The 72,089-nt window shown below is 34.5% G+C and overlaps 4 protein-coding genes and 1 long non-coding RNA gene across 10 annotated transcripts; 2 read left to right on the top strand and 3 right to left on the bottom strand.

The window, feature by feature from the left end:
- Positions 1–1,147: 1,147 nt before the first annotated feature.
- Positions 1,148–9,707, bottom strand: LOC121225041 (uncharacterized). 5 transcript variants are annotated; one of them, XR_005922762.1, is made up of 6 exons: positions 9,505–9,707; positions 9,296–9,363; positions 9,128–9,171; positions 2,217–7,521; positions 2,049–2,092; positions 1,148–1,275 (listed from the first exon to the last, which is right to left on the bottom strand). It is a non-coding gene; the product is annotated as an uncharacterized lncRNA (long non-coding RNA). The 5 variants fall into 5 exon arrangements; XR_005922760.1 differs by having other exon boundaries at positions 1,148–2,092; XR_005922761.1 differs by having other exon boundaries at positions 1,148–2,284; positions 2,955–7,521.
- A 6,021-nt stretch (positions 9,708–15,728) lies between these two features.
- On the bottom strand, positions 15,729–17,554 carry LOC107918344 (mitochondrial uncoupling protein 3). Its single transcript, XM_016847878.2, has 2 exons — positions 17,045–17,554; positions 15,729–16,636 (listed from the first exon to the last, which is right to left on the bottom strand). The coding sequence occupies exons 1-2, from the start codon at positions 17,432–17,434 to the stop codon at positions 16,094–16,096; spliced, it is 933 nt and encodes a 310-aa protein (XP_016703367.2). The 5' UTR covers positions 17,435–17,554; the 3' UTR covers positions 15,729–16,093.
- A 609-nt stretch (positions 17,555–18,163) lies between these two features.
- On the top strand, positions 18,164–24,480 carry LOC107920483 (anaphase-promoting complex subunit 2). 2 transcript variants are annotated; one of them, XR_005922757.1, is made up of 16 exons: positions 18,164–18,558; positions 18,635–18,947; positions 19,055–19,344; positions 19,571–19,642; positions 19,869–20,113; positions 20,426–20,842; positions 20,953–21,154; positions 21,257–21,371; positions 21,469–21,551; positions 22,331–22,450; positions 22,576–22,664; positions 22,739–22,820; positions 23,271–23,462; positions 23,542–23,610; positions 23,693–23,872; positions 24,016–24,480. XR_005922757.1 is itself a non-coding variant. In XM_041108771.1 (16 exons), the coding sequence occupies exons 1-15, from the start codon at positions 18,325–18,327 to the stop codon at positions 23,813–23,815; spliced, it is 2,646 nt and encodes an 881-aa protein (XP_040964705.1). In that variant the 5' UTR covers positions 18,164–18,324; the 3' UTR covers positions 23,816–23,863; positions 24,016–24,480. The 2 variants fall into 2 exon arrangements, 1 of the variants encoding a protein (XP_040964705.1); XM_041108771.1 differs by having other exon boundaries at positions 23,693–23,863.
- Positions 24,481–24,843: 363 nt separating this feature from the next.
- LOC107920126 (methyltransferase FGSG_00040) lies at positions 24,844–26,730 on the top strand. The gene has a single exon (XM_016849660.2). It carries the CDS (start codon positions 24,963–24,965, stop codon positions 26,559–26,561), a length of 1,599 nt encoding a protein of 532 aa, XP_016705149.1. The 5' UTR covers positions 24,844–24,962; the 3' UTR covers positions 26,562–26,730.
- Positions 26,731–26,811: 81 nt separating this feature from the next.
- On the bottom strand, positions 26,812–29,001 carry LOC107920125 (abrin-b). Its single transcript, XM_016849659.2, has one exon. It carries the CDS (start codon positions 28,653–28,655, stop codon positions 26,922–26,924), a length of 1,734 nt encoding a protein of 577 aa, XP_016705148.2. The 5' UTR covers positions 28,656–29,001; the 3' UTR covers positions 26,812–26,921.
- Positions 29,002–72,089: the final 43,088 nt, after the last annotated feature.

Genomic DNA, 72,089 nt, shown 5'->3' with positions numbered 1-72,089 from the left:
CAACGCCACATTAGCACAAACTAACGGTGTTAGCGTGAAGGTATCAACTTCAGTGACGGAATACAAGTTTAAATATTAACAAAGTAAAAAAATATTCAAATACTAATTAGAACTTTTAAACAAGGTAAAAGGGCAAAATATTAATCCTAAATAATAATATAGATATGGGTAAATTGCACGAAAAAGGTGGGTTTTACTGCCAAATATTGACAAGTCGTCCGTAAATTTCATGAAATTAATTTTCGTGGGCCCAAAAGTTTTAAGGAATTTTGACAAAAACAAAAATTTAAGGAATTTTTTACACCAAACAGAAACTGTATATATATTATGCATGTTGATTTTATGATTTATGTTTAGATTTTTTTTCTTTTAAAATTTTAGAATATAACCGACGTTTTCTTCATATTATATAGTGTTAGGCAGAATAATTCGAATTTTTGTTAATATTTTTTATAAGAAAAAATCCTTGAAAATGTTTACTCCTTTTAAATATTTTTTTCCCCACAATTTATGCGATAGATAATTAAATTCATAGATAAGACTCACAATTGAACTAATTATACACATTTTTCTTGAAAATATATTGCAAAATAATATGTTTGGCAGAATGATTTTTTTATCCCGTGAGTGATAAAAATATATAATAATATAAATTGGTATTTGAGTTTCACATCTTTTTCAAATATGATTGTATTTGACAAAAGTTATACATTTTAATACAAGAAGGTAACCATGTCAACTTTTTAGTGTTTAATTTGAGTTATAAAATTGATTTGATGAAAAATCATAATCAACTAATAATATTAGCACTTAATTTTAACACCTCAAACTTGGCCTGGACGTTATGGCCAAAACTGGAGATGTTACATAAAACGGTTGTAAATCCCGTTTTCGTAAATTTGGGAAAATATCGTGAAATTTTATTACTTAAAACCTCAGTTTAATAGAAAACAAATCTAACTTAACTTTTTAGTCAAAAACGATGTTTGCATACATTTTCTAAAAATGAATACTTTGCAGCAGAAATTCTTAGATCGTTATGTTTTGGAAAAATCAAGTTAATTTTCTCGAAATTATTTGTTTTGCGGGAAACAGACATTTTCGATAAAACGTTTTTAACAGTATCATGTAGAAATTGAAAACAAAATCCCAAAACCAATATAGTTCGAAATAATCCAAATATTACAAAACGCTTTAATCCAAATTTAAATAAATTAAAGTGAAATGAATTTATTTTAACCGAGCTTTCGTGGCACTAACCCGCCTGAGGATTACCTGAAAATATCAATCAAACAGAATATGAATTTTCGAGATTCAGTGTGTAACAAATAACTTAAACAATTAATTTATATCAGACCTATTTAACAGAAACAAAATCATAACAGAGCAGTACCGATACAAACATATTTCCTACCCCCATCCGCTACATACCATCTCCAACATCTCAACACACCATATGGGATATGAAACACCCAACCAACCATACCATTTAGTGTCGGCATGACACTTTTTAGAATATTTGCAGCTGAGCTGCTATTGTAATAGGCGAGTTACTGCCATTCACAGAAATACCTCCTCCACATAATATAACCCATCCCAGACGCAAATACAGATCAAAATGGAAATCAAACATGATACAACTATACATGCATAACATAACAGATACAAAGCACGCATAACATTTTTCAAGTTACTCAGAGCCTATTACAAGGTTTACTTATCATGTGACGTCTCAAATATACAAACATATATAAAAATTTATACTAACAGATGACCGAATTTCATATTTTACAGTTTATTTGATCATATACCGACCCCACAAAAGGCCTACAACTGATCAGAACGATGTGTATGGCCCTAGGGAAAAATTTAGTATTTTGGGCTCACATGGCCTCAGACATGCCCGTGTGGTCCACATGGCCCAAATAGCCTAGATCGTGTGTCACGCTCGATTCAGTACACAGCCTACCACACGACCGTGTGATATTCGACATATTTCTTTTTCAGCTTTTACCGATCACTATTTTTTTGCGTTTTGCGTTACACACCTGGTTTGATTTTGATACGAAGGTAACCCCAAGATTTCCAGTATCTAAAATAAAAAATTAAACACTCAAATCAATAATAATCTTCCCAAAACTAAACCTTTCTTCGCTATAACTTCCATCATTAACCCAAATTCAATAATTAACTCACACGTAACAACGATTACTTACCCGAAATAAAAATAGTAGCCTTTATAGATACTAACTCGCTGGAGGACCGTTATTCCCAAAATCTCCACCTAATATCCAAAAATATTTCTCAATTAAACAACAAGAAATATCCACTCACAACCCCAAAACTTTCCCCCAACTACAAACTAACTACAATAATAGTTAAAAAAACACTTATACCGAAAAAATTCAAAAACACTTTCAGAAGTAACCGATAACAAGAATCACACCCCAGCATAGGTTAACTTTGTAGCCCCAAAGAATAAAATATGGTTTCATGACCAAATAAGAGTCAACAAGGAAAAAGAATGAACAAAATAGAAAATAACAAAAACAAAGAAACAAGAAACAATAACGGTAGAGAGGGAACAATGGGAAGAACGTGAGATGTGAAAAAGGAAAGAGAATTTTTTTGGGATAAGAATTAAAATAATAATTAAATCTATATATTAACCAACCCAATCCCAACAACCTACTAATTAATCCTTACTTAACAGTTTAATTAGAGTTCAACTCAAACCCAAATTCTACTAACAAAACAACTCACAAGGTTATTAACAAACAAATAATAATAATCCTAGCTGCTCCAACTGAGACTCGAACCCATGCCCAAAGAGCACAAGTGGCTTAACCATTAAACCAAACCGATTACTACATCAGAATTTTACAAATCAACAACTTAAATTTTTGAGGCGTTACAATTCTCCCCCTAAAAGAAATTCCGACCTCAAAATTTACCTAACTCAAACATATGTGGATATTATTGCTGAATCGAATCCTCAGGTTCCCACATGGCTTCCTCAGTGCCATGATTTCACCACAGAATCATCACTAATGGTATAGACTTCTTCTTCAAGACCTTGACATCTCGATCCAAATCTGAATCGGCTTTTCCTCAAAAGTTAAATATGGTTTAACCCCAATCCACTCTATAGGAACAATATGGGATGGGTCAGACTGATACCACCTCAACATCGAAACATGAAACACCCCGTGAATATGATTCAACTTCAGAGATAGATCTAACTGATAAGTGATCGGTCCCACACGTTTCAGAACTTGATACGGCCCAATAAACTTAGGGCTCAACTTACCTTTATGTCCAAACCGAAAGACCTTCTTTCATAATGGTACCTTAAGGAAGAAATAATCACCCATAGAATAATTGATATCCCAATTCTTCAGATCTGAATATGACTTCTATCTACCAGAAGCCGCCTTAAGAGGATCCCAAATCATTCTAACTTTATCCTCGGTTTCAAAAACCAACTCAAAACTCAAAATCTGTCGCTCGCCCAACTCAGTTCAACACAACGAAGTACGACACGTACGACCATACAGAGCCTCGTAAAGTGCTATTTGAATACTAGACTGGAAACTATTATTATAAGTGAACTCGACTAACGGTAGAAACTCCTCCCAACTACCTCGAAAGTCAATCACACAACTCCAAAGCATATCTTTCAGTATCTAAATCACCCTCTCAGATTGACCATCTGTCTAAGGATGGAATGCAGTACTGAAGCCCAATCTAGAACCCAAAGCCTCATGAAGTTTCCTCCAAAATTGAGAAGTGAAACAAGGATCCCTATCAGAAATAGTCGAGACCAAAACTCTATAAAGTCTAACGATCTCGGAAACATATAACTTAACTAATTTTTGAAGGGAATAGTCCATCCTGACAAGAATGAAATTGGCAGACTTGGTCAAACGATCCAAGATGACCTACACAGAATCCTTCTTAGTGGGTGTTAAAGGAAACCCAGTAACGAAATCCATAGTCACTCGTTCCTATTTCTATAGGAGAATCTTAACGGGTTGAAACAAACCCAAAGGTAATTAATACTTAGCTTTAACTTGATGGTACGTCAAACACCAAGAGAAGAAATTCATTACCTCTCGTTTCAAACCCAGCCACCAGTATAACTCACGCAAATCACGATACATCTTATTTCTGCCGGGATACATAGTATAAGGGATACTATACGCTCCCGTAGAATGGATCGCCTCAAATTAAAATCGTTAGGTACATAAACCTGTCCTCAAAAACACAGAATCCCATCACTGTTCATCCTAAAATAAGAAGTAATACCATCCTCAACCTGAAGGAATTGCAGAACCAAAGAGACATCCCTCAACTATTTAACCTGAATCTGATCAATCCAAGTCGGCTTAACTTGTAACTCGATTAACAGACTCCCATAATCAAACAGACTTAGGGGAGCAAACATCACCCTTAAATCAAACATTGCTCTCTGACTAAAAGCATCAGCCACGACATTGGTCTTACCAAGATGGTACTCAATCGTACAGTCGTAGTCCTTTAGCAACTCAATCCATCTACATTGTCTAAGGTTTAACTTCTTCTGAGTAAGGAGATACTTGAGGTTCTTATGATCGATATAAATGATACACCTCTTACTATACTGATAGTGCATCCAAATCTTTAAGGCGAAGACAACTACAGCCAATTCAAGATTCTGCGTGGGATAGTTGCCTTCGTGTGACTTAAGCTGTCGAAACACATAAGCCACTATCTTACCATCTTGCATCAGAACACAACCTAATCCAACATGAGATGCATCATTGTAAACCACAAATTCCTTCTTGGATTTACGCTGTATCAGAATAAGAGTCTGAGTCAAAATAGATTTGAGCTTCTCAAAACTTGATTACTTCTCATCAGTCTAAATAAATGGTGCGTTCTTACTCAATAGCTTAGTGAGAGGAGCTGCAATAAATGAAAACTCATCAATAAACCTTCGATAGTAACTCGCTATCCTAAGGAAGTTGCGAACCTCAGAAACATTCCTAGGTTGTTTCCACTTAAGCACAACCTCGATTTATTTAGAATTAACTCGGATCCCCTCAATAGAAACCACATGGCCCAGGAAAGTAACTTCTTTAAGCCAAAACTCACACTTACTCAACTTAGAGTAGAGTTGTTTCTCACGGAATATTTGAAGAACTACTCTAAGATGCTTATCATGTTCATCCTTACTCTTAGAGTATACCAGAATGTTGTCGATGAAGACCACGACGAACTGATCCGAGTATGGTTGAAAAACTCATTTCATAAGATCCATGAATGCAACCGGAGCTTTCGTCAAACCAAAAAGCATGACTAGGAACTCGTAGTACCCATAACGAGTCCTAAAAGTAGTCTTATGAACATTGACCTCTTTAACCTTAAGCCGATGATATCTAGTACGAAAATCTATCTTGGTAAATATAGAAGCCCCACGAAATTGATCGAATAAGTCATCGATCTTCGGAAGTGGACACTTATTCTTTACCATCAATTTATTCAGTTGATGGTAATCTATACATATCCTCATATTCCTATATTTTTTCTTTAAAAATAGAATTGGTGCCCCCCACGAAGACACGTTAGGACAAATAAGCCCTCGATCAAGAAGTTCTTGAAGCTGAGCCTTTAATTCCATAAGTTATTTTGGTGATATGTGGTAAAGAGTAATGGACATTGGAGTTGTACTCGGTAGAATCTCGATACCAAACTTGACCTCTCGATCTGAAGGCAAACTCGGCAACTCCTTAAGAAAGACATCTGAAAACTCCTTAACTGTTCAAATGTCCCCAACAGATAAATCCACAGAAGCTGAATCATGCACAAAAGCCAAAAATACTTCACACATTTTTCGAACTAACTTTTCGAACATAAGAGCAAAGATCGCATTGGAAAGGTAATCTCGACGCTCGCTGATCATAACCACTTCCACATCACCATCAGATCTCAAAACCACCCTTTTTGTAGCATAGTCCTGGCTAACTCGATGTTCTACAAGTCACTCGATTCCTAGAATTAAATTAAATTCCCCAAATGGTAGTTCAATCAAATTAGCCGAAAACACAACCCCTTGTATATTTAGCAGTAGATTCCTATAAAGCCTATTAACCCGAACTGATTGACCCAGTGGACTAAACATAATAATCTCTCCAGAAGCGCTCTCAACAGAGATACCCAAGTTCATAGAGATAGAACTAGCTATATAAAAGTGTGTTGATCCTATGTCTATCAAAGAAAAATACGGAGCAATATGAATGAAGAATGTACCGAAGATAACATCTCCAGTGTCTCTATCCTTACGACATCTAGCCATATATACCAGTGCAGTCTGCCTAGCCTCATTCTGATTAGCACCTCTGCCTAATGCTCTCTAACCCCCTCATTCTGATTAGCACCTCTGCCTGATGCTCTCTGACCCCTACCCGTATTGTTACCACCCCTGATAGGACCACGACCCTTAGACGGCTGCTGAACTGCCCACTAAGGCTAAACTAAACCTGGAGCTGGAGCTGGCACCTAATGAAATCATTATGGACAATCCCTGATATGGTGCTCCATCGACCTATATCACGGACAAGCTCCTAACCCCCTCTAACATTCGCCCAGATGGCATCTACCATAATTTCTCCACGACTGAACCACAGTAGGAGCAACTAGAACCTCAACCCTCGGAAGCCTATCAGATCTAGCTCGTTTCTTAGGCTGCTGAACAAAACTAAAGGGCTCTGAATCCTTCTTATTCTTACCTCTCTCACGGTCCTTATTTTCGCGCTTAACGCGCTTAACCTCCTTAGTAATTCTCGCTTGTCCACCAATACAACAAAAGTTTGATCCTCTGTGAAGCTATTAGAATCTTAAGTTTGCTCCACGAACATATCTTCTCAGTCTTAGAAATTCGGCCTCATACTCAGCCACAGTCTTATCCCCTTGAGTAAGGCTCGTAAACTCATGTCTACGAGCATCCACATAACTCACCTCCACATATTTACGCTAAAAGGTGCTTTTAAAATAATCCCACGTAATCTGATCCCGCTGAATACCCCCATCAATCGTCAACTACCATTGATATGCCTCGTCATGAAGCAGAGATATTGCACCATTCAATTTTAGCTCAAAGGTGCAGTCGATATCATTCATAATCCTCTATGTGGCCTTCAACCAATATTCGGCCACTATCGGAGTGACTCCAGTGACACCTCTAAACAATTCAGCTCCGTTAAAGCAGAGTCGTTCAGTTATCAACCCACGACTCCCATAACCAGAATGGGGTCCAACGACCCTGTCCAAAATCCTCAGCATTGGTTAGGACAATGCGTCGTCCTGAGCCAAGCGACTTTGTGACCCAGTCTTAGCAGTATGTGAACCCGACATTTCACTTGTATCCAAATTAGACATATTGCCCATCAATGACGAATCAACTCGAGCCCCTCTTTAGCTCCCACCGCGCCTACAAGTACCGCATCCACGTGATCCACGAGTACTCATTGTATATATTATCTACATTACAAATTTTTATATATCAGTTCTAGTATTTATTAACGGATATTTTATGCTCAAAAAATTATCGGAAAAATTTATAGAGTCAGTCTCTAATTATCACAGTACAATTCTAATCATTTCAGAAATTTTCTAAACTAAAATTTGTTTAAGTCAAAATTACTTATAGAATCGGTACCGGAGACTCGGTATTTCACAAAATGATTTTTTTCAAATAAATGTAGAAATAAACTTTTCCCAAAAACCAGTCTTCACAAAATTTTGAACCCAAAATTTCACAGCCCGAATTTTGCAACATGACTCTGATATCACTAAATGTAACACCTCAAACCCGGCCTAGATGTTATGGCCAAATTTGGAGATGTTATGTAAAACGGTTGTAAATCTCGTTTTCATAAATTTTGAAAAATGTTGTAAACTTTTATTACTTAAAATCTTGGTTTAATAGAAAACACATCTAACTTAACTTTTTAGTTGAAAATGATGTTTGCATACATTTTCTAAAAATGACTACTTGCCAACGAAAATTCTTAGATCGTTATGTTTTGGAAAAACCAAGTTTACTTTCTAAAAATCAGTTGTTTTGTAGGAAACTGACATTTTCGATAAAACATTTTTAACAGTATCATGCAGAAATTGAAAACAAAATCCCAAAACCAAAACAATCCGAAATAGTCCAAATATTAAAAAATGTTTTAATCTAAATTTAAATAAATAAAAAAGAAATAAATTTATTGTAACTAAGCTTCCGTGACATTGACCCGCCTAAGTCTGAGGATTACCTAAAAATATCAGTCAAACAAAATATGAGTTTTCGAAACTCAGTGTGTAACAAATAACTTAAACAGTTAATTTATATCAGATCGATTTAACAAGAACAAAATCATAACAAAGCAGTACAAATACAGACATATTTCCTACCCCTATCTGCTACACACCATCTCCAACTATCCCAACACACCATATTGGGTATGAATCACCCATCCAACCCTACACACCACTTAATGTTGATATGACACCTTTCAAAATATTTGCAGCTGAGCTGCTAGTGTAATAGGTGAGTTATCACCATTGACATAAATACTTCCTCCACATAATATAACCCATCCCAAACGCAAATACAGATCAAAACGGAAATAAGACATGATACAGTTATACATGTATAACATAATAGATACAATGCATGCATAGCATTTTTCGGGTTACTCAGAGCCTATTACAAGGTTTACTTATCATAGGACATCTCAAATATACGAACAGATATAAAAATTTATACTAATAGATGACCGAATTTCATATTTTACTACTTCATATTTTACAGTTTATTTGATCATATACCAACCCCAAGGAAGGCCTACAACAAATCAGAACGATGTATATGGCCCTAGGAAAAAATTTAATATTTTGGGCCCACACGGCTTAGATGGCGAGCTAGTGTGGCCCACATGGTCTCGCACACACTCGTGTAGTCCACATGGCCCAAATAGCCTAGACCGTGTGTCACACACGGCCTAGTACACGGCCTGGCACACGACAGTGTGGTGTCGACAAATTACTTTTTCGGCTTCTGCCATTTTTTTTCTTTTTTGCGTTTTGCATTACACACCTGGTTTGATTTTGATACGAAGGCAACCTCAAGATTTTCAGTACCTAAAATTGATAATTAAGCACTGAAATCAATAATAATCTACCCAAAACTAAACCTTTCTCCGCCATAACTTACATCATTAACCCAAATTCAACAATTAACTCACACGTAACAACGATTACTTACCCGAAACGAATATAATAGCCTTCACAGATACTAACTCGCCAGAAGACCGTTATTCCCAAAATCTTCACCTAATGTCCAAAAAGATTTCTCAATTAAACAACAACAAATATCCACTCACAACCCCAAAACTTTCCCCCAACTACAAACTAACTAAAATAATAATTAAACAAACACTTGATATCGAAAACAATAATTCCAAAAACACTTACACAACCGATAGCAAGAATCACACCTCAACACAAATTAACTTTGCAGCCCCAAAGAATCAAATATAGTTTCTTGACCAAATAGGAGTCAATAAGGAAAAAGAATGAACAAAATAGAAAATAACTAAAACACAAAAAAAAGAAGAAACAAGAACGGTAGAGAGGAAAAAATAGGAAGAACGTGAGACGTGAGAGAGGAAAGAGAATTTTTCTTTTGGAGATAAGAATTAAAACAAAACAAAATAATAATTAAATCTATATATTAACCAACCCAATCCCAGCAACCCTACTAACTAATCCTTACTTAACAGCTTAATTAGAGTTCAAATCAAACCCAAATTCTACTAACAAAACAACTCACAAGGTTATTAACAAACAAAAAATAATAATCATACCTGCTCCAACCAAAACTCAAACCTATACCCAAAGAGCACAAGTCACTTAACCACTAAACCAAACTAGTTACTACATTAAAATTTTACAAATCAACAACTTTGATTTTTAGGACATTACATTAACTCTCATCAAATCAACTCTAAAATCCAAAAAAATTACATCCATAAGACTATATTTGACAAATTAAACAAATGCACAATTAACAATAAATTTATTCTATTAACAAAATTATGAAAAACCTAAACCTAATAACATTAACAATTAACTTTCATAAAATCGAATTAAACATTAAAAAATTAACGCCGTTACATGTGGGTACCAAATGTATATCTTTTGCAATATATAAATACCATATTGGACAAAAAAACATAAACTACAATAGAAAAAAGTGTCAAACTCAATACCAAATCATATATTAACCCATAAAAAGGTTAATTTGACTTTTTTTCGCTTTATTTAGCCCTCATTGGATGAAAAAATTATCGTCACCATTAACTCCTTGATGTGGATGTCAAAGGCAGATGTGGCATTTATGTTATTTACACACAAATTTCGAGTCAAAAGTTGACTTGAAAATTTAGAGTCAAATTTATTGATAAATTCGAAAAGAAAGTTACAATCTCTCGATTTCTTTACAAAGAAATATCATTTCATTCTTCTCCTTGGTTTGATTTCGATCTAGGGGTCATTTAGATTTGGTCTTAGATGGATATGAATTGTTTTAAGTGTTGTGGCGACTTGCTCTTAAAACAAATTTGGACTTCCTTTCTTCGACTAATTTGAATCAAAAGGTGGTTGACTTTCTTCAAAAATGATTGAACTAGATAAAGAAGCGACTTTTCTTCAAAACGTGTATGGTATTTGTCAAAATTCCTTTAAGTTCTTTGTCTTCTTCAAAGAATTCAGTAGAAATCTTGTAGGCAGCTTGGGTGACCCTTTTTATAGGGACAATGACTTGAATAAAAAGATTTCTTATAGAATTTAAGTGTTTCAATTGACAGTTTTACAAGAATTTAAATTCTTTCATTTATCTCTTATTAAATTAATTAATTAGAACTAAAATAATGCTTTAAAATTATCTCTTAATTATTTTATTTTTAGTTAGTGGTAATATAAAATTTTATTAATTATCTTTTAATAATTAAAATAATTAAAGAAAATAATTATAATCCAAGTATAATGTTTTCATTTTTACCTGGGATAATTTTGGCTTTACTCACAATAACTTCAACTTAACACATGATATTTTACAATTGATTCAAAAATTTCAAACTCTTAAAAATTTTGTAAAAGATTTTATAAGGCTTTCTTGCTTTTCAATTGCTTCCGTTCTACTCTAAAAACATCTTTTAATAAATTTCAAAATTATATATGAACTTTAATTTAATGTATAATTTAATACATGAATTTTAATTTAGTATAATTATACATATAAAACTTTTGTTGTGGTTCAAATATATACATGGAATTTTAATTTTGATTCAATCATACACATTTAGAATAACACATACATCAATTAATTTTATATTGAATAAATATAATTAATTTTATATACAATATATAAATATAAAATGATGTTATATTAAAAATTATATTGAATGATTATTATAATTTACTCTGATTAACGTATGAACTGTATTAAGTTGTAGATGATTCCACAGTAATTTTAATTAACTTTTGTTTCTGATTAAGTTTTTTACTCTATAATTAATTTTAAAGCTTTTTAAAATTTATTTTATTTTTTACTATTTAATGTCATGATATATAAAATAAAGTAATAACAATAAATACATGTCATGAATTGCCGCACAATATATTATCCTATTCACAACTTCATTAACTTTATCATCCAATTTGACAGATAATAAAATATGGGGCTAAATATAAAAAAACCCGAAAAAGGGCCAAATTAATTTTTTTGGTATAGTTCGAGGGGGAAAGAAGTAATTCAGCCTAAACTTTTTTTCCCTATATTATGAAAATACCCACAAATCCCTATGGTTTAAAAAACATCACATAAATCCTCTTTAAGATTTATTTGAGTAAAAAAGATAATTATACCTGTTACTATTTAGTATGAATCTTCTAATTGTTTTCTTAAGATATATTTTCTCCACGTTTAATAACAAAATACTAAAATTTTAATTATTATTTTATTGAAGTACTATAAAATCAAAGATAAACTACGAAAATAATCACTTTTGTTTGTCTCAGATTACATTTTAGTCGCTTATGTTTGAAATTTTGCATTTTAGCCACTTACATTATCTTGCTGTAACATTTTAGTCACCGAGCCATTAATTGCCATTAACGGTGTAACGATAAGCTGACGTGGCACATTAAATCATCATTTCAAACAAAAATTTTAGGTTAAATTATACAGTTGGTCCTTATATTTTTTTTCATTTTGAGCAATTTAATTTTTTTCTTTTATGTTATTTTAACTTTCCTTTTTTTCTTCTTTATTTTCCATTCTCTTCTGCTTCTCTTATTGTTTTCCTCCCTTCAATTATTTATGTCAATAATTGGCAACGACTGGTTGGTTCGGAAAAGAAATGAACAATGATATAAAGCAGCTTAAGATAGTGTACTCAGGTGCATGATAGCCGAAGGTTCCCAAAACACAAGTAGAATGAAGATGAGCAGCCATGTCGAGAGCCTAGTCTGAGAGGTTAAAATCTGCAATCTTCGCTTTGAAGTCTTCAAAAAGGACATTGCTAGATCTGATATCTTTGTGGATAATCAAAGGTTGAACCTTCTCGTGCAAATATTCAAAGCCCCTTACCGCATCAACCACAATTCTTACCCTCTGCATCTAGTCAAGAACTAGACCTGGTTGTGCCCCTTGAACTCCCTTCCTTCATGTGATCCCCAAGAGCAAGAAACAAAAAATGTCAAACTAAAGAGCTTAACCTATATGCACGGATATTTTAACAAATGGAAAATATATAAAAAGCTATGTTAAGAGAAATGGAGAAGACAAGAAAACTAAAGAAGCAAAAGAGAATGGAAAATAAAGGAAAAGAAAGAAGAAAAAGTTAAAAGAATATAAAAAAATTAAATTGCCCAAAACGAAAAAATATATGGACCAATTGTATAATTTAACCTAAAATTTTCATTTGAAATGATGATTTAACGTACTACGTCAGCTTTCCATTAGACCATTAACGGAAATTAACGGCTCAGTGACTAAAACGTAACATTTCAAACATAAGTGACTAAAATGTAATATGAGACAAATAAAAGTGATTATTTTGGTAGTTTACTACAAGTAAAATTAAGTATTATAAATCTATATATAATCGAATTAAAAGTAAGTATAAAATATTTAATATATATTTTCATAAAATTGTTTAAAAATAAATAAATAAGAGAGGCAAAAAACGAAAATATAATTATAATAGATGAATTTTTATTAAAAATAAAATTACATATATTAACTTTAAAAATACATTACATTTAAGATATTGTTATATTAGAATATAATGAAAATTTACAATTTAATATAATAATAAATTAAAATAGTTTTATAAATAATTAAAATAATAAAAAATTTTATTGAATAGAAAAAATTGAAGATAGCAAAAACATATTTAATTAAAAAATTTTTTTTTTCATTTAAAACTCATTCAAAAGATAAACCTATTCTAGTGTATTTTCATGAGTGAGAAGGAATTTTTTTTTAATCTAATAATTAAGCTACAAAATTTTTGTCTTTACTCAATTTCATCTTAGTGAATTTTTTAAATAATAATTATTGGGGAGGAATCTGCTTATATTCGTGTAAAATTTAGAGTGGTTTTACATACTTTTATAATTTTTTATACGATTAATATTTTAACAATTCAACAATTGAATTTATAAGGTATTTGTACTTGTTATGCATATAAAATTTTTAACCGATCCAATATCTCTATTATATTGATATAAAACATTGTCTATATTAAAATATATTTAACGGTTAAATTTTTTTCATAAAATGAATAGTTAAAATTTTTTAATTTATGTCAAACTTGACATGCATGATCTATATGAATTGAGCATGAAATATTCAGTTAGATTGTTAAAATATTAATTGTGTAAAAAAGTATAAAAAAGTGTAAAATTACGTAAGTTATATATCGATGTAATTGGATTCCTTCTATAATTAATTTAATATTTTTAAACATAAATTATAATTATAAGCAATAAATCTCACCTAAAATTTTTCAAGAAATTATTGTTGATCGAGACTTATTAAGCTAAATGCTTATATAAATACCTAATCTTTTGAGAGTTACTTAAATAAGGGTTAATCATTTCAAAACATTCAAATAATGGCTTAATATTTTCGAATCTTAGGGTGGGTTTGGATGGGCGATTGGGTGCGGTGCGGTGCGTTTAGCTTACTTTTTATCTCACGTTACAGTATCCAATCTCACCACCACCACTGTTTTTACACTAACCGTAACCGCGGGTAAACGCACCGCCCATCCAAACTCACCCTTAGTTGGGCATTTGTAATGTATACCCAGATACATTTGTGGTGTTGAAAAAACTTGTATTTTTTAATGATGAAATGTATTGATTTAAACTAGATGGAATTTGTATAAGATAAATAAAACTATTTTTAATTAAAAAAGGAAATTGTATTTTATTTGAGTCTAAAACCCAAGTTTGGAAGAAACCTTAATCTACCCAAAAATTGTCCAGAATCGAAATTTCTCAAAAATAGTCTTAGATTATCCAGTTGCCTTTGCATCTGGAAGCATTCATTAGTGATTTTTACAACAATTTGTCCCTTAGCCCAATCTCTGGAACCTTAAAGTAAGAGGAGCAAAATTGGTGAAATTGGGCACTTGCTTCACAATGGCATTCACGCCTTTGTGTTTTGGTAAGCCATGGATAAAGGCCACAGTTGGATCGCCCACCAACAAGACAAGAAGAAAGAGAGATTGGGGAGAAAAGTGGAGATCAGGAGAATGAGGGAAGAATTTCATCATAAAGTTAAGCACCAGAACTGTCTCATGTAAATTCTACTATCAAGTCCCTCGCAGTCTTTTTTTTTTTTTTTGTTCGGGGGGGGGATTTGTAATTGAAGACCATAATATTAGCTTTGTTGAATTGAATAACCCATGATATTTCATGGACAAATTGTTTCCTTTTGCTTTATAAATTGCCATTATTATCTATTGTGGAAATTTTTGTTGGTTTAAAAGAAAACCACATCGATATCATCTTCATGGAGGTTTCTAAATCTTTTGATTTTGATTTTTGCATTTGATTTTTGTTTGTTCATCTTAAGTTTTTCAAGTTTCAAAATTTTCAAAAATTATTCTACAATTTTGAGTTAGGATAACAGTAAGGAAATCTTTTAGTACCTTTTTTTACTTTCAAATTCTCTTTAGGGTTTATCTATGAAACTTAGAAAATTCTTTTAGAGCTGATGAATAAATATGGGATTTTATATTAGCTTTTAAGTATCTATATCTGTGTATGCTAAATTTGGCTTACGTATAATTTGTTTTTTTTTTCAAATTTGGGTAATCCATGTGATAAACCCTTATTTCAACAAAATTGACAACATTAGATCCTTATTTGAAGGTTTTGGAACGTGTTAATCCTTATTCAAGCAACCTTGAAAAGGTTAGGCCCATTTAGCCTAAGATCTAATTCTTATCGTCTTATTGCTCTACTGGTGTAGAGTTTGGCAGTAGAATTGAATAAAAAAATTAATATAAAACTAACTCATACCATCATGTATATATATGTTATACATAAAATAATAGACCTGCATTTCATACTTCTCAGCATAAACATTATACTTAAGAGGATTGATTAGCTTATACAGATGTAAAATTAGTTTTTTCTTATATGATCTTATAGTTTCATGTAAAGTTTTGAATCAATTCATCGAAAATACCATTTTTTATTCGTCCTACATACCGTACTTACAAACTTGAACAGGCCACAACATGCACAAGAAGCACAACCGATCTCGCATTTACCGCCAAGGGACTGCAAATCACAACAAGGTTAACCTTATATGGGAAAAATGCCATAAAAAAACACTACATAGGAAGCAGACCATCAAAGCAGAACATCTTCTGCCCAATGCTGGTATTCAAGTTATTGCCCCTGGAACAAGAAACCGGTAATAACATCTGAAACTATCCCGTAAGTATGTTGGCATCTGAAGCCTGATCAGGTCCATTAGTCAGAAGGAAGAAAGCCCCGAAATTTGTCGGAACTTCTCGTAAGATACCCAGAAAAAGAATTGCCAAGGACCAAGCCTTGCCCATGTAGGAAAGAAACCTTTCCACAATGCTGTTAAACCTTCGATTTTCACCGTCTTCACCAAACAATCATATGAGCTCTTGTACAAAACATTCCCTTCCTTACTAGCCGCTTGATTCATCATTCTTGTCTTCACAACATCAACCGGACAACTCAGCATTGTAGCAGAGAGACCTGACATGATCGATGCCAATGTGTGTGCATAGATGTTATCATCAGATATCTGATTATTTATAACAAAACGTTTTGCATGATCATAACAGGCTACTTCACCCATGTTCACTAAGAACGCCCTCTGAACATTTGGCAAAACCCCTTTCCAAAGACCTCCAAGACCTTCCATGGCTACAATTTTGTTAAAAGCATCAAAGAGTCCTTTGTATCGTGGTTGAAGACCCTTGTTTATCAAACGGCCATCCGCTTGCATCCTCACCTTAACAAGATCAGCTGGACTTGCCACAAACTGTACTGCTAATACTATTACATTCCAAATCAATACTTACAATAATCAATCTTGTCAAAAATGTAAGTGCATAAGCAATAGCTGGATGGCTAACACTGTTAATTGCTATGAAATAAATTGTTCTCAAAAAGCAACCTAAAACATTAGGCTGAAATATAATTTTTTTACTGGTTGAATATAATGGACTGAATTTTTAAGTGACCATAACGGTGAGATCAAATATCAGAAAAAATTTTCATGTCATCGATTTATTATAAGTAGTGGGATTAAATCTAAAATTTCAGCATAACAGAGCTACTGGAACCTTTTACATATTTAAGAAAAAGTAATAATCCCAATTCATTTTTTTGGCAATTTCAAGAAAGCAAATTAATCTCCATGATTTTGATTCAGTATTTGAAGGCAAACCTGAGCAATAGCGCCGGAAATGCCACCTACAAGCGCTTTAGAAGACAGAGAAAGAGAGCCATCTGCGCTCACCAAATTCCTTAAATTCTCGTAACTGACGATCCGAATGGGAGTGTAGAACAGATGCCTAATAATAGCCGGGGAGAGACCTTTATACAGCCCTGAAACGCCTTGGTCACGGACGATACCGGCGGCGACACGGAACGAATTGGTGGGACGGCGCGTGGAGGAGGAGAGAGGTTGAGACTCGCCGTGAAGCTGGAGCCTTGTCTTGGTTAAGTCTATGGGAAAGGTGGAAGTTCCCGCCACCATAGCCGATAGTGACGTCAACAAGATCTTAATTCCGGTTCGGGTTCTGGTTTCTTTATGTCCATGGACATTTGCCTTCATTTGATGTTTGAGACTTTGAGAGAGACCTAAGCTAATGGTGGTTTTGAATCCGCCGTAGACTGCCTTTAGCTTACTTTTTGCCTTTACCTTACTTTTTGTCTCGCCCTATAATATCTATCACTCTAAGCTAGTTTTGAAATAAATAAGTTAAAAAATGTTATTCTGGTTTTAGTCCCTCTTATCATAATAAAATTTAGATTTCATCCTTAATTTTAAGTTGACCTAATCTCACGTCTACTTCTATAATCTTTTTAGTATGTCTAAATTAATTATTGCCGCTGAAAAAATGCCCCAAAATTGAATGTTATTTGAACAGTGACAGATTTCACCATTAAGTTTTGAGAGAATTTAAATTAATTTTCAAAAAAATTTAGGTTTTAATTAAAATTTTTAACAAATTAAAGGCTTAATTAGAATTTTTAAATTTTCTGAAAAATCTAATTAAATTTTAAAAAATTTGAGGGCTTAATAGAAGTTCTAAAATTTTTAAAGAGGCCTAATCCAAAATTTTAAAACTTTAAGAGGTCTAATGAAAATTTCTAAAAATCATGAGGGAATAATTAAAAATTTCAAAAATTTTAGGAATCCAGGTACTAACCATGTTCCGCCTTCACAACTTGACTATAAGAAAGTTGTTAGAAAAAAAATAACGTCATAGAGGGACTAAAATTTAAAATAGACCAAAAAATGGCTTTTGAAATAAGTGAAACGACACATGTCATGCGTCGTTTAGGTGGAAATTGAGCAAAAGGGATTCATGGCAGTGGCGGTAAAGAAGAAATCGAAAAAATGGAACTAAAAAATTCCACAGTTCAATTCTAAGCTGAAGTAGTGAGACCTAAGTTAGGGTTTTTCAAAGCAAGGAGAGGATTTGTGTTATTTTCTTGTCAATGGAGTCATTAACTTCTTCTCCAGTGTGCAATCTAGGGATTTTGATCAGTCTCGACAACGACTCCGTCCAAGAAATCCTCCAAAGCTACGACGGTTTCTGCACCGCCGCTAATTCTCTCCTCAAAATCTCCGGCGATCTCTCCCTCGAACATGACTTCGTTTCTCATGTTCACACTCTCTGCAAACACGGCCTCCATATTCTCTCTCGGGACTACTTCCTTAGATTACTAGAGGTAATAATCGGTTAAGCCATTGCAGTCTCTTTCGAAATTAAATTTTCTTGATTTCATTTTTTTTTCTAAATTATAGGAAGCGTTTGAGAAAAATGGGGCGTCGAGATTTTGGCGCTATTTTGAGGATTATAGCAAAATTGAAGAAGATTTAGAGAAGATTGATGAGGATGAGATTCAAAGAGTGCTTTGTAATGCTTTGGAGGAGATTTGTTTAGAAAAAGAAAATCAAGAGAAATGCTTGTTAATGTTAGTTCATGCACTACAGTCCTATATGGATAATTTGACTGATGGAAAGCCCGACTTTGATGTGGGAAAAGTCTATCTTTTCTCAAAGTATCAATTAATTGTTTCCTCCATACTTATGGCCAACCTACCTCGACATTTTCCCGGTATGAAATTACTAGCTTTTTATTGAAAAAAAGGTCAGTTCTTTCGTTGTGCATTACTGGGGTTTTATTATTTGATTATTAGCTGATAATTTCATTGATGTTGTTAGAGGTGCTTCACTTTTATTTTAAGGGAAGGCTTGAGGAGTTAAGTACCATAATGGATGGAGAATTAAATGAGGAAAATGAGCATCGAGATAGAGATGAGATGGATTTTGATGAAAAGAACAAGTATAGAACTGGTGAAATGGAAATTGATGAGTGCTATTCCCAAGACAAGTTTTCAGAGAACAGTAAGTTGGTGAGGAACATTGGGAAGGTTGTTCGTGATCTTAGAAATCTTGGTTTCACATCAATGACTGAAGATGCCTATGCTTCTGCTATTTTCATGCTTCTGAAGGTGGGCTTGTTATTTATCATAAAATATGTATGCACACCTTATGTAATTGAACTCAACATAGTTATCTGATCTTTTTCTATTCAATTTTGTATTGGACTTTGTGCTTTTTGTTTCCTTTAATGATTCTCCTTTAGAAAATATTACCTCTGGCTTACATTGCTTATCATGTTTTAGGCTTAATAAATTTACCTTATTTTAGCAACATTCTTTCCTTGTTTGCATACAGGCTAAAGTACATAATCTGGCTGGTGATGATTACCGGAGTTCTGTTTTGGCTTCCATTAAGGGTTGGATACAGGTTGGTTTTGGTGTTTGTAAATCCTTCACATTTTTCCTTTTCATTGAAAGCAACTTTAAGAAATCAATTCATGGATGTCTTGCTAATCTTGCCGTTAATTTTGGTAAAATAAAAGTATCTCTTTCCAGGTTTCATGTTATTTCAGGTTTTATTAACTTGCTGTTTTTTTTCCCTATGGTTAAGTTACTTGAGTGCTTGTTCCTTACATTTGGAGAATATTGTACAGGTCGTTCCTCTGCAATTCTTGAACGCATTGCTTGCTTATCTTGGTGATTCTATTAGTTTTGACCAACATTCATCAGGTATCAAATCACCTCTGGCTTCACAACCATCTTCATGCTATTCTGGAACAAATACTCCGTCAGAAGGACTCATTCGATGGAAATTGCGGCTAGAGTATTTTGCTTATGAAACATTGCAAGATTTAAGGATAGCCAAACTATTTGAGATTATTGTGGACTACCCTGAGAGGTAACTCTTTTCCCATTCAAAAATTTCATTATTCCTGCAGCTCTCTCTCTCTCTCTCTCTCTCTCTTCTTTTTAGGTGAACCTCTGTGAGTTTGAAGAATTCTCTTTCCAAGAAAGTTATCATCTCTCGGTCTTTCTCCTCTCTCTGAGTTTGGGCAAAAGAAGACGGATGGGACTTAATTATATTCTGTAGTACTGCTTTTTTATTTTTGTTTGTGTGTGCATGTGTTCATTGCTTGAATGGAAGTTGGTGGTGCGATAGAAACTATTCATGGAAATTCCTCATCGTTTAAATTCTTTCTGACTACTACAGTTCTCCTGCAATTGAAGACTTAAAACAGTGTCTTGAATATACTGGACAGCATTCTAAGCTGGTTGAATCCTTTATTTCTGCACTAAGATTCCGCTTACTTACTGCGGGTGCCTCAACCAATGACATATTGCATCAATATGTTTCAACAATCAAAGCACTCAGGACCATAGATCCAGCTGGTGTTTTTCTTGAAGCTGTTGGTGAACCAATAAGGGACTACTTGAGGGGAAGAAAAGACACCATAAAGTGCATTGTGACCATGCTTACAGATGGCAGTAGTGGTAATCCAAATGGATCTGGAAACAGTGGGGATAGCCTTCTTGAGGAATTAAATAGAGATGAAGAAAATCAAGAAAATGTTGCAATTGATGATGATTTTAATACGGATGACAAACAGGCTTGGATTGATGCACAACGGTATGTATACTGCTATAGCTGTTATTGACAATGGTAGTTTACATGTATATAAACTACACAATCAAAATTGTCATAATGACCTGCATCTCTGTGAGTTATTTCTTGCTCAGCTGGGAGCCCGACCCTGTTGAGGCTGACCCTTTAAAAGGTAGCCGAAATAGAAGGAAGGTTGACATACTTGGAATGATTGTCGGCATAATTGGTTCAAAGGACCAACTTGTTAATGAATATCGTGTTATGCTTGCTGAAAAACTTCTGAACAAGTCAGATTATGACATTGACTTAGAGATACGGACTTTAGAACTCCTCAAGGTATGTTGCCTCTATTTTGTTATTAGACTCATTCTGTTCTTTTTTCCTCCCTTAAGTATCTCTTCTGAAACTTGCTTGTTTGTATATTCTTGTTTTTCCCAGATACATTTTGGAGAGAGTAGCATGCAGAAGTGTGAAATCATGCTTAATGATTTGATTGATTCCAAGAGGACAAATACCAACATTAAAGCAACCATTAGTAAAACATCTCAAATAGGTATTCCCTGGTTTTGTATAACTTTTATATATGGATAGCTGGATCTAATTCTACCTTCTTCTAACCTAATCTGTTTAACATTTGTTGGAACTCCAAGATCCAGTGGCAGCAGAGACTGGGATTTCTTTGGATAATCTTGATGCTACAATCATATCTTCAAATTTCTGGCCTCCAATCCAGGCATGCGTTTCACTGATACTGTTTCTTTTCTATGTTAAATTATTAAAATTTACCTTTTTCCGTTGTTGTTAATGATAGGAAGAGGTTCAAAACATCTCAAAATAGCATTTTAGATATTCTTTTTTCCCATTCCTCTTTCTCCTTTCAGCTTTTAGTTTATTATTTACCAAAGCCAAAGTGCCTTTTTGGCAAAGAAATTATTTGATCAAAGGAAGGGCTAATACATGATAGTTAGGGATCCATTTGATTGATGCTTTTACTTTTTTCTATTGGTCCCATATATTCAAATTCAATTCAAATTTATTTTATTTTCACTTTCTATCGAGAAAAGCAAAATGTGTAAAGAAGAGCCACCAATCAAACAGAGCTGAGGGAATCAATTATACCAAAAGAAATTGAGAGAGTTGAATAACTTCAATATATTTTCTTAACATGTAATTTATCATGCCACCTTTAGTTTCATATTTTTCTCTCTTTTCTTTTTCAATTCACTTTTGATTTTCATATGGACCACGTCTATGAAGAGTTCATAAATTGACAATCTACCTGAAAGGGGAAATAAATGATTTTGTATAAAATATGCAAGAGAAACTTGTTCAGGACAGTGTTTGTCCTAAGAAGGCACAGCAGATATAGAATATGTTGATGTCGAACAAACTTGTAGTTTCCTTGTTGCCCGTGCTTATGTTACTGATCAAAATCCTTTCTCTTTTTTTGAAGTAATCTAGTGTTTCTCATTATCGTGGTCACTTTTTCATAAATGTTCTGGAAATTTTCAGGATGAGGCACTTATCATTCCTGAATCTGTTGATCAGCTGCTCTCTGATTATGCAAGAAGGTTTCATCAAATCAAGACTCCTCGAAAGCTAATTTGGAAGAAAAATCTTGGAACAGTCAAGGTTAGGTCTTTCAAAGTGTAATTTGTGAATGCCAATGAATGCCCTTTTTAGTATCAATTATTCTTATTGCATTACCAATATGACATAACTAACATTTATGCTTTTAATTAATGAAACTATTGTAGTTGGAGTTGCAATTCGAGGATAAGGCAATGCAATTTACAGTTGCTCCTGTGCATGCAGCAATTATAATGCAATTTCAAGACCAAACGAGGTACTTTCAACAATCACAAACACTTTGCATCTTATTGTTCATGTGAAAATGGTATGTTTGTTTTCCACTTTCAGTTGGACCTCTAAGAATCTTGCTGCTGCTACTGGGATCCCTGTTGATGTGCTCAACAGGAGGATAAGCTTTTGGATAAGTAAGGTATGTTTAACTAATTCATGTTCTTCCATATAAAAAAAATAGTCCCGGTTCAAAATAATGAAATTTCCTTTTGCCACGTAATAGCTTGAGGCAGCCCCTTGATCTTCAATGTGTTATTCTATTGTAATGCAAAAATGTATTTGCCTTTCAAGATATAAGTAATACGGTAAATTTACCTCTGTAGTTGTGGTTTGGAACGTTATTGGGAAGTTGATGAAATCTTCCTTCTCAGTTACTAGCGTTTTAGTTATTAGTTCTCAAGTTCGAAGTACATATTCTGCATTGTTTTGATTTGTTGTTGATACAAATTTCTTGGTATTTTCCCTCGCAAGTAGGAGCTAAAAGTTTCTAGTAGGTAGAAATTTGGCATTGTTTGGTAATCAATACGGGAATGATTGGAAAATGAAGTCCATTAACAAAGTTATTATCCTCACTAAATCTTGTATCCAGGGTGTTCTTACTGAATCACTAGGAACAGATCCTAGTGACCATGTATTTACCCTAGTGGATGGCATGATTGAAGCTGGCAAAAACAGTGGTAATACTGGAAACTGCGAGGAGCTTCTAGCTGGTGACGAGGAGGCAGAGAGATCTGTGGCTTCTGTTGAGGATCAACTACGTAAAGAAATGACTGTATATGAGGTATGTGATGCATGTGAATAGTTTTCCATATGCCATTTTCCTTGCTGATGCTCTCTAACCAGAATTTAGGTCATTGTAGAAATTCATCTTGGGTATGCTTACAAATTTTGGCAGCATGGCATTAGATCGAATTCATAATACTCTAAAGGTAGGATGTTTTGAGATGCCCCACACTTTATATTGAATACAAGTCACATAACTGCTAACGTAAGACAACATGTTGCTTTCAGATGTTTTGTGTAGCCGACCCTCCATATGATAAATCACTCCAACAGCTTCAAAGCTTCTTATCAGGTCTAGTTTCTGAAGAAAAATTAGAGCTCCGAGATGGAATGTACTTTTTGAAGAAGTAATAATCAGCTGATATAGTAATCGGCCGTCAATTATAAAGCATTTAACAGGTAGCACCGGTAAGGATAATCTTAGAAATTGAAGGGTGCAATCCCCTTTCGGAAATGTATTCAATACTTATGAGATGCTTTTTGGATTTGTATCTTGTTAAACTTGATATATTCTAAAATTGGGCCGTCTAACTTTGCTGTTGGCCTGACAGGTGAGCATGAAAATTTCCATAGGATCGTTGTTTCATATTTGCCACCAATGGTTGACACCTTTTCGCTTAATTAGCCAGTATGATTCTGTTAAAGCTGGTCCTTCTCTAGAATCACCTTACTTCCGAGTTCTGACAAGATTTATGCAAGTAAAGCTGGATGTAACTTGGGATTCTGCTCAAGATTGGACATATCTCTATGTTGATGATACTGTCGATGGTACTACAGCTACCAGGCTTTCATGGTTGAACTCTCAAGATTGGAACTGAGGGATACAAACTATTGCGTTTTGAGGAATTTTTGAGGCTGAGGCTCATGTTATTACTAGTTCTGTTGACTCCCAAATTGAAGAAAATTTTGTTATAATGTAAATAAGTCCCCGTATAATGCAAATCTATTAAGATTTGAATGTTGTTATTGCACATTAACTTTTCATTTTTTAATGCAAGTTTACTGTCATAAACTAAGATAATAAAAAGAACTTTCAATAACCAATCAATTAAACCATAAGACTTGTATACTGTGTCAACTTTATACACTGACCTTCCAAGTTTGTATGGTGACTTGAAAGATTTAACTAAAAATTTGAATGATTTGAATCCAAATTTAATTTAATAACTTTTTACTCAAAATCATTTAAATAAGATTTATTTAGAAAATTTTAAATTAATTGAGCCTAATTACGTTTCCTAACCCATGTCAATTAACTCATATAGCCGTTGACCAAAAATTTCACTGAAATAAACAAGACTGATATAGCCGTTGATGTTGTCAAAGAAGAAGATCCATTATAGAAAAGCTCAAAATTAGATAAGAGAATAAAGAAAAAAAAAAGCCCAAAATGATATGACCGTTACATAATTCATTACCCTCCTCAAAATTTAAAACCAGCAAGCAGAAGCAAAAAAAAAAAAACAATACACACAAACAATCAAAAGGGGATATAGCCATGTCCGGCGCTGAAGAGCAAATGCAGCAGCTCAGATCAAAAGCCACTGAGCTTCTCCTCAGAGAAGAATGGCGAGATTCCATTCAACTTTACTCAGAGTTGATCGACCTTTGCCAATCCCAAATTTCAAACACCCATCAACATTCTGACCCTGATCATCTCTCCAAGCTCCACAAATCCCTCTGTGTTGCCTTCTCCAACCGAGCTGAGGCAAAGTCAAAGCTCCAACATTTCACCCAAGCTCTTAATGACTGCGACCAAGCACTTCAAATTGAAGCTACCCATTTCAAGACATTGATTTGCAAAGGTAAGATCTTGCTTTGTTTGAACAAATATTTCAATGCTTTGGACTGCTTCAAAGCCGCCCTCTTTGATCCTCAGGGTAATGGGAATCTCGATATTGTTAATGGGTATTTAGAGAAATGTAAAAAGCTTGAGTTTCAATCTAGGACCGGAAGTTTCGATCTTTCTGATTGGGTCCTTAATGGGTTCCGAGGAAAACCTCTAGAACTTGCTGAATATATCGGTCCAGTGAAGGTTAACAGGTCTGAGATTAGTGGGCGTGGCTTGTTTGCAACAAAGAATATTGATGCTGGGACTTTGGTTTTAGTCACTAAGGCAATTGCAATTGAAAGGGGTATACTGGGTGGTCAAGATTCAGCTGAAAATGCACAGCTTGTTATGTGGAAGAATTTTATAGATAAAGTTAAGGAAGCTGTCACTAGATGCCAAAGAACACAGCTTCTGATTGATATGCTATCCACAGGTGAAAATGAAGCGGGGCTTGAAGTTCCTGATATGAGTATCTTCAGACCTGAGATTGAAGAAAATGGATGTTCAAATGATCAGAAGCTTGATATGGATAAGATATTAAGCATATTGGATGTCAATTCTCTTGTGGAAGAGGCAGTTTCAGCTAAAGTGCTGGGGAAAAACAGTGATTTTTACGGTGTTGGGTTATGGATACTAGTTTCCTTCATCAATCATTCATGCAATCCAAATGCAAGACGTTTGCATGTAGGGGACTATGTTATTGTTCATGCTTCTAGGGATGTCAAGGCTGGTGAAGAGATCACTTTCATGTATTTTGATGCACTTTCTCCATTGGAAAAGCGTGTGGAAATGTCTTTGTCATGGGGATTTAACTGCAGATGTAGCCGATGCAAGTTCGAGGAAGCTGTTTGTTCCAAGCAAGAGTTGAGGGAGATTGAGATAGGCCTTGAGAAAGGGGTAGATGTAGGTGGTGCAGTTTATAGGTTGGAGGAAGGTATGAAGAGATGGGCAGTGAGGGGAAAAGGGAAGGGCTACTTAAGGGCCTCATTTTGGGCTGCGTATGCTGAGGTATATGGTTCAGACAGGTCAATGAAACGGTGGGGCAGGCGGATTCCAGCAATGGAGACTGTTGTGGATAGTGTGGTAGAAGTCATGGGAAGTGATGAGAGACTGTTGAAGGTTGTTGTAGAAGGACTGAAGAAGAGTGGTGGTGTGGTGGAATTTGAGAGAGCAATGAAGTTGGGAAGAGGGTTTTATGGCAAAGTAATCAAAAAACAAGCATTGAGGACCCTTCTTGAGATTGGCATTAATGATAAAGGCTATTAGCGAAATAGCCATAGGAAAAACATTCCTATTGATTTTTTTATTTTTATTTATTGTGTGCTTATTGCCTTGCTACCTTTGATGTTACAATGATTGGGCACCCTCAAGGTTGATGTAACTGACAAATCTTGTTGCAATAAACTAGACCGTTTATCTGGTCAGGATTAGCAAACTTTAATGTTCTTGTAATCGGGATGCATCCACATAGTACTAATTGCTTGAAATGATATGTTAGATTAGAATAGACTAGTTATTTGAAGAAGATAAAAAGTGTCTATTAGCAAACGGTGTTGGGTACATGATCATCCCAGCATTTATTCATTCAATACATGGAAAGAGACCAGTATATGCTCTTTTTTGTTTTCATGGTTGCACCTGAAACCAAATCTGGCTAAATTGTTGATTGTTGTAATGATTGGCCGAGACCTCAAGAAGGGTTGCAGTAGGATCAAGCACATCCATTACCATCTCAGTCATCTTATGCAAAATGGTTCCATCGCTTCGAAATACCCATCGTTCCTCAACAAATCCATCACACGTAGCCACGTTGACCAACCCACTATAATCATTTGCATACTTGAGGCACCCGTTTCTATTCTTTTGAGGCCTGATGGTCCCATCTGGATATATCGCCCATTGTTGTTCAGCATCGTTGCTCACGCAGTCTTCCAGCCACACCCGACTTCCACTTGCTAGCAAGCACATGTCTTTGTAACCGACAATGGTGGTCACTGCTGGCTTTGTATTGTTGCTGGCATAGAAAGTTTGCCTAGAACCATCATACTTATGATCCACAACCAAATTAATCATACCTGAACTATCTCTACTTCCCGTCAAAACTAGCCCAGATCTGGGATTTCTTATGGTTTCATCACTGCGGATTTCCCATTTGGTGGCATCAGGAACAGCCGTCTCACAATCATAGATCATCACATAATTTTTGAAGCTGTATCCATAAGTGGTTAAGCATTTTCCGCCAGATCGAATTGTGTTATCATTTGATGTCAATGTCCACAATTGATTGGCTTGGTTCTGTCCACATTCCCATAAGATTACTTTGTTTCCATCGTGGTAGCTCCCCTGGTATACATCAACGCAGAAACCATTTTGTCCAGTAATATGTGAGGTTGGTGCTAACACTCTTTCACAAGTGTCACTGTTATCTACCAAGCCACTGGATCTCAAAGAAGAAGTTGAGGTTGGCATGCGCAAAAGCTGCAAATTAGCTCTTGGGTTACATTCCATTGGCATTAATGCAATGATGAAAATAACTTGCCTCAGGGTGCTTAAAACCAATTCTTGAGCATCATATACTAAACGAACTGCCCTTGCGAAGATTCCATCTGTTGCAGATTGAATGGCGGAGGAAATGTCCTCCCAGCTGGTTTCGTACTCCATCATTATGCCATCTGGATTAAACGTTCCATAAGTTCCATCCGCGTGAGGCTCTGCAACTGCAAGTATTTGTTGCTGGATGTTTCTCATTCGCGCAGCTTCGGAAACCATCTGGATGCAAACTATGAGGGCTCTTGCAATAGGGGCACGGTTATTATTAGGGTTGATGTAATTCAGGTTATCAATATGTTGGCGTAGTTCATCCATTCCCAGAGGGATTTCCCTTCTGTCATCTACTCCCGCAGCACCCTCAAGCGCCCCATATCTGCCTGTAAAGGGTAGGCCAGTACTGCCTGGGAACAAAGCATTACGTACATCGTCTGGGACATCGCTAAAGAAATAGGAGCCCGCACTTGCACGATAACCCAAGATATACACATTACTGACATGCAAGGCTAATGTGACAGTTTGGTAACCATTTGAGAGCTCTACCAGAACATATTGCCGAGGATCAGTAGGCTGTGCAGATCGGGGAGGCAATATCGGTATGTCTCCGCTTCTATCTGCACGCTCTGTCAATGCATTGTACAGATCCTTCATAAACATCAGATAAGAGTTCCTGGTGGCTCTTTCAGTGGTGAATCTCACTGTGTAAATCTTGAGCTTGTGCTCATTTTCTGTTACAGCAATGCAACACGATGGTTCAACTATGGATATCCAATAAGCCCATGATACAATCAACACAGCAATCCACACCTTCATTTTTGAAAGGGAAAATCTTTATGGAAGTAGACAGATTTTGGGAAAATAGAGAGAGTTGTGCAATGCTCAAAACAATTATTGTCAGCAAGAAGACAAATTTCTCAAAGGCATGGAAAAAAGCAAAGTTGAGAATTTCCAAGTCAAGATAATATTTATTATTTATTTTAAGAAAGGCAAAGTATAATAATTTACATAAGCACAGAAGAGATAAAGAAGGAAACGGCTTTTTCTTTTTAGTACAATGACTTATCACAGTTTTTTCAAAAGTGAACTACAATAATTTACATAATGTCAGAACAGATAAGAAGGATGTAATCATTGAATTTTTCCGGGATAAATTTCGTATTTTTTAAAAAAAATTGTATTTTGACTCCTAACTTTTATGAAATTATATTTTAATCCCTAAACTTTTTTGAAATTATATTTTAACTCTTGAACTTTTCTAGAATTATATTTTGACTCTAAAATTTCGCAAAATTACACTTTGGCCCCAGAATTTTTACTATATTTGCAATCTGGTCCTTCTGGCGGTCGCCAGCGCAAGTTGCGCACCTGCAACGGTGGCGGCCGACCTAGGCCCTCCCTAGCCACCTGCAACCTGCAAAAAGGAAGAAAATTCAACAATATATAAGGGGTTTTCAACCCCAAAATTAGCAGCGAAAAGAAACGAGAGAAAAAAAACAAAAAAAGCAAAGCAAAAAAAAGAAAAAAATAAAATTTTGAGCGAAAAAATACAAAAAACAGCAGCTCCAACGCGCACCATCGTGCCCACCACCACGACATCACCGTCACCGCCGTCCCAACACCTAGCAAAACAAACCAAGAAGCAAAGAAGCAAAAAAAAATCGCAAGCAAAAGAAAAAAAAAAGAGAAAGAAAAAGAGGAAAGAAGAAAAAAAGAAAAAGGGGGAAAGGGGAGACCACGCCACCCCTGGCCGTCGCTGGGCTTCAGGTCACCGTCGACGAGAGCAGAGGAAGGGGAGGGCTGAATGGAGAAGGAAGAAAAAGGGGAAGAAGAAAGAAAGAAATAAAAAGAAAAAGAAGAATGAAGAAGAAAGGGGGAAAGAAAAAGAAAAAGAAAAAAATTTAACAGCCGGGTTGACACGAACCGGATCCGACCCGAACCGACCGACTGACCCGACCCGCAATAGCCCAGCAGCCCAAAAAAAGCAAAAGAAAATAAAGAAGCAGCCCAAAACCCAGCGCCCCAGCAACTGCCAGGCCCAGTGCTCAGGCAGCTCAGCAGCAGCCAGCAGGTGCGCAGGCCCAACAGGCCAGCCCAGCAGAGAAGAAAAAAAAGAGAGGAAAAAAGAAGAAAAAACAAAAAGAAAACAAAAAGAAAACAAAAAGAAAAAAGAAAAAAAGGAAAAAAAAGAAGAAAAAAAGAAGGGAAAAAAGGGGTTCAATTTGCGTAACCCGTTCGACCAAGCTCTTGTTTTGGATCTTTTCGGTAATTTCGTTTATTTCACTTTTAATTTAATGCTCGTATTTTTATGCTATTCCATTTTAATATTATTGGTACTTTTATGCATTTTTATATTTTTGTATTTATATTTTTAATTTAATTCAATTTTAATTTAATATAATTTTATTTTATTTTAAATAATTTTAATAAATAAAGCAACGAATCAATTTAACATTAAATCGTTGATTTCATCGCTATGTTGGGTGAATATCACCGGTTTGCGTTAAACACGATACGCCCTTTTAAGTTGAGTCGATTTGACACTAATTCGATGATTTCATCGCTATGTTGAGTGAATATCACTGGTTCGTGTTAAATACGATACATCTTTTTTTTTAAATAAAAAAATTGTGTTTAAAAAATCTTCGTGTTTTCAAAAACTCTGATGTTTCAAAATTTTTTCGTGTTTTCAACAATTTTCGTGTTTTCAAAAATTCTCATGTTTCACAAATTTTCGTGTTTTCGAAAATTGTGTTTCGAAAATTTTCATGTTTTCAAAAAAAATTCCCGTGTTTCATAAATTTCCGTGTTTGCAAAAAATTACCGTCTTTCAAAAATTTTTGTGTTTTCAAAAATTGCCCGTGTTTCATAAATTTCCGTATTTCAAAAAATTTTTGTGTTTCTAAAATTCTCGTGTTTTAAAAAAAATTTGTATTTCAAAAAAAAGGTTATTGTGTTTCAAAATTCTCGTGTTTTCAAAATAAAAATTCTCGTGTTTCAATTGGATCACGATTAAATATTAAATTGAACTTGTATTTTTGAAAATTATGACAACGTACGCTTAACAAGATACCAATTTTGGGCGTTGCGAGGGTGCTAATACCTTCCTCGCGCATAACCGACTCCCGAACTCTAATTTTCTCTGGATTTTCACGTAGAACTAAAATTATCTCTTTTTTAGAAAAGTTTAAAAATAAAATTTTCTTTTAAAAAAAGAATTTATTAGGTGTTCGATCACACCTAGAAAAAAGATCGGTGGCAACTCCTTTTTCAAAATAAAATCGAGATTCTATTTTCAAATTTGCAATAATTACTTCGACTAGCGCCTGTGCACAAATTTTTTAGGTCGCTACAGCTGGCGACTCCACTGGGGACTTTTTGAGAGTCGAGTCTGATGTTAAACGCGTGTTGTCAAAATTTTTAAAAATTCTTTGTTCAAATTAATTTTTAATCGTGATCTCTGAATTTTATTTTTGAAAAGTCATGCATCTACATTCGGTTTTAAATTAATATTTTTCTAACTTGTTTTATTTTTCTATTTTTTTTCAGCTCTAAGTTTTACGATTTTTTAATTTGTTTTTTAGTAAAAAAAAAGGTTTGTGAGTTTCTTCCCACACACCGTGCACTTGCATCCTTGCATAACATGAGCTCTCCGCCCAGGCTCCGCCCGTTTAAGTGGAAGTAAACATTACGCCTTCGTGAGTTAACTCGTTCCTCCGCACAGGCTAGTGAAATACTTTCGGGTTACATATGACTTATGCTTTCGTGAGTTAACTTGTCCCTCCGCATAGGCATAAGTAAATGTAATCCCTCGAATTGAGCTCGCGAGCCCATGACGGGAGATAATCGAGGCTCTGTACTTACCTTAGTAGGTGACAGTATGGACAATTCGATTACCTTTTTAGAACCAAAACCACATATAGTGAACCGTACGAGCCACCTAATTAGAGCCATGCCGAACCTCTGTCCGTTGGATAGTCACCAAAATAAGTACATGGGAGAAACGCCTCTTGCCTTTTATTTTATATTTACATTTTTTGCAAGGGAATCGGGTATGTTTAATAAATTGGATAGGGTAGATTATCTGATGAGCATGTGGGGTAAGTTTATTTTGTAAAGCATGATGGGGTAAAAAAAATATAGGTCGGTTTGTTAGATTTTCCATAGTTTTTCTTTGTTTATATTTGTCATGATTGCTAACTAAATTTATTTGTCTTCATTTTATTTCTCATCATGCATCATAGGCATTTTATTAGGAATGTGTTGATTAGAGATTGGTTGCCAAAAACGGGTTTCTGATGGAGGAGTCAATTACGCAAGTAACCGAGAAAAAATGTCATAGTCAGAAACTGGTCTTTAAGGACCCAGAAAGCAAAAGGGACATTTTAAAGGAAAGATATATCTCTAATCTTTCCGGGAAGATAACTTCGAATGCTCATTAGAATAACCCCGAAGATTTGACTAGGATCTGGAAACAATGAGACTCAGGCACTAGGGGCATCTTCATTGGCAAAATATTTTGTAATGGACTCTTTTGATAAATGAAACGCCAAAATATGGGGCTATCTTAAAATCAACACCATTTTTTGCATATTTACGCATGACTAGCATCCATTGGTCATTCATTCATTCATTCATTCATTGCATGTACATATCACCCTTACCATTCACTGAGGCTAAAATAGTATAATCCACAGTTGCGACAAAAGTCCGGTAGCAGGTCACGTCTAAGAACTAGAGCTATGGATGCTGAACTCAATGAAAGAATCGAAAGGATGGAAAGGATCCAACGAGAGTTACAGGAGCAATTAGCCAAGTCACAATAAGAGGGGAGAGATATGATGGTGAGATCTCGAGAAGAATTACTCGAGCAAATGGATCAAATGGCCAAAATGATGGAGATGATGTCAGCCTTGGTAAAAAGAAAAGGATCTATGCAGAGCCCCAATACCATAGAGCCCTAGTCAAGAGCTAATAAGGATCCACTCTATCCTCCAAGATTCACTCCACCTCATGCTCATATAATACAAAGAGGATATCCCCAAGGGGAATCTATAGTATTGGGGCAACATCCTGTACAACCTGCTCACTTAGGGCAAGTAATGTTTGTATCGAACCCTGGGGCTAATCCCTCAGATCCAATTGTTCCAGACCTAGATGATCCTGTAGAAATAGCAAGGCTGAAAATTGATGACAATAATACTCAGGATAAGTACAAAATCCTGGAAGAAAGGATCAAGGCATTAGAAGGTGCTGAAGTTTTCTCTGTTTTAAGTGCCAAAGAGCTCAGTTTGGTACCAGATCTGGTTCTACCCCTAAAATTCAATGCGCTAGATTTTGAGATGTATGATGGAACAAGATGTCCAAAGGCGCATCTTATCATGTTTTGCCGAAAGATGACTGGTTATGTGAACGATGATAAATTGTTAGTACACTGCTTTCAAGATAGTCTGGTTGGCTCGACTCTTCGATGCTATAATCGGCTCAGTAGAGAGAGAATCCGATCATGGAAGGATTTAGCATCAGTATTTTGTGAGCAATACAAGCATGTATCGGATATGGTGCCTGATCGACTAACTTTACAAATGATGGAAAAGAAGCAGACAGAGACTTTTAGGCAATATGCACAAAGATGGAGGGATATCTCGGCTCAGGTGGAACCCCCGTTAACTAAGACGGAGATAACAGTCCTCTTCATCAACAATCTGAAAGCGTCATTTTACGATAAGTTGGTAGGAAGCGCCACGAAGGACTTTGCAGACATTTTAATATCCGGGGAGTTTATAGAAAATGCCATCAAGAGTGGGAGAATGGAAGGCCCTGAAAGTTTAAATAGGGCAGCACCCGTAAAGAAAAAGGAGGTAGAAACCCATATGGTTGGAACCGAGAGCCACTGTACCTCCAATCCATGCCCAGCCCAACCACGACCTCGTTATCGTCCACCTTCAAACTTCTACTTTCCTCTCGAAGGTCCTTACTGTCAAGCACCTCCTTCTTACCCTGTTTACGCCATGAATAACCAAAGACCGTTCACCATGTTCCCACCAAACACCATGCCTATACAAAACCAACCCAAAAATGAGCAAAGACCAACAAGACCCAATTCTCAAAAACCTCAGTTCACCCAAATTCTCGTGTCATACGGAGAGTTATACTCGAAACTATTAGAGAAGCAATTAATATCCCCACATTATACGACACCCTTGAAGCCCCCATACCCAAAATGGTATGATCCTAATGCTAATTGCATGTATCACGCTGGAAATCAGGGGCATTCTACAGAAAACTGCCTTGCCTTTAAAAGGAGGGTTCAAGATCTCATCGATGCTGGCATTCTGCAATTTGATAGCGTTAGTAATGTGGCTGGAAATCCTCTTCCTATCCATGCTGATGGGAATGTGAATGCGGTAACAAATGAAGACGAGGGGCAAGACAATTCACGAAGCGCTTTGAATGAAAAGGGATTACAAAACATCAGCATAAATGTTGTTGACAACGAGGGTGATGCAATCGAGATGATACGCCCTTGTCCTCCAGGATATGTTTTGAACAATTAGACTACTGTGGACCTCCTTGTAGTTTCTAAGTCCTCTCAAGAGTAATGCCCAATGTTAATTCTCCATTATTTTGTGTGTTCCTAAGTAATGGGATTCCTTTTGTAAGAGCTTATGTTTACTCTTTATCGTTTCAATGAACATTAATGAAGATGCATTTTGTCATGGTCTTTTCATTTCCATCAGTTTTATAATTACCCCATCGCTTCATATCCTTTCTCTCTGTGTATTTCATAACATTTCATAACATTGTGTGTATTGATTCCAATACTTTGATGTTCCTCTATAGTTTTCTTTCTCGTTCATCTTTCAGGTGCTCAGATATTCATGGCATGAACAATCCTGTTACAAGTCCTGAAATCGATTTCGAGAAAGATATTTGTTTAGGAGAATTCGAAGCCGATGAAAGTACTGAAGATTATGTCCCGTCTCCTAACTTATTGAGAATGGTAGAACAAGAAGAGAAACGGATTCTACCCCATCAAGAATCCGTTGAGACAATGAACTTGGAAAATGAAGAAAATAAACAAGAAGTAAAGATTGGGACTTCCATTTCAGAAAACACCAAACAGAATTTGATCGTCTTGCTCCGTGAGTACAAAGATGTATTTGCCTGGTCTTATTAGGACATGCCAGGGTTGGATGAGGATGTGGTGGTCCACAAGCTCCCGTTGAAACCAGAATGCAAACCCGTTCAGCAAAACTTAAGAAGGATGAGACCTGAAATACTGTTAAAGATAAAAGAAGAAGTCAAAAAACAAATTGATGCTGGCTTCCTACAAGTCTCTAAATATCCAGAATGGGTAGCTAATATAGTCCCGGTACCGAAGAAAGACAGAAATGTACGAATGTGCGTTGATTATCGTGATCTTAATCGAGCAAGCCCTAAAGATAATTTTCCTTTGCCATACAGTGATACATTGGTAGATAACACGACAAAACATTCATTTTTCTTTCATGGATGGTTTCTCAGGTTACAATCAGATAAAGATGGCCTCCGAAGATATGGAGAAAACCACATTCGTGACAATGTGGGGAATGTTCTATTACAAAGTGATGCAATTCAGATTGAAGAATGCTGGGGCAACGTATTAGAAAGCCATGGTGATGTTGTTCCATGACATGATGCATAAAGAAATAGAAGTTTATGTCAATGATATGATTGCCAAATCCCGGGGAGAAGAAGAGCATGTTGGGAACCTCAAGAAGCTGTTCAAAAGATTAAGAAAGTTCCAGTTGAAGCTTAACCCAGCCAAATGTATGTTTGGGGCTACATCGGGAAAACTAATAGGTTTTATTGTCAGCGAGAGGGTATTGAGGTTGATACAGATAAGATAAAGGCCATACAAGAACTGCTACCTCCGCGTACGCAAAAAGAAGTCAGAAGATTTTTAGGAAGGTTGAATTACATTGCTCGATTCATTGCTCAACTTACCAACCAGTGTGATCCAATTTTTTGACTCCTTCGAAGGTATAATCTGGGAGAATGGAATAAAGAGTGCCAAATGGCCTTCTACAAGATAAAGCAGTATCTGTCTAATCTTCCGGTGCTGGTACTGCCGATCCCTGTAAAACCTTTAATATTGTATCTGACCGTGTTCGAAAACTCAATGGGTTGCGTACTGGGGCAGCATGATGAGTCAAGGAAAAGAGAAAAACGATTTACTACCTCAGCAAAAAGTTCACAGAATATGATGCAAAGTACCCGTCAGTTGAAAAATTCTATTATGCATTGGTCTGGGTAGTTCGTAGGCTCAGACAATACATGTTCTATCATACAACATGGTTAATTTCAAAGCTAAATCCATTAAAGTACTTGATGGAATCACCCGTACTCTCAGGGAGAATGGCACGATGGCAAATCGTATTGTCTGAATATGACATTGTGTATGTGAGCCAAAAGTCGATAAAGGGAAGAGCGATAGTTGACTTCTTGGCAAGTCGAGTAATGGAAGAATATGAGTCGTTGAGATTCGATTTCCTAGATGAAGACTTGATGTGCATTTCTGAAGGTGAATCATCAAAAGATCAATCATGGAAGATGAGTTTTGATGGTGAATCAAACACGTTGGGGCACGGGATGGGAGCAGTTTTATTGTCACACGAAGGAGACCATTACCCGCTCACTACCAGATTGAATTTCTTCTGTACCAATAACATAGCAGAATATGAAGCTTGCATCATGGGACTTCGTGCAGCTATTGAATGGAAAATAGAAATCTTAGAGGTGTATAGGGACTTAGCATTAGTGATTTATCAAATTCGCGGAGATTGGGAAATGAGAGATTCGAAATTAGTCAAGTATCGCAATCTCGTGGCGAAATTGGTCAAAGAATTCAAAGAAGTGAATTTTAACTACTTTCCACGAGAAGAAAACCAGTTGGCTAACGCCCTGACCACATTGGATTCAATGTTCAAAGCAAACAGAGAAACTGAAATAATGCCTCTCCAAATGAGCATATATGAGGTCCTTGCACACTGTTTTAGCATTGAGAAGGAGTCAGATGGACAACCGTGGTTTCATGACATCTTGGAGTATATTAAGAATGAAAGGTATCCTGAGCAAGCAATCGAGAATGACAAGAGAACAATCAGGAGAATGGCTGTTGGGTTTGTCATTGACGGGGATATCTTATACAAAAGAGGAATGGATCAAATGCTCTTGAGATGCATGGACGCTGTTGAAGCTAGAAAGATACTTGAAGAAATTTGTAGAACGCATGCCAATGGTTTCACTATGGCTAGGCAAATTATGAGACTCGATTATTATTGGCTAACGATGGAAAATGATTGCATTAGCTATGGCGAAAGTGTCACAAGTGTCAAATTTACGGTGATAAGATTCATGCAGCGCCTTCACCCCTTCATGTCATGATTTCTCCGTGGCCTTTTTCTATGTGAGGCATGGATGTTATAGGGCTAATTTCCCCGAAGGCTTTCAATGGACATCGATTTATTTCTGTGGTTATTGATTACTTTACAAAATGGGTAGAAGCCACTTCGTTTGCTAATGTGACGAAGATCGCAGTCTGCAGGTTCCTAAAAAAAGAGATTATATGTCGATATGGTCTGCCTGAAAGAATCATTTCAGATAATGCTTTGAATCTGAACAACAAAATGATGAAAGAAGTGTGTGAGCAATTTCAGATAAAGCATCAAAATTCCTCACCTTACCGCCCGAAAATGAACGGAGTTGTTGAAGCGGCCAACAAAAACATTAAGAGAATTATCGAGAAGATGACTGAGACATATAAAGATTGGCACGAGAAGCTACCATTCGCTTTGTATGCATACCGCACCTCTGTGCGGACATCTACGGGAGCAACTCATTTCTCCCTGATCTACAGGATGGAAGCCGTTTTGCCTATCGAAGTAGAGATCCCATCCCTGCGAGTCTTGATGGAGTCAAAACTAGAAGAATCAGAATGGGTTCGAGCTAGATATGATCAACTAAACCTTATTAAAAGAAAACACTTGAAGGCAATTTGTCACGGACAGATGTACCAGAAGAGAATGATCACAGCCCATGATAAAAAGGTGTGGCCAAGAGAATTTCACGAAAGGTAACTCGTACTAAGACAGATCCTTCCGATACAAAAAGACTTTCGAGGAAAATGGTCACCAAATTGGGAAGGGCCATATGTTGTAAAAGGCATTCTCGGGAGAGGCTCTGATTCTCACTGAAATGGATGGGAAAGAATTACCTAATTTAGTGAACTCAGATGTTGTGAAGAAATATTATGCCTAAAAAAACAACAAAAAACGAAACAACAAAAAAAAGAAACAAAAAAAAATAAAAAAATCAAGATGAAAACTCGAAAAGGGCGTCTCAATAAACAAAAAAATTAGGATGAAAACCCGAAAGGGCGTCCTAATGAAGCAAATTCAGACTTAAAGAGCAAGACGACTTGAACGGGGAGTCGAATGGCGAGATTACAATATTTGAAGCATTCTCAGAAGATCAAAATCTTCTACACAGGAAGCCATGCTCGAAAAGATCCTTGACGAAGAAACGTGGAGAAGTTCATGCGTTAGATATCTAGAGTATTTGTGGCCATTGAATTGCTTTCCTTTCTTTATGATGCTTTCTTTATTTGAATTACTCTTTGTTAATTTTCTTTGTTTGTTGTTTTTTAAAAGAATATGAATGTGAGGTATTTCTTTCATGCCTACTGTACCATTGTCAGCATCTCATGTTTGGTTCGTTTAAATGATAAATAGTAAAATGACATACTCTAAACAAAGGGAATGTCGAGCATTACCTGGATGAGAATTTGATAAATACAAAGACCCTGAAGCAAGAACAAAGTTCAACAATGGGGCAAGAAGGTATTATACGAAAATGTGGGTCACTCAACAAACTTGAGAGAAGTACAAAACTAGAGAGAAAAGTCAATGATTGAGGCATTGAATGCAGTCCCTTACGAAAAGGGGGCATGTGACAAACAACCCAGGGTGCATGACATGATCATGTAGGCATAAAAGCATTTAGGATAAACACGTGTATATCATGATAACATAAAACATGACATATACAGGTATCCCAGCAGAGCAAGGAATTTTGGGAGAAAGCTGCGCAGAATCAATCAAAAAGAAGGCTTTTAGTTTCACCCGATGTTTTTGAAACCCTATTTCTTTCAAGAATCATTTTTTAATTTCTGTTTTTCAAAAATCAGCTCATATTGCGAGAGGTAAGTTGAGCCTCGAGTCACGTCGAGGTATTTTCCAATTTCTCTTTTTTCAAAGAAATCAACTCAGATTGTGAGAGGTGAGTTGAGCCTCGGGTCACATGCCGAGGTATTTTTTAAATTTCTATTTTTTAAAAATCAACTCATATTGCAAGAGGTGAGTTGAGCCTCAGATCACATCTTGAGGTATTTTTCAGTTTCTATTTTTCCAAAAATCAACTCATATTGCGAGAGGTGAGTTGAGCATTGGGTCACATCTCGGGTCACATGCCGAGATATTTTTTTAAATTTTTATTTTTCAAAAATCAACTCATATTGCGAGAGGTGAGTTGAGCCTCGGGTCACATCCTGAGGTATTTTTCAGTTTCTGTTTTTCAAAAAAATCAACTCATAATGCGAGAGGTGAGTTGAGCCTCAGATCACATCCTGAGGTATTTTTCAATTTCTGTTTTTCAAAATATCAACTCATATTGCGAGAAGTGAGTTGAGCCTCGGACAAATGCCGATGTATTTCTTTTAAATTTCAGTTTTTCAAAAATCAACTCATATTGCGAGATGTGAGTTGAGCCCCGGGTCACATGCTGATGTATTTTTTTTAAATAAAAATTTTCTATTTTTTAAAAATCAACTCATATTACGAGAGGTGGGTTGAGCCTCAAGTCACACGCCGAGGTATTTTTCAATTTCAGTTAAAAAAAAGAGGATCGCATGCCGAGTTTTTCTCGATTTCTATTGTTCAAATAAAAAGAAAATTTTGGACAGACGAACAAAATTCAGTGGTTTTAAGTCTTTGCTCTATCCCTGTTTCACAGCGATGAGCAAAGAGGGGCAGCTGTAATCACTGAATTTTGTCCGGGACAAATTTCGTGTTTTTAAAAAAAATTACATTTTGACCCCTAACTTTTTTGAAATTACATTTCAACCCCTAAACTTTCTTGAAATTACATTTTAACCCTTGAACTTTCTAGAATTACATTTGACCCTAAAATTTCCCAAAATTACACTTTGGCCCTAGAATTTTTACTGCATTTGCAATCTGGTCCTTTTGGCAATCGCTAGCGCAAGTTGTGCACCTGCAACGACGGCGGCCGACCTAGGCCCTCCCTAGCCACCTGCAACCTGCAAGAAGGATGAAAATTCAACAACATATAAGGGGTTTTCAACCCCAAAATTAGCAGCAAAGAGAAACGAGAGAAAAAAAACAAAAAAAGCAAAGCAAAAAAAGAAAAAAAAAACAAATTTTTGAGCAAAAAACACAAAAAAATAGCAGCTCCACCGCGCGCCACTGTGCCCACCACCATGAGATCACCGTCACTGCTGTTCCAGCACCTAGCAAAACAAACCAAGAAGCAAAGAAGCAAAAAAAAAATCGCAAGCAAAAGAAAAAAAAAAGAGAAAGAAAAAGAGCAAAGAAGAAAAAAGAAAAAAGGGGAAAGGGGAGACCACGCCACCGCCAGTTCTCGCTGGGCGGCAGGTCATCGTCGACGAGAGCAAAGGAAGGGAGGGCTGAACGGAGAAGGAAAAAGAAAGAAAGAAAAAAGAAGAAGAAGAAGGAAGAAGAAAGGGGGAAAGAAAAAAGAAAAAGAAAAAGAAAGAAAAAATAGAAAAAAATTTTAACAGCCAGGTTGAGTCGACCCGGATCCGACCCGATCGACTAACCCGACCTGCAACAGCCCAGCAGCCCAAAAAAAAGCAAAAAAAAAAGAAAGAAGCAGTAGAAAAAAAAGAAAAGAAAGAAGTAGCCCAAAACCCAGCGGCCCAGCAACAGCCAGGCCCAGTGTGCAGGCAGCCCAGCAGCAGCTAGTAGGTGCGCAGGCCTAACAGGCCGGCCCAGCAGAGAAGAAAAAAAAGAGAAAAAAGAAGAAAAAAGAAAAAAGAAAAAAGAAAAGAAAAAGAAAAAAAAAGAAAAAAAAGAAGAAAAAAAGAAGGAAAAAAAGGGTTCAATTTGCGTAACCCATTCGACCAAGCTCGTGTTTTGGATCTTTTCTGTAATTTCGTTTATTTCACTTTTAATTTAATGCTCGTATTTTTATGCTATTCCGTTTAATATTATTGGTACTTTTATGCATTTTTACATTTTTGTACTTATATTTTTAATTTAATTTAATTTAATTTAATTCAAATTTTATTTTATTTTATTTTATTTTAAATAATTTTAATAAATAAGGCAACAAATCAATTTAACATTAAATCGTTGATTTCATTGCTATGTTGGGTGAATATCACCAGTTTGCGTTAAACACGATACGCCCTTTTAAAAATCGAAAATTTATCAAAATTTTTGTGTTTAAAAAAAACTAAAAATTTCTCGTGTTTTAATAGAATCACGATTAAATATTAAGTTGAGTCGATTTGACACTAATTTGATGATTTCATCGCTGTGTTGAGTGAATATCACCGGTTCGTGTTAAATACGATACATCTTTTTTTTAAAAAATAAAATAAAAAAATTCGTGTTTCAAAAATCTTCATGTTTTCAAAAAATCCGGTATTTCAAAATTTTTTCGTGTTTTCAACAATTTTCGTGTTTTCAAAAATTATTGTGTTTCACAAATTTTCGTGTTTTCAAAAATTTTCGTGTTTCAAAAATTTTCGTGTTTTCAAAAAAAATTCTCGTGTTTCATAAATTTCCGTGTTTGCAAAAAATTCCCGTCTTTTAAAAATTTTTGCGTTTTAAAAAATTGCTCGTGTTTCATAAATTTCAGTGTTTCAAAAAATTTTCGTGCTTCTAAAATTCTCGTTTTTTAAAAAAAAATTTGTATTTTCAAAAAAAGGTTATTGTGTTTCAAAATTCTCGTGTTTTCAAAATAAAAATTCTCGTGTTTCAATCGGATCATGATTAAATATTAAATTGAACTCGTATTTCTAAAAATTAAGACAACGTGTGCTTAACGAGATACCAATTTTGGACGTTGCGAGGGTGCTAATACCTTCCTCGCGCGTAACCGACTTTCGAACTCTAATTTTCTCTGGATTTTCACGTAGACCTAAAATTATCTCGTTTTAAGAAAATATTAAAAATAATTTTTCTTTTAAAAAGAGAATTTATTAGGTGTCCGATCACACCTAGAAAAAAGATCGGTGGCAACTCCTTTTTCAAAATAAAATCGAGATTCTATTTTCAAATTTGCAATAATTACTTCGACTAGCACCTGTGCACAAATTTTTTAGGTCGCTACAAAGGAATCTGCTTTTTCCTTTTAGTACAATGACTCACTCTTATCATTAGATAGCACAATAATTCTTAAAGGGATGGTGACTCATTCAATCAGTGTCATAATCTGTGCTTATGTCAGAGCTGATGTTTAATTCTTCTGCTTTTCTTTTCTTTTCTTCTCTTGCTCTGTAGCACTTTAGTTTCAGCTGTTCAATTCTTTTTTCTAAGTCATCAGGAGGTTTGTCTTCATGCACATCTTTCTATGCTGGTGTGTCTTCCATGATCTGACTGCAAAACATTGGATACTCTTGTGACCACTCATTTGGATCTGGTATGTTGGAGTGATATTCTCTTAAGGCTTCCTTCAACTGTTGCTGATAAGGCGTCAGTGGATCTTTTCTATATCCCATGGTGCCAACTTTTTCCTTGATGGCCATATCTCTGAGGGAATAATCCTGTTAATTTGACACAAATACTTTTGCAGATCGTTATAATCATAACGATTCAGGCTTACTTCTAAAAAATAAGTCTTATGAATCCATGCACTAGGGGAAGCTCCTAGTTGTGTGGCTGGACCTTTTTGCATAAAGTATTGGGGTTTATAGAAGATGATCAAGATCCATTGGACTCTGGTGTTTTTAAGGAATTCAAACATGATCATATCAGCCCGTTGTTCTAAAGGGTAGAACCATTTCAAAAAAGTTGCCAGGTTTTTCATTTCAGGACTGATTTCATTTTGAATAGCCATAGTCAGAAAATGTTAGAGATCTGGGATGAAGAATTCAATTCCTATGTGGAATATATGAGTCAAGTACCAGAACATCCATTTCAATTCTTCAGGAAATTTACCAAATTGGAACTTTAGAGTATGAATAAATGAATATTCAGGGTGGAGTCCTAAATGTTTTAAGAATAGTCCTCTAAAATCTCAGAAAATGCTTAACTGGTAGGAAAGCATCATGTTCATAGCTTCTTTGTGAAATCTTTTTTCTAATATTAGGCTCAATACTTTTGGAGGATGATCAGGATGAGAATTTGGCTGGCAAGGTATTGAAAATGGTGAGGGTGGATTTTGAAAGATTTTCTTTTTGCCTTTTCCCTTGGAGGAGGATAAAGATTGAATCATGAGGTTTTCAGGGAATCTTTCAGGGGGTCTGGTGAGAATATCAACAAGGAAATGATATCCAAGTAGATGGAATTCAAATTTGGAGATACCTCTTTTGACTGCAAGGATTTCTTTAAAAGTGGAGTGATAATGGATTTCAGCCTCTGTAAATCTCCCACTTTTGTATCCACATAATTGTCTTTTACCATCTGCTTCTTCAACTAAGATAGCTTCCCAATATTTGTCACTGGCGTCTGTCTGTAAGATCCTTTTTCCTTTTGAAGGAATTTGCAAAAGTGGTAGATGAGCTAGCTTCTCTTTGAGTCTTTTGATTACTAAAGTCTTTTTGGCTTTTCAGGGAGGAGGATTCTTTTTAGCATCTTTCTTAAGGGATTTGTAAATTTTGAGATTTTTGGAACAAATTCTCTAAGATAATTTACAATTCCCAAGAACTGCTGGACTTGTTTCTGAGAAAGATTTCTGGGTGGAAATTTCTTTAACTCTTCTGCAATACTCGGATGAGGCTGATACCTTCCTTCCTTGATAATCATACCCAGGAACTCTATTTGTGCTCTGTTAACTTGCATTTTTCTTTTAGAAAGTATAATCCCATATTGAAGAATAATTTGCTTGAATTTTTCAAGGAGGGTTGCATGACTTTCTTGATCTGGACTGTATAGGAGAATGTTATCTATGTAGATCAAAGCTTAATCCATCATAGGCTAAAATTTTTTTTATCATGGCCTTCTGAAACAATGATGGAGCAGTTTTTAACCTAAAGGGCATTATTGTCCATTGAAAGTGTTTATTTGGGATACAAAATCCCGTCTTGGAACTATCTTCTGGATCTATTCCCAATTGCCAAAATCCCACTTTTAGATCAAACTTGGAGAAAACTCGGGCTTTTGCAAGGCTTGAGAATAATGAATTTTTGTTGGGCAAAGGAAATTTGTCATCTTGTAGGAAGTGATTTAGAGGCTAATAATTGATTACCAGTCTTAATTTCCCTCTGGCCTATTCTGATCTTTTGTTGATATAGAATGCTTCACAAGTCCACTGTGAATTTGAAGTTTCAATCAATCCTTCATCCTGTAGTTGTTGGCACTCTTTTTCAGCTAGCTTTAAGTGTTCTGGATTCATCCCCATATGACTAGCTTTGGTTGGATTGATATCTTCATTCTTCTTAAAAGGAAGTCTAATGAAGAATTTCAGAGTTTTTCCACAAAGGATTTTTACATTTTTGAAGGAACTCTGAATGAGATTCTGCACATGATTTTTCTTTCAATTTTTTACGATCTCCTAGATCTTCTCAGAATATATTGAAAATATCTTTGGAATAGGTACAAAAGGTCTGAACATTTGTTTGTACCTTAATCCATCTGGTAGGATTCTTAATTGCTTGGCTCTGGAATAGAGATCAAAGCCAACAATAAGATCTTTTCCAGGACATTTTGATCCCAAAACTGTTGTAGTAACAGAGCATGTTGGAAAGAATTGGATTTTGATGGGTTTACTCCTCAAGTGTGTTGCAAAGATCTTATTTGCTGCTGAACTAAAATGTTTGGTGTGAGGTTCCCACTATTCTGATGGTAAGACATCTAGAATCATTATGGTTTCTGATGCACCGGTATCAATGAATTCAATTACAGTAATAGGCTTACTGTATTTGTCCAAGTAAATAGAAACAGGAATATGTGGCACCAAAACTTCTGAAGTTGGAAGAATTTGAGAGTTTGATAGAAGAGAATGGAAGGGCATCTAAGATTGTGCCAAGAGTATCTCACTTGATGAAGATTCTGAATCATTGTATTCTATGCTTTGGATTGCACAAACTGATTGATCATTGGGCTCATCATTAATAGAAAATAAGGATTCAATATCATCTTCTTCAGTGATTCTGATTCCTGACTTCTGTTGTATCTGCTAGATCATCTTGGTGCATTTCTTATTGTTTAGACATGATTTCGCAAAATGACCCTTTTGATTGCAGATGTAGCATCGAGTGGATTTCATTCCTTTGGAAAACTTTTTCTTTTTCTTGAGATATCTCCATATGTATTTTTTTTCTTGGAATTTTTGGAGAAAAATTTCTCATTTTTCTGAAATGCTTCTTTTTCTTAGTAGGACAATAACATGACTTGTCATGTCCACACTTGATCTTGAGATGTGAGTCATTACAGGCTTTGTTTAATCTTCTGTCACCATAGAGATAATCTTTGAAGACCTTTCTTCTATTGCACAGATCTTCTAAGGCAATATACGTTTCTTGTTGGATTTCTCCCATGGTCAAGTTAAGAATATTTTTGTTTTGCCTGTAGAGATTCTGATTTATTGCTACCTGGAGAGGATCTGGAATAGATGCCACAACTGCTTGCTTCAAACTGGGATCCAATCCAAGGGCACAAAAAACCTTTGTCATTGCATAAAAATGCTTAGACAAATCTTTTTTCTTGTAGGAGAAACATCTTCTCTTAAAGAATTCTCTTGTCTTTAGAGTTAACAGATCATCAGGATTTCCAATAAAGTGATTATGGATAATCTTAATTGCTTGAGATAAATCTGTTAACACTAAAAATTGTATCTAGTTTGTTTGATCAATGGAGTTCCACCAGTCTTTTAGCATCCCTGTGAATCGTGAAACAAATTCAACTAGGACGTTATAATCGTTATAATGTCTTTTAGCATCCATGTATGGAATTCCTGTAGTCTTTCTGGCCATTTTTTTGTTGGAATGTCATCAAGAGTAAAGATCATTTTCCCTGTCGAAACATGGGATGCAGATATTACATTTGAAGGTTCTTCAACTTCAGGGATTTCTTCTTCTGACATTTCATCAATTTTAACATCTAGATGCGTTGTGGCCATTATTTTTGGGGCTTTTGAGTCTGCTTCAGAATAGCTTGTTGATGTCTCTGAATATTCTGAAATGGATTCTGAAGATTCTGATACTTCAACTGGGGATTCTGGAGATACTCTAGTTTCACTTAGAACAGGTATTTTTGGAAGTACTTCTCGACTATAATCCCTCAAAAAATTTGTTAAGGGATTATTAGTAGGCTATGTTTCCTTCTGGATCATCAAGGATTTTGATACCTATCTAGGCGAAGATGGAGGAGGACTCTCCTGTTCATCTTCCTGAATTTCTACTGGTCTTTTCCCCAGAGATTTTTCTTTTTGTTTCTTTTCTTCCTCCTTTTGGGCCTTGATTTGTAAAAACAAATCATAAGTGCTTAGTTTTTTCTTTTCTTCCGGTGGAGGAAAATCTATCTTTACATTTCCAGATGAGCTTGGCTTATCTAGCTGCCTTACTGAGGGAAATAATTCAATACCATTTTTCAGTGGTTGAGGAGATGGTATTTTTCCCGCTTCCGGGGCTTTGATATGTTCATTGAGTTTTTGGATTTCTTTTTCTCTTTGGGCAATATGAGAGAAAAAGTCTTTTCCTGGAGCAGCTAGTTCAGTTGCAACCTCTTTAAGCATTTTTGGGAAAAGCTTAATAAGATTCTTGATCATCTTGGAGTTTGCATCAGTTGACTTTTCTATTTTGAGACCTTGGTGTCAATCTGACTAACTTTCTGGTCTATCTTTTTCAATGCAGAATTTTGGGCCAATGTATTTTCTGTCTGCCAATTCAAAGTGGCTTCCGCTGCCGTAATTTTAACTTGTCGGCCTTCTGCATCTGCTTACAATTTCGAAGGAATCTTTGGGGCATGAAGATATTCTTTCCTTGAGAATTCTTCTAATAGTGGAAATTCATGTTCATAACAGGAAGTTGCCTCATACATTTGGACTTCTGGAATTTTTTGTACGGGGGAAACAATTTTATCTTCCTCTTGAGTACACGACTATAATTGGTTGTGCTTCTAGACCCATCTATTAATTCTTTTGTAACATGGCTGCTTCAAAGCTTAGCTAGCCATTTTTGATCTAGGTCTTTCTTTGGTGGCAATGGTGGAGGTACATAAGGTTGATCTTGGATCTTAGAAGGCTGCGGTTTTGGCTTTCCTGTAGAATAATCTACAAGATAGACAAACTTGCTATTGTCTTCTCCTAAGGGACCGATATCTAAATCTTCATTCATCCATCGCTCATAAAATGATCTGACTTTTTGTGGAACGGATCGGCTGATCATGTTGGTGGATTTGCTCATAGTTGGTTACCCATTTTTCTGGCAAAAACTTTAACAGCTCTTGCTTGGGTATTTGTTTTGGAACATGAACACAGTGTGGCTCCTCTCTTGTATTTACAGAAATGAGAAGAGATTATTCAGATCCTTGATTTGATAACTTGAACGCATGATCTTGGACTCTGTATACTATCTGATAGTGAAGAGTCGCTGTAACCGCCGATTTAACCATCTCAGCTTTAATAATTTGAATTTGGACTTTGAGAGCATCCATCAGGTTTGGATCTTTTAGGGACATGGTAAAATTAGGAAACAAAATTACCATGGCCATTCCTGAACTCAGAGTGGCTTCAACTGTACCTATGCAAGCATCTTGATAGCGTTTCTATCTGAAATCAAGGAGGGCAATTCTGGACACAACAGGTTTCCCTGATGTTCCATGATAATTTAGAGCCAGTCTAACTGCTCCGAAATGGATATAAGAATATCCATGATGACTCCATTCTTGTGGAAAATTAAATGGAATTTCAAGACTAATGAACTGTTCTTCTTGACCGCCATAAATAAGATCCTTATCAAACTTGAAAGACTGTACATATTCACGAACATTTTTTCTACTGGTAGTAATTAAAGATTTTATACTTTTAATGGGAGAAAAAGAAGGCTTTTGATATGTAGAATAAGGGTTGACAAGAGGCAAATCTGTGGCTTGAACCTTTTCTTCTTCAGTGAAGTTTTCAACTTTATATAAAGAAGAAATTTTTCTAGCAGAATGGGATTTCAAAGGAAAACTGGGAAAAAAAATGTGCTTTAGTAGTAAAAGTTCTAGGAGGATTCATCTTGAAAAATATTCTCTTCCTTTCTGAATCTGGATTCTCATATGAAAAAAAATCTTAGAGTCGTGGCTCTGATACCAATGCTGGCAGGTGAGTGTGAAGACGAGATATCTGAAATTAATGGATCATAATAGCAGGTATGCTATGCCAAAACAAACGCCTTCTCTTCTTTGGCCACTTAAACACACACTGTCTCTTAGCTGTTAATACCATTAATTTAGACTACTTCTTCAAACTCATCTGAGCTTAGCATCCCTGGTCTAAGCTTAATTTCTAATATGCATGATCCATTGTATGGCAAGCACAGAGCATACTCTTAAACCCACAGGAGATTTTCGTTCATAGATATGCCATACTCAGGCAGGAAGAGATCAGAGGGATTTAGCAAGACATGATTTTAAAACACATTGAATATTTTATTTCTTGAAGTTGTTATATTCTACAACTGAACATCCTCGCTCCTTATATAGAGAAGGAAATATGCTGGCAGGTGAGTGTGAAGACGGGATATCTGAAATTAATGGATCATATCAACAGGTATGCTATGCCAAAACAAATGCCTTCTCTTTATCTAGATCTTCAAAAACTGAATTTTCACATCCATCACAGGAACAATTTATATCCCAAGGACAATGTCCTATAGGATCTTTGAAGAAATATAAAGGCTTCCCATTAGACTGGAAGCTCTGTATAAGAGATGCTTCTAGGCCAGGTCCTGAACAATCGGAAGGTATCGGTTGTAACATCATCTGAGCGGAAAAAATTAGAGGAGTTGAAAGTTGCTTCAAGTGACTATGGTCAAATATAATTTCAATAGTTCCATCGACCCTAGTGATGATCTGACCTTTTGTGGAATGGATCGGCTGATTATGTTAGTGGATCTGCTCATAGTTGGTTATCCATTTTTTTGGAAAAAGCTTTAGCAGCTCTTGCTTCGGTATTTGTTTTAGAACATGACCACAGTGTGGCTCCCCTCTTGTATTGACAGAAATGAGAAGAGAATCTTCAGATCCTTGATTTGATAACTTGAACGCATGATCTTGGACTCTGTACACTATCTGATAGTGAAGAGTCAATGTAACCACCGATTCAACCATCTCAGCTCTAATAATTTGAATTTGGACCTTGAAAGCATCCATTAGGTTTGGATTTTGTAGGGATATGGTAAAATTAGGAAACAAAGTTACCATGACCATTCCTGAATTTAGAGTGGCTTCAACTGTACCTATGTAGGCATCTTGATAACGTTTAATCTGGAATCAAGGAGGGTAATTCTGGACACAACAGGATTCCCTGATGTTCTATGATAATTTAAAGCCAGCCTAACTGTTCCGAAATGGATATGAGAATATCCACTATGACTCCATTCTTGTGGAAAATTGGATGGAATTTCAAGAGTAACAAACTGTTCTTCTTGACTGCCATAGATAAGATCCTTATCAAACTTGGAGGACTGTACATATTCACGAACATTTTTTCTGCTGGTAGTAATTAAAGATTTTATACTTTTAATGGGAGAAAAAGAAGGCTTTTGATATGTAGAATAAGGGTTGACAAGAGGCAAATCTGTGGCTTGAACCTTTTCTTCTTCAGTGAAGTTTTCAACTTTATATAAAGAAGAAATTTTTCTAGCAGAATGAGATTTCAAAGGAAAACTGGGTAAAAACAAATGTGCTTTAGTAGTAAAAGTTCTAGGAGGATTCATCTTGAAAAATATTCTCTTCCTTTCTGAATCTGGATTCTCATATGAAAAAAAATCTTAGAGTCGTGGCTCTGATACCAATACTGGCAGGTGAGTGTGAAGACGAGATATCTGAAATTAATGGATCATAATAGCAGGTATGCTATGCCAAAACAAAGGCCTTCTCTTCTTTGGCCACTTAAACACACACTGTCTCTTAGTTGTTAATACCATTAATTTAGACTACTTCAAACTCATCTGAGCTTAGCATCCCTGGTCTAAGCTTAATTTCTAATGTGCAGGATCCATTGTATGGCAAGCACAGAGCATACTCTTAAACTCACAGGAGATTTTTTTTCATAGATATGCCATACTCAGGCAGGAAGAGATTAGAGGGATTTAGCAAGCAATGATTTTAAAACGTACTGAATATTTTATTTCTCGAACTTGTTATATTCTACAACTGAACATCCTCGCTCATATAGAGGAGGAAATATGCTGACAGGTGAATGTGAAGACAGGATATCTAAAATTAATGGATCATAACAACAGGTATGTTATGCCAAAACAAAGGCCTTCTCTTCATCTAGATCTTCAAAAACTGAATTTTGACATCTATCACAAGAACAATTTATATCTCAAGGACAATTTCCTGCAGGATTTTTGAAGAAATATAAAGACTTCCCATTAGACTGGAAGCTCTGTATAAGAGATGCTTCTAGGTCAGGTCCTGAACCATCAAAAGGTATCGGTTGTAACATCATTTGAGTGGAGAAAATTAGAGAAGTTGGAAGTTGCTTCAAGTGACTATGATCAAATTTAATTTCACTAGTTCCATCAGTCATAGTGATGATCTAAGTTTTTGTGGAACGGATCGGCTGATCATGTTGGTGGATCTGCTCATAGTTGGTTACCCATTTTTCTGGCAAAAGCTTTAGCAGCTCTTGCTTAGGTATTTATTTTGGAACATGAACACAATGTGGCTCCTCTCTTGTATTTACAGAAATGAGAAGAGAATATTCAAATCCTTGATTTGATAACTTGAACGCATGATCTTGGACTCTATACACTATCTGATAGTGAAGAGTCGCTGTGACCACCGATTCAACCATCTCAGCTCCAATAATTTGAATCTGGACCTTGAGAGTATCCATCAGGTTTGGATCTTGTAGGGACATGGTAAAATTAGGAAACAAAGTTACCATGGCCATTCTTGAACTCAGAGTGCTTTCAACTGTACCTATGCAGGCATCTTGATAGTGTTTGCATCTGGAATCAATGAGGGCAATTCTGGACACAACAGGTTTCCCTGATGTTCCATGATAATTTAAAGCCAGTCTAACTACTCCGAAATGGATATGAGAATATCCATGATGACTCCATTCTTGTGGAAAATTGGATGGAATTTCAAGAGTAACAAACTGTTCTTCTTGACCACCATAGATAAGATGCTTATCAAACTTGGAAGACTGTACATATTCACGAACATTTTTTCTGCTGGTAGTAATTAAAGATTTTATACTTTTAATAGGAGAGAAAGAAGGCTTTTGATATGTAGAATAAGGGTTTACAAGAGACAAATCTGTGGCTTGAACCTTTTCTTCTTCAGTGAAGTATTCAACTTCTTATAAAAAAGAAAATTTTCTAGCAGAATGGGATTTCAAAGGAAAACTGGGTAATGACAAAGGTGCTTTAGTAGTAGAAGTTCTGGGAGGATTTATCTTGAAAAATACTCTCTTATTTTCTAAATTTGGATTCTCATATGAAAGAAAATCTTGGAGTCGTAGCTCTGATACCAATGCTGGCAGGTGAGTGTGAAGACGAGATATCTGAAATTAATGGTATTAACATCTAAGAGGCAGTACCTGTTTAAGTGGCCAAAGAAGAGAAGAAGAGAATGCCTTTGTTTTGGCACATCATACATGCTGTGATGATCCATTAATTTCAGATATCACGTCTTGACACTCACCTGCCAGCATATTTTTTTGGCCAAACAGATATTTTTATTTTAATCATTGCTATTAATTGTGGGCAAGGTTATTTCGGCAGCAAGCTAAATGAATTATTTACTCGTCTAATTCAACGATATTGCTATTTATTGAACCCTATCGGTTTCTAATTCGAGAAGAGATTTGGATTTAATTTTTTTAATGAAAAAATAATAATTAATTTATTACAAAGGATTTAGGATGGTTGTGTTTTTGCGTGTATGACTTGACAGAGTCGTGGAGGAGAACTGAAGGAGAATACCCAATACGTGACTAAAAACAAATATAGAAAATTATGAGGTCTAATCTTGATTTTAGTTTTATTCTGAAATTCGTGATTTGATTCCATCCTTCTAATTTTTTTTAAAAAAATATAATCTTATAAAATGTCATAAACCAATATATTTAGCCTTAAATTTACTGAGTTTGCTGAAATGGCACGTTTTCATCTATCCTTTATGTGGTATGATTCTGGTATTTGAATTTGATTGTGACTCTTCTATCGGTGTTTGCTTTTGGGTTTCTTTATTGGCATGTTAAGTAGAGTTGATCGGTGGGGAGATTCAAGGTTTTTTGGTTCCAGTAGAGAACGATTTGGCAGGGCTTAGTATTAACGAATGTGAGGAGTAAGCTTGGTAATTTCACAATGGATCCGAGATGCAACCAAAATTATTTGATTTATGTTTAGCGATGTGTTTCCTAACTGACTAGTATGGTCCATTTTCTAGCAATGTAAAATACCATGGTTAATCTTTGGCACCCCTGAGTGGTGTACAGATCTCAGATCTAGGTAAAAAGAGGTATTTGTTTAGGTTCTACAATAGGGTGGACATTAGTAGAGTGGTAAAGGGTAAGCCATGGACGTTTAATAATCATTTGTTGGTATTTCATCGGCTTGAAGATAATGAAGATCCAATGCAAATACCATTGATCTTTTATTGATTTTGGGTCCAAATTCATGATCTCCCTCTAGGCTTTTTTTTCTCGAAATGGTGGCGAAACAGTTTGGTAATTTTATAAGGGTATTTGAGGAGTACGATTCAAAGTAGATCTCTTTGAGTTTTAAATAGTGCTTACGAATTAGAGTAAGGATTAATGTGCGACTTCCATTGAAACATAGAAAGAAAATTCAAATCTTGCTATCTAGCTTTATTAATGTAAGATTTCAGTACGAAAAACTCACGTTATTTTGCTTCATTTGTGGACGTCTTGGCCATGGAGACAATTTCTGTCCAGATTGGTTGAGTAGGGATTTCAAAGAAGAGGAGATGGAATGGGATATTTCACTAAGGTCGCCGACTAGGAAAGTTAGCACCATGACTAGTGTTTGGCTGCGAAAGGACGATGGTGCAAAGATTCCGGAAGGCATGTGGGGGATAAGATCGGGTGAGCGAACATTAAGAGGTAAGATCTTATCAGAAATTGAGAGACAGATTAACTCAATATTGGGGATAAACTTGGAAGGGAATTTACCAGTGGAATTAAGGGATCAGACGGGATCTTTAGTTGGATCGGGTCAGGATCTAATGGTATAAGATCTTCAGGATGACCTAATAGAAGGCTTAGATAGTAAAAGAGGCTGAAAACAACTATAATCACCTCCAATGTTTCTAAGTTTACGGATGCAATGGACGTAACTGATGAGCAGGATATGACTTATCGCATGGGATTATCGGTGGCCGCCAAGGTTTAGGCCAACTAGCAATAATGAAACTTATAAGCTAGAATGTCTGTGGATTGGAGAGTCTACGAACTGTTATGAGGTTTCGACACAAACTAAAATTGCACCATCCTCATATAGTCTTCATCATGGAGATTAATTGGATTCCCACTGGATGGAAAAAGTTCGTAGGAAGCGTGGTTTTCACTTTAGTATTGATGTACCAACTGAAGGGACAATGGGTGCCTTAGTCTGGGGTGAAAAAATGGAAGTGTCAATTAGTTTAAAGAGTTTCTTGAGGTAATGTATTGATGTTGAGGTTCAGGATGAAAGTGATAGTGGAAAGTGGAGAATGACGAGCGTTTATGGCTCTCTTGAGGCGAGGTTTCAAATAGAGGCTTGGGATGTGCTAAAAGGGTTGGGACAAGACCAAAATTTACCATGGATGGTCTGTGGGAATTTTAGTGAGATAACGTACTCTTTTGAGAAAAAAATGAGGATTGTCCCGGGATGAAAGACGCATGAGAGAGTTTCGGGATACTTTATTAGATTGTCAACTAGAAGATGTGGGTTATGCAAGTCCATGGTTTACGTGGTAGATGGGTAATTTTGCAAAAAAAAATATTAGAGAAAGGTTAGGTAGGGGGCTTGCCAATTCGGCTTGGTTGATGACTTTTCTGAATTTTGATTTACGCCATTTAGCAGATTTATTTTTGGACCATTTTCCTTTGCTTATAGACACAAATCGAATGGATAGGTGAGGGCATCACTGTAAATTTCAATTTTAATCATGGTAGATTTTGGAGGAGACGTGTGAATCTGAAATTCATAGGCTTTGGTTAAATAGTTAGGGTACTGTTCTTGATTGGTTAGTCAAATTGTGTTTTGGAATGTAGAGGTGGATAGACGGGTTGAGGGAAAAGAAGAAGGGGAGTATAAGAACACTTAGGAGACGAGTTGTGTATCTAAATTTGGGAAATAACGAGGAGGAAAACCTTTTAGAATTTTTGGATGCTAAAACATAACTTAACATGGAAATCGTTAAGGAGGAGATTTATTGGGAACAAAGGGTGATGGTGAATTGGTTAAAACAATGTGATCGAAACATGAATGTAACACCTATAACCCGGTCCAATCATCGAACTTGAGTTATGGAATGCTACAGTCATAACCGAAATAGAACACATTCAATTCACATCAATTACCTCAAATAAATATAGAATACTTCATAAATGCATAATTATTACTCAAATTGAACAAAAATCATCCAATAATAGTCAATCCAATTTATAATTAACAAATATACCATTTCTTAGATCATATATGGGCTTATTTATGCTCCAATATCATTCAAAAATTTAATTAGGACTAATTTGCAACATTTTTTAAAATTTCAGTTCAATTATATCTTAAACAAATCCTTCAAATAACCATCCAGATCATAAACACTCAAGTATTATGATATATAGTTAGATTAGAGTATTAATCGAGCTTACGAAAGTTCTAAAAATAATTCAGAACTAAGCATGGACTAATTTGAGACTTGACATAAAAGTGAGGTAAAAATATAAAATACGATCGTGTGGCAGGCTAAGGCCGTGTCAATAATCCTGAATCTAAATTACCAGTGACACACGATCATGTCAACCAATCGTGTATGTCACACGGTTTGCCACACATTGCCGTGTGGCAAATTGTGTGACATAAAAAATGATCACTTTTGCAACTTATACAATCCAACCCTTAAGCATTACCAAGCACATGATTGTATACATAAAATCTTGTCTAAACATACAAGAATTCAATCCAAATCATTATACAAAACAACCTAAAGTGCCTAACCAATATGTCATTTTGACACCATCACAAACATATCATAAATCATTACCAAAATATTCAACAATTATAATACCAACATAATTCTTTCCAATGATTCATTCAAACATTGTAACTCAAAATGAAATGGTACATTCTTTCCATGATAAACATACCAAACCTTACCTTTTAAACAAGCATAAGACATGTCATACAGTTATTAATGTTGACCATATACATCTCAAGCCAACAACTAATATTATATCATATATCTAATAATCAACCATTCATCAAGCATTACCAATTCATAATCTACCATGATTCAAGGATAAGCACATAATTAGAAACCAAAGTACTAGCTTTCAAGATTGACCAAAAATTAATTGTCTATATATATGTCACAAAATTGAGTTTTTAAACAATAAAACGACTACAGAATCAATACCAGGATAGTGTGAGCTTTTCGACAATCTGTTTGACACATTGCGCAAGTTGGCTCTACACGGAAAAAAAGGAAAAAAAGGGAGTAAGCATTACAAATTCTTAGTAAGTTCACAGTTATTAAAACAACTTACCTCATTTTATGAATTTATACAACAAGTTATTGAACTTGACAATTTTGCCTAAATCCGACAATCATATATCAATAAGGTGATGTAACACCCCCTACCTATATTCGTCGTCAGAATAGGGTACAGGCATTACCAAAGTTTTCTAAATTAATTTTTCCGTTATTAGCTAGATTTAAAGACATGAAATATAACTCTTTCCAAGAATTATCAGGTAGGTGCTAATGTTATTTCACAAGTGTCATAGTTGCTTTCCAATATGGTAGATCTCATATGTATAGGCAACAAAGAAAGAGACTCAGATGATGATATTGAAGTTGCAAAAATCTACAAATTACCTCTTTTCTCGCATTTTTATATTATTCCAACCGTGAAAATCACTTAACTTATGCTTTCCAAATCGACAAATTCACGATCACTTTCTTTTAAATGAATTGGTCTTGTACAGATTCCATTTGTTGCAGATTGGACGGCTTCAGAGATCTTTCCCTAGACACCTTCATACTGAGTCATCAATAGATCTGGATTATACACTACATAAGTTCATCTGCATTAGGATCTACAACTCCAAGTATTTTGTGCTGGAGGTTTATCAATCGCACAGCTTCTGAAACCATTTGGATACAAACTAGAAGGGTTCTTGCGATGCTGTCGCTATCAAGTTGGGTTATAATATTCATCAAATTTATATGTTGAGGTAGTTGGTCGATTCCCAAAGGAATACCTCTTTTGTCATTCACTCCTGAATGAATTTCAAGTGACCCATACATGCCACTATATGGAAGAACTCTTCTTACCAGGGATTTAAATTCTGGTCGCGACTGCGTTTTCGGTCGCGTTGCGTTTATCCCGGTTGCGGACATAACGGATGCTATTACGGTCACTGCGGGTATCGCGGTCGTGAATTTTTTAAAAATTCACACAACTTATTATAAAACATAATAATTATAATTTATAAAAAGTCACTTTTAATGATTTTTAGAGTGTTTTCTAACACTTATGAACTTTTATTAATATAATATGAGAACACAACTTTTATAATCATTAATTATTCTTACATTTATTTACGAATTTTCTAAAAATGTTATATTAACTAATAACAAAGTAAAAAAAGGAAATATTAAACATTTTTCATATTTAATAAGTTTGAAAGTTTTTATAGATAAAATAATTGAAAATTCATACATGAGAGATGTCTTCAATATTTCTTAACAGCTTTGAAGATGGTGAAGATATAAACATTCTATGCTGCAAAAGGAAAAAAGGAAAAGATAAATGTATAGATTCTCATTAATTATTCCTATTTCCTACCACTTATTCTCACTCTCATTCTATTTTCATATATAGTTTAACATGCTTCGATTCTTAATTATCTTTTCATAAAATATACTCCATTCATTTATCTAAAGATATATTTTAAATGTTTTAATATCATCAAAATTAAGAAAATTAAGAAAATTATCTTTAAAAAAAATACCTTACAAAAAATGGTAGTGGTACGATTTAGTTTTCACCAATTAGTGGAATGACGAGGAAGATTAGATCCTTCACCTTCACTTTGAGAGCGTTCTTGACTTGATTCTCTTGGTCTTTGTCCAAAAATATATCCAAAAAAAGTAACATTTTCACCTTGGTTTTCATATAATTGATATGGGGGATATATTTGAGGAGGAGGATGCATGTGAGGTGGATATGGGTGGTTATTAGTGGTGGAGGATGCATTTGAGGCTAGTATAACACACCATAATTAGGAAATGGTGGATAATAACCATATGGTTGTGGATAACCATGTGAAGGTTGAAAATATGAAAGTTGTTCTGGTGGATAAAAACCTTGAGTGCTAGTAGATGAATCACTATACCCAAGGTTACTAGAACTCTATCTCCTACCAGATGAAAAGCCTATAGAAGTATGCTTCTTGCCTTTTCCTTTTGATGGAGCTCTAGGTTCACTTCTATCTCTCCTAGGTTCAGGAAACATATTTCTATCAAACTCTGATCTATCACGGAAATGTCCACTAGTGGTACCAATCCCAGATTCTCCTCCATACTGACTAGAAGACCTAATTTCACCTATATCACCACTATATCCATCATCCTCATCAATTGGACTTAAACCACCACCATCGGGTCCATCGCCACTCTGACTTGGTGTTGAACTAGAACTTGAATGAGACAAATTTTGTTATTGAGATTGATCAACATCTATTTCATCATCAGAGGTATCCACAGGCAACACCCTGGCATTTTCACCATCTAACAATGGATTCTTTTTCTCATGAAGTCATTCTGATAGTGGATCAACATCTTCAAAGATATGATCAAGGCTAATAGGATTAAAACTAGCATTTATATCATCAGTGCTCATTCTTTTTTGGTGCCTTATCTGAAGCCTCATATTATAATAGGCAAACACTAGTTTCTCAAGCTTTTTATACTTTAACCTATTTCTTGACTTGGTCTAAATATAACTAAATGTGCTCCAATTTCGTTCGCAATTTGATGCTGAAGTTGTTTGACTAAGCACTTTAATTGCTAATTTTTGTAATTCGAGAACACATGTGCCGTATATTATTCACCACTCAGCTGCATAATATTATTTAAATTTCAAAATAACTTCAAAATGTACAATATAATTAAATAATATAAATTAAATTAAATAATTTAATTAACTGTTTACCTGGATTTATTTGCTTTCAAGCTCTTTGTGCTTGTAGAGTACCGAATGTCTCATGTTTATCTCTAAATTATGTAACTAAGTTACAAATAATAGTACTTGAATCTAACCTGATTAACCATTCTGACTTGAGTATCAAGAGAAGGTTCTAATCTTTCAATTACTAATAGTGTACCTTCTAATGTTTCTATTAGTACATTCTCAGAATGCTCCACCCCAAATTGAAATTGAGGATTGAGAAAATAACCTAAGTATATTATAAGAATATCATCAAATAATAATAAGCTAAAGCTTAAAATAATAAAATATAAAAATAGTCCTTAATTATGTGAAACATTTTATCTTACCAGCTGAATGCAAGTCGAAATGCATAAAATTCCATCTATTGTCAATAATCTTTTTGTACTCGGCGAAATATCGACAATCTTGTTGAATTGCTCGTTCAGCTCTATCAACAGCCTCATAAATAAAGCCCATTGTTGGTTTTTCATCTCTATCCACAAGTCCCAATACTTCTACTAGGGGCTCATAAACGTTTATGAGATCATTGGTTTTTTTCCAAAAATCTTTTTCCAAAATAATTTTTTTGGCTTCATAAGCAGGCCCTGACTTTTGCTGTCCCCATTTTGATTCTTTAAATTCCTATATATTCAAGAGAAAAATTTTAAAATAATATAATTTAAATTATTTGGAAATAATAAAATCATTAAAGGTTGCTATATTTAAGTAATTATATTAACTAATCATAAAATACTGACCTTTGAATTAAACATTTCTCTCAAACCTTGCTTTTGTCTTGTTATCTCTTCAAGTTGAATGAAATGAGTTGCAAATCGAGTAAGAGCGGGTCGAAGTATTTGTTTCCCTTGTGTATACTTCTTCATCAAATCAACAGTCCAAATGTGATTGTATATAAAACAAGTCACTTTCTTTGCCTCATCTAACACTTTTGCTACACTGAGCTTTTTCTCAATATCTTCAAGGCATAAATCTAAATAGTAACCTGCACATGAGGTCCAATATAGATGTTTTCTTTTCAACATTAATTTTTTCCAGCAACTTTCATTGTTGCCTCACTATCAGTCACTATTTGGACAATGTAATTTTCTCCAATTTCTTCTACAACTAAATCTAACAAACAGTAGTAGAATTCATCATCTCTACTACGGACACTTGAAACATCTACTGATTTCCAAAAAATGGTTCCTTTATTGCAATAAACAAGGAAATTAATGATGTACATTTGATTCAAACTGTTGGTCCTACCATCACACATTAGAGTTGCACCCAATTCTTTTCAATGAGTCTTTAGTCCATTTACCCAATCACGAACTCGTTGATACTCTAACTCCAAATACACATCTGAAACCTCATAAGGTGTTGGGAGCTTTACACCTTGTCCAACTTCTGTTGACATTTGGATTAAGTTATACAACTATGGAGAGCTTGCTAATTGAAAAGGAATTCTTTCATATATTAAAAATTTAGATACCGCTTTACCTATCTTCCTTCGAAAACTCTTTACAAAAGAGTCATTGACCTTTGGTTGCTTTGAACTTTTGCTTCTAACCAATTCAGGTATAGCTCCCCTTAAGGTAAACTCGGACTCACTTGGGATGGATTTACCTGTTCTTTCTCTATGATATTCTCTAGTTGATCCATGAGAAGATCGCCCTTCTTCATAAATGTTATTCTAACCACCAGTATTTCGTTTAAATTCTTCCTTTCTATGCCACTCGTGTTGTGATTGGATACTTTCTTGAGTTGCTTGCCTTATAGCAGAAGCCTTATCAATGAATTCCTTGTGTTCATCCTCCTCTTCTCTTAATTGAGATAAGGATTCATCTTTTTTTTTTCCTTTTTTTGTCTATTTTCTTTGTGTTGCTTTCTTTCAGTATATTCATCGTACTTTCTCTAATGACACCTGTTAATATAATAAAATAAAAATAATTCACACTTTATATTATTATCAATCATATATAATCTTTATTGATAAATTTACAATAACATTTAAAAATAATAATAAAGTATCACATACCAGTAACATTAGGGTATGGTGCAACATTGCCGGTTTTATGAGCAATGTGCGCTTTAGATCGTGTTATTCATCCTCTTTAAATTGTGTTATTCCTCCTTTATCAACTTTACCACAAAGTTTAGATTCGACATTTCCTTTCATATTTGGGACTGGAGTTCCAAAGTGCCAACCTATATTATTACTTGATGCACCCTCCAAACCTTTAGTCGGGAACTCTTCACGTGGTGGCATGCTTTATTTTTATTTATATATAAGAAACATAAAATTATATTTAGAAATATAAGAAACTCATTACTTATATTATGAACAATATAATACAAAAAAGTAAACATCATTAACATGGAAAAATTAAATTTATTGCATAATCCATAATTTTTTTAAAAAAACAACAATACCATAACCCATTATTACTTGGTTCCAAAGTTTTTGGTATAAATAGTTTGTTTTGTTCCATCTTAATAAAATTTAAATTCAAATTGGATCAAATTTAAAAATTCAAGTTTTTCATATTATGCAAACTAAAATCAATAGAGATTTATCTAATGTTGAATTGAAGTCATCTATCGGATTTGATGAAGAAAAACACGATGAATTAATTTGTCTTGATTTTTTACCTTTTATAATACAAGTCATAAGTGATGGAGACTATAATTTTTTCATTAAAAGCATAATAAAATATATTATGAAATTTAAATATATTAAAATTGAATTAAATATTAATATTAAAAAATTTAAATCTTATCATTTTAAAATAAAATTATTTAAAAATAAAAAATATCATTATGTATTCAATAAATTTTAATTAGAAAATTTTAGACCAAGCATTAAATAATTTTTTTTAAGATTTAATGTGTTAAACTATCCACTATCCAGCACATCAATGCCTGTGCCAGGAGCTAATAAATGATATTTAATGCTTTACAATAATAAAAAATCTACCTTGAAATAATAAAATCTGACCTTTAAAAAAACCAAACGTCAAAACTGGAAAGTAAACAGAAAGGAAATATTAAAAATAAAAAAAGAGAAAAAAAAACTATTTAAAATCTGCGGCATCCTTCATCATTTTTCTCTACATCCATCTTCAAACCCATTCGAGTCATCTAATCCCTTCTCCCTTCATCCCTAACCTAAAGTCTAAAGAACATATTTGCACTGCAGATTCAAGACTTGTTTGTAACTTACAACAATTTTTGCATTTTATGACAAAAACAAGCAAGAATCAAGACAAAAAATTTCAGGTACTTATTTACTTGAAAATTATGAATCTCCGAATGTGCAAGACTGCAAGTGATCAGGGTTTGCTTCTAGGGTTCAATGGTAGCTGTTTTGTGATTTTGTTTACCGTTTGGTTTGGAGTTTAGAGTCTAAACCGAAATATGAGAATTTCATATTTTCTATTGCTTTTGATTGTTTTTTTCTGTTTATTTGGACTTCTTTTTACTTTTTTTGATTGAAAGATCTCTAATTTTGCAGGTAAGGGAATATATTCTCTTTTGTCTTATTGTATTTATGTTGATTTTTGTTTAGAGGAGATGAATTTTTTTAAAAAAATTTACAGTAATGGAAAATAACGGGAATAGCAGCCCGTTATTGCCACAATTATCCGTTACTCATTAAATTGTGGCCGCGATCCACCACTATTGGTGTGACTCTGCTTCACACCGCTATTTTCAGCTAGCGATTTTGGACGGCACCACTATCTCTATATAGCGGCCGCTATTCCGGTATTGGACCGCTATTTAAATCCTTGTTTCTTACAGTGCTGTCTGGGAACAAACATTACGTACATCCTCCTCAACACCTTCAAAAAAAGTAGGAAGTATCACTATCACCTGGATGATAACCCAAGATATACACATCACTGACATTCAAAGCTAATTTGATGGATTGGTACTCATTCGAGAGTTCCGCCAGAACATATTGTCGGTGATCATCAGGCTTCGGCAACGGAGATGGCAATACTGGTATAACTCCGCTTTTATCAGCACGCTCTGTCAATGCATCATACAATTCATTCATAAATCTCTGATACGATCCTCTATTGGCACCTTCAGTGGTGAATCTCACCTCCCTGAAAATACCTATAGGCTTGTTTTCATTTTGTATGGTAGTGATGCGAGGCCGTTTCTCAACCATGGATAACCAACTGGTACATATTACTGCCAGTAGTACAATCCACAGCTTCATATTTTGTAGATAAAACGAAAGTAGTTTCATTTTATATAGTAAAGGGAAAACTTTTATGGAAGTATATTTGGTGAAAAGTTTTAGAACGGAGAGAGAGAGAGTTCTGCAATGCTTGGCTTTCTACATGCTTCTAATGGTAGGTTGAGCCAGCCTTTTATAACAATTTTGTAAGTGGAATAAATCATTTTCATTACATAAGCCACGAATGGTATGAAAGAAAAGAAAAACATTATATTTTTCATAACACTGTTTAGGGTGGACGTCAATATAAATTTTCTGCTTGTTACCCTAATATTGGGTTTAGATAATTGTATAAGGTGTGACTTTTCAAGTGTCTAACAACTTCTTTTGTTCATGTATACATTATTGTCAATCAAAACTAATGGAAATTGGAACGTTGACATTGTAACAAGATGTTGGCCATTATTTTTTTCAATATAAAACTCAAATTATAGACAATAGATAACATGGTATATTGATTATTGTATAAAACAACATATCATTTTTTTTAAGTAGGTCAATCTGATAATGTAAGATAATGTAATAGAGATGATGCATTATAAGATGATGACGGTTGAATAAAATGGTATGATTTAGTATTGAATTTAAAGTTTTAACTTAAGCTAAAAAAGAAAAAAAAGAAAGTTGAACTAATTTCTACCCTACGAATTAGTTCCAATTTGAATGAGTTGTTTTATACAAATTTCTAGAATATATATATATATATATATATGATAAGTGTAATACACATAGCATTAAATAAATTCATTTTGACTTACTAAAATTGTTATAAGAAAGAATCAGTAAAAATATTATACCAATCAATGTATATTACATTTTTTAAAAGTATAACTATTGCATTTTTAATTCTAGCTTTTATAGAATTTTTTTAATATTATATTTGTTATGAAAATTTTTACCTTTGATGAAAATTATTCAATACCAATCAAAATATAATATTCAAACTCTTCACAAAATTTAACTTCGTTAATTTTATTTGCGCTATTCATTAATTTTGTCTTTGATCTCATATGGGATATATTTGTTATATTTATTTTAACATATATAATTCAATTAAAACTCAAATTATCAATTTAATAGTACTATTCAGGTTTGGATTTTTTTTCAAATATTCTTTATATAATTATTTAAAGATATTAAATATACATACTATATATAAAGTATCTGGAATTGATATCACAAGTTAACTTGACATCAATTCAGTTGTATATTGACTAAAATGTCTTTACTTTAAAGGGTAATTAATATTATTATAGGAGTATTTTTATCTTTTCATACTTTTATATAATCTTCAAATAAAATAACTGAAAATCATTATTTGGCAATTGAACACAAGACCAAAAATTTCATATAAAAAACTCTTAGCAAACAACACCACCAAGATTCATCACTAAATACGTTAAGTGTCTATTCTAATACAAATTGTTATTACCTTAAGTTGCTTGTTTGCTTAAAATGAAAAATGCAATTGAAGTGCTAGATTGTAGTGGTCACTCGACTTGACATTACAAAAATTGTATAAGCAAAAACACAAAGAACACCAAGGTTTGTTTACACAATTCAATTTTACTACGTTTGCGGAGCCTAGCTCAGTGAATAATTCCACTATCTTTGTTCACAAATACAACAAGTGATCTACACTTTATCACTCCCCAAATATAGAAATCTCACATTTGTATTTAAAAACTAGAACACTCACCTTTAAATCGCACCGAAAACTTGAGCAATAAACACTTAACAATGCTTACAAATTAGTTTATATTCTCTCACAAAATAATTCCTCAATAAACAGAATTGGAATTCACTCAGTAAATTGTTTTGCAAAATTTAAACAAACCTTAAAATATATATCAGCTAACATTTATTTGGTTTAGTATAATGAAGAAACTTGAACAACTAATGATTTCCACAGGTCACTTGTATTTTTTTCGGTCAATGTAATATTTTATTAATAAAAGAAAACTAGTGGTAAAGACTTGCATAAGTTTATGATTTTTTGTTTCAATTAATGAATTATTTATATAAAAATAAAAGAGTTTTTTTTTTAAATGGTCATCCACATCCGATTTTTTTATAAAATATATATTTCTTTAATTCAGTTAATAAGAAGCAAATAGATTTTTTTTTAAATATTACAACTATATCAATTATTTTAATTAGCTAGTATCGATTCTTAAATAATTAATTTAATCCCAAATGATTAATTAGAATAAATTTAGGAATAATTTACACAAATTATAGAGTGAAACTTGGACCACTATAAAATTTAGAGATTTTAGGGACTCTTAAAAACGTTCCTAAACCTTCGATAGAGTGAAAAGAAATTTGAAAACATAAAAAATAGAAAGGGTAGAAAATTGAAAATATGCATAACTATTAAGAAAATAAAAAAATTAAAATGCATCAAGGAATAATAGTAAAAATGGTAGGAGCAATTTACTTACTAACTAATTAAGTATTGTGCTTATGGCAAGCCAACAGCCAACTGCAGGTAGAGCACCAAATCCCTGAGCTTCATCATCAGCTTCTGCAGTGTTCATACCCTTCCAAAATGCAGTTGCCTTAAAACAGAGATATGATGATAGCTGTAGGTATAGATAGATTGAAACTTGGAATGCTTAATAAAATGACAACAGGTTCATGATAGATTGACAAGCTTAGTTAAAGATTAATAATGTAAACTTGGTCGCTTTTCGTGAACATTATTATTCAAACATGCATGAACTTAGTTACAGGTTGATAAGTTGCAGTGACATTTTTTTTTTTGGTAAATTAAAGAGCACAATCAAAAGAATCCTTCTACAGCTTGTAAAGTTTTAAGCTAAGGAACGAAATTTTATAGCATCAAGCAAAGGTTAAAGTAAATGATAATAATAGCAATTTGGTGAAGGTCACCATATACTAAAAATCCAAATAACAGCTTCAGTATCATTCTTATGGATTTGTATGTAATATTGTATCATTAGACAACTGACCTACCTCCAATGTTAAGAAAGCACACTTCTTCTCCTTCCTTATTTCGCATCTGGTTTTGCACTTAGAAGTCCAAGGATCCACCATTATAGCCTATCTCTTTCCTGTCTAAATAGAACCACCTGAAAGGATAAAATTTTCATAAATTATAGTAACATGAAGAAGAAGAAGAAGAACCAGCAAGTGACGATGCTTCTTCTCTCATATCTCAATGGCTAATGTTTTCAGAAAAAAGAAAAAGAATTTGACAACCTAAAATATTTTAGAGAAAATAGCCTCGGTTCCTGTTGTACCAGTTGGTGCGCATTGTTCCAATACTAAACTGAAACACCCAACACCTTTTTTTTGCACTGGTGAAAATTTTGACCCGTGATCGCATCAGCCAGAATATAGTGCATGTACATTAATAATATTAAAAGATATAAAAATTTATTATTATACTAAAAATTTAGTGAAATGTGACTAATAAAAAAATGGAATGTAAAATTTAAAAAAAAATTGAACATTCTTTCACATTTAAAATATAAAACTAAAATATAATTAATAAAAACTCAACCACACAGTTATTAAAGAAAAAATATTCATTCCCCTTCAACTTCTTTTATCAAAAAAGGAAAGAAGCTAAATCCTTAAATTTTCATATTGGATGATGGATTTCTATTATTAATTTTGGATTTATTTGAGTGAATATTTTTATTTGTTGATGAGTAATTTATATAATTTATGAATATTTTATATTTAAAATTTATTTAATTTTCTCTATTTGATATTTATAAATCATATTAAATATGTTTTTTAAAATTGATAAATTTAAATTGGTGTTTTGAAATAGATCGATATCAATATATATCAATTTCAATAAAAATACAATACGTCTCTTAAAATTTAATTAGTGTCATGTATCGGGGATGGAATTTGAGCTAATAGGACGTTTAACTCTACTCGTTCCCTATATCACCTCAATTTTGTAGCCAATCATCAATACAATTAAAGCATCATTGACTTTTTTTTAATAAAAAAAAACTCTTAAAATAACAAAACTAATCTATTATTGAGTTAAATCCCGAAGTTTAGAAGGAATGAAACAATATAATAAGGTAGTTAACTAATTAGGTATGACATTAAATAATAAGCAACACTACCTCTAAAATATTGATATGACAGTTACTCCTGCCAATGCCATTAAGCATCTACATTAAACAAAGAGCCATCCCCACTAAGATATGACCATTTATGTGGCAACTACTTGTATTCATACAAACATTAATGTCAAGCATATGTTGTGACGAAGAAAACTAATGGAAATAGAAACGTTCACGTTGCAACAAGATGTTAGCCATTATTTTTTTCAATATAAAAACCAAATAATAAACTATAAATAACATGATATCTTGAATATTATATATATATCATGTATTTTTTAAGTAGGCCGATCTAATACTGAATGATGATGTAACAGGGATGACGTGATGGGAATTTTTTTCATGACCATTAAAAACAACCGTATGATTGAAGTATTGGATAAAAGGAATAAAAACTTTAAAAAAAGGAAAAATGGCAGGTTAAAATTGTCCCGATTAAGTAACGAACAAGTAAAAATAGTAGAAGAAATTGAGAAGATGAACACATAAATTTAACGTGGAAAAACCCCTCCAAAGAAGATAAAAACCACGGCCAAAGATAATTTTACTATAATGACAAAAGAACGAAGAGTACAAAAGATAGAGATAACAACTAAACCCCGAAAACTCGAAAACAAAGAACCCTCAAAACGTAAACACAAAATTCTCTGAATTTGTTATGAGTTCTAATCTAATGGGTGTATTTTTCTAAGATTGTAAAAGAGCTAAATTAGTAAGTCAAATAAACTATACTAATAAATGCTAAATATATTATACTAATAAATACTAAATCTTCTAGAAAGAAAATATATTTTTGTTTAACTTGACTTGCAAGCAATCTCTTAGAATTTGGGTCACACAACTCTAACAAACTCCACCTTGACACGAATTCTTTCAATGCCATCTTTGCCAAAACCCACCACGGGCCTATCTTGAACTATGCAGGGAATTAACTGAGTCGAATCTATGCTTAGAAGCTGGAAGACTTCTAGCCTTCGACTTGTGCACTTCCAAATCAAAACTAACCCAAGTCTGATTTTCACAAACACAGTGCCCTAACTTTTTAAAACCTACATCCAAAAGAGAACCTCTCTCCAACGAAACGGTCATACATTTTTCCCTCCTATGACCAAGTTGCCTCTGCTCCAAATGAGTTGACTTTGACTCCGTAACGGACGAGGGATGTCCGATTTCACCGGTCACTGTAGAACCTTCCAGAATATAAAGACTGCCAATTCTTTTACCTTTTAACAAAACGAGAGCTCCACGAGATACTTTAATGTCGCTTGACTCGATGTTGATTCTGCATCCTTTCAAGTCTAAAATACTCAAGGAGATGAGATTCTTTCGTAAATCAGGTACATACCTTACATCTGAGAGTGTCATAATCGTCCCATCGTGTATCCTAATTTTAACAGTACCAATACCGATTATCTTACTAGATGAATCGTTTCCCATGTGCACAACTCCACCTTCAATTGAACTGTATATGGAGAACCATTCTCTATTGGGACACATGTGGAAAGAACATTCTGAATCTAGGATCTACTCAGACTTAAGCTTGGAGTTTTCGCTCGTTGACACTAACAAGAAATCATCACCACCTTCATCGACCAAATTAGCACCAACAACATCTTCCTCGTTACTCTCACAAACTCTTTTATTTCGCAGTTTAAAACAATCTGCTTTGACGTGACCTAACTTTTTACAATAGCGGCACCTTTTGTCTCGTTTCTTTGATGCTACCAAAACGGAAGCTTGCCTATCTGCTTTGCTATTCAAACCAAACTCATTGTCGAGTTTGTCTCTACTCAACAAATAACCCTTCACATCTTCGAACGAGAGTTTGTCTCTACCATAAATCAGGGTCTCCTTGAAAGACTTGTATGAAGAGGGTAAAGAGCACAATAATAGCATAGCTTGATCTTCATCGTCAATATGAACCTCAACGTTCTATAAATCATTTAAAAGAGTAATGAATTGACTGATGTGATCTTTAAGAAGCTCACATTCGTTCATGCGAAACGTAAATAGACGTTGTTTCAACATTAAACGGTTAGCCAGAGACTTAGTCGCATAAAGAGTTTCTAACATTTTCCACAAGGCGAATGAGGTCTTCTCCATCAATACCTCCTGCAATACGGTATTCGCGAGGCACAACTGGATTGTAGACAAGGCCTTTTCATCAAGCTCTTCATATTCTGTTTAATTTAGATTCTTAGGCTTTTTCCCTGTAACAACCTTTTTCAAGCCGTTTTGAACTAGAATTGTCATCATTCGAACTTGCCACAAATTGAAATTTATCTCACCACCGAACTTCTCAATTTCAAACCTTGTTGCTGCCATCTCTGAACGGGCTAATATATGAAAATTGAACTAGCTCTAATACCACTTGTTAGGATCGTCCCGATTAAGCAACGAACAAGTAAAAATAGTAGAAGAAATTGAGAAGATGAACACACAAATTTAACGTGGAAAACCCCTTCAAAGAGGATAAAAACCACAGGCAAAGATAATTTTACTATAATGGCAAAAGAACGAAGAGTACAAAAGATGGAGATAACAACTAAACCCCAAAAATCTGAAAACAAATAACCCTCAAAACGTAAATACAAAATTCTCTAAATGTGTTATGAGTTCTAATCTAATGGGTGTATTTTTCTAATATTGTAAAAGAGCCTATTTATAGGCTAAATTAGTAAGTCAAATAAACTATACTAATAAATGCTAAATATATTATACTAATAAATACTAAATCTTCTAGAAAGAAAATATATTTTTGTTTAACTTGACTTGCAAGTAATCTCTTAGAATTTGGGTCACACAACTCTAACATGGCAAAAGGGAGATGATCTAAGGTCTTTGTTTTAGACATGCTTCCAAGAATACAATGGAAAGATCTTTGAATTTCATGGAGAAGTAATTGATGTGTTTATCCCTTTAAAGAAAATTAAGGATGGAAGACGACTTGATTTCATGAGGTTTTCAAATTTGGAAGATTCAAAAAGTGAGGTTTTCAAATTTGAAAGATGCAAAAAGGGAAATCCATCATTGGAATGGATCTTGATTGTTTACCTACCATGCTATGGTAAATTTACTAAGATTTAATGTAAGAAGTTTGTACTTGAGAAGGGTTAATACGATGAAGAATGAAAAAAGTGCAGCGTGTGGTGGTAGACACGTGAAGGGTTCAGTGAAGGCCCCTATCGTGGTCGGCCCTCAAGTATACAAGGAGTCAATAAATGTTGGTGTTGGCAACTCTCACTTGGGTGAGCCAAGCAATGGAGTTGGGAATAGAAAACTTATGGTACAGGTTGAAAGCGATGGTATTGAAAACGTTACTGAGGGTGTCATTGATGTGGAAAAACTCAGTATCCTACAAAGGTCTCTAGTCAGATGGTGTAAATGTTACAAAGTAGTAGAGTTCTTAGCCAACCAACTGAGCAGTGTGGGCATGAAAGGTATTTCAATTCTTAGAATATCTCAGAACATGTTCCTATTGGCTTTTAAGAATCATGAAGTAAAGAAGGTGGTGAAACAAGAATATTGGGTCCTACTTGACCAGGTTTGAAAGGAAAAGAGGTAGTTTGTGATAATCTTCAAGGGTTTGGATATCTTGTTATGGTATTTCTCTTCATGCATGGTTTTCTCTCACTTTTCAAAATATTATTGAGTGATGGGGTGGGTACACGTTGGTATTGACGATGAGTCAATGCTTCCAAAGACATTTCCTTAAAGAAAATATCCACTTCATTACCCATCCTCTAAAAAATTGAAGATATCAAGACGTGAAAGATTGAACTCAAAGCGATCCGGATGAATGACTCTCTAATGATTTGATGTGCAAGATTTAAATAAATTTTGAAAATCTTAGAAAATAATTTAGTTAGTTATGATTATAAGATGGAAAAGTAATGAAGAAAACAAAAATCAAGATAGAAGACAGATCTTTAATTAATCTTGAGAATAAAATTGATATTTCTTAGAGCACAAGTCAACTTCAATTATTAATAAATTTTGAAAATTAATCAAGGTAGATGGGTTAGGATGAATAAATTTTTAGAATTTTAAAGAAATGAACAAGAAACAAACTTAGATGAATTATGGAAAGAAAGAACAAAATTGTGGAAGATGGATGGATAACGAGAAGATAGATGATCTAATCTCCCTATGAGCTTTAGATTTCATCACCCTTTAATCTAGATAATTAAGTTATGAAGAATTCCACTAACAATTCTTGAAAAATTGAGTTGAAATTAGATCAATAAAAATTAGTTCCTCCAAAGAAATATCTCGCTTCTTATGCTTTAGGAGATTGTGGTAGTCGGACTAAGACTTCGGGAACTTTTCAATTAGGACGTTTGTTTGGAGAATTTTGCACATCTTCATCCCTTTAGCTAGAATGTCAGAAACTATCTTCTCGTAGGCATGTACTTGATCCATTATTGGCTTATCATCAATCATCTGAATTTGAGTCACTCTCCAACGACATACTTCTTGATCCCAACATCATCAGCTTCATACTTCTTCTCCAAGGTATCCCAGATAGACTTGACTAACTTCTTCTTGATAATCAGGTCAAAGAGGTTGTTAGCCATGTGGCTTAACATGTGACCTCTTACCATTCTATTGTCCTTGTCATACTTGAATTTTGTTGTGGTATCGTGGAAACACAAGAATATAAAGTCTTTTTCAGCACCTTTTAAGCATTAATTCATGCAGTTTCTAAGTATTTTTTTGTTGAATTTCATACTTAAATTATAAAATAATTAAATAGTACTTGATTTATGAAACATGTTGAATTTTAATGATTTTTATAATAAATTTGCACAATTTGATCTATTTTCAACAGTTTTGCACAAAAGGTGAAAAATCAACTCGATAGTCACCTCGGAAGGATTAATTTACAATGCACCTTGGGAGCACAAGGTGATGAATTAACAGCCATGGAGGACTTAAATTCACATTTTTGGACTTCCTCAAATCAATTGTTTCAATTTGATTTTATCGGGAAAAAGCAGGTAGCTCGAAGTAGAGGAAAAGGCTTAATTG

This window comes from Gossypium hirsutum, chromosome D13 (genome assembly GCF_007990345.1).
Source record: "Gossypium hirsutum isolate 1008001.06 chromosome D13, Gossypium_hirsutum_v2.1, whole genome shotgun sequence".
Lineage (NCBI taxonomy): Eukaryota > Viridiplantae > Streptophyta > Magnoliopsida > Malvales > Malvaceae > Gossypium > Gossypium hirsutum.
The sequence above is the reverse complement of the archived record's forward strand: the minus strand, read 5'-3'. Positions and strand labels throughout refer to the sequence as shown.

What these genes read in the sequence shown, in the direction of transcription:
- LOC107918344 (XM_016847878.2), bottom strand. Translation starts at nt 17,434, where the DNA reads ATGAAGGCAAATGTCCATGGACATAAAGAAACCAGAACCCGAACCGGA. An exon ending in TTTCCGGCGCTATTGCTCAG is followed by an intron (nt 16,637 to 17,044) that starts GTTTGCCTTCAA and finishes TTAGCAGTACAG; the next exon opens with TTTGTGGCAAGTCCAGCTGA.
- LOC107920483 (XM_041108771.1), top strand. Translation starts at nt 18,325, where the DNA reads ATGGAGTCATTAACTTCTTCTCCAGTGTGCAATCTAGGGATTTTGATC. An exon ending in ACTTCCTTAGATTACTAGAG is followed by an intron (nt 18,559 to 18,634) that starts GTAATAATCGGT and finishes TCTAAATTATAG; the next exon opens with GAAGCGTTTGAGAAAAATGG. An exon ending in CTATTTTCATGCTTCTGAAG is followed by an intron (nt 19,345 to 19,570) that starts GTGGGCTTGTTA and finishes GTTTGCATACAG; the next exon opens with GCTAAAGTACATAATCTGGC.
- LOC107920126 (XM_016849660.2), top strand. Translation starts at nt 24,963, where the DNA reads ATGTCCGGCGCTGAAGAGCAAATGCAGCAGCTCAGATCAAAAGCCACT.
- LOC107920125 (XM_016849659.2), bottom strand. Translation starts at nt 28,655, where the DNA reads ATGAAGGTGTGGATTGCTGTGTTGATTGTATCATGGGCTTATTGGATA.